This window comes from Piliocolobus tephrosceles, chromosome 5 (genome assembly GCF_002776525.5).
Source record: "Piliocolobus tephrosceles isolate RC106 chromosome 5, ASM277652v3, whole genome shotgun sequence".
Taxonomy (NCBI): Eukaryota; Metazoa; Chordata; class Mammalia; order Primates; family Cercopithecidae; genus Piliocolobus; species Piliocolobus tephrosceles.
In genome coordinates this window covers 84,127,062-84,199,150 of record NC_045438.1, presented here as the reverse complement: position 1 = coordinate 84,199,150, position 72,089 = coordinate 84,127,062, and the positions used below count along the sequence as shown (strand labels likewise).

Genomic DNA, 72,089 nt, shown 5'->3' with positions numbered 1-72,089 from the left:
CAACTTCTGTCTAACGGGGCTATGTGAGAACATCAGGAAGATTATGACAGCACGGTAGAATCCTCTAAGCCACCTCTGCTCCCTGAGCACTGTGCATTGTCGACAGTTGAATTGCCAATTGCTTAATCTAAGCTTTTTGAGTGCTTTTTACTGGTCAAAAATAATAATAACAGGTTAAAAGAATAGTTTCCAATCCCTACATTTACTCACATCACAGTTGGGTGACCCTTTTGTTCTTTTGGGTGCAGCAGCCCATGAGGATAAAGGGACAATAGAGATATAACAGGCTAGTAGTATATTTAACCCAACACACTGTGACACTAATGGAAGACATCACAGACATGGTAATATTAAGCTATTTGCATTAACTCTCCCTTGTTGCTGGCAATCATGCTGTGACAAGTGTCATATTCAATGAGAAGATAACCTTAAATATTCCATTTTGACACAAACATCTTTTACTACTAACAAAATTCCCATAAAAACAAGTGCTTCTACATAGATTGCTCTTGCATACACTGACTTAAGGTAAGGAGATGACAAAGGCTGCCTAATTAGCAAGATGTTTTGAAGCTAATACTCAGGAGAGCTTATGCTTCTGATTTCCATTTGTAAATATATTCATTTTTCCCCAATTGTATGAAATCTGAAACTAGTCAGACTTTTGATTGGCTTTAGTTTTTGTTTTGTTTTGTTTTGTTTTGCACAGCAGGGGCGGGGTGGGGCTGGGGGGGTGCCGAGTAGAATTTCCCTGTATCTAGTGTGAAGATAAAATCTTTGGTGTAGAAATTGTATATACCTTCACAATATCCATTCTGTCAGTATGTCATTGGCGTTAAAGGATGTAAAGGGTTTGATCTCCCTTCATATAAGGAAGACTAGGGATGGAGCTCATTGGGGTCCAGCTAACAGAATGCTTCTTATTCTCACTTGAGGGTTTTGAGGTGATGAAAAATTTCCAGAACCTGTGCCCAAATGGATTATAGTGCCTAAATTTTAAAAAAGCCAATACACAAAACCAAACATTTCAAGAACCAAAGGGATTCAATAACAGAAAAGATTTTAAGTAGTGGAAAGAAGGTGAGCTTCGTGAGTTCTCTTATTTGGGATTTGATTCTCACTCTTGCTTTTTTAGGATACCCATGGTCCCTGGACTAGATATGTTGAGGGGCTCATTCTATGTGGACAACATAACTTCTTTTCATAAATGGGCTTTGTTATTGTTACGTGGCACCCAGATATCTCAGAGTATGCTGCATTTGGACATGGTTTTACCCCATGGAAAGCTTAGAGTATAAAAATATGGATCAACAAAGAAAAGATGCTCAATTTCTATGATGGCATAGAATTCTTTAGTAGATATTTAATCTTTAGCCTGTTGCTATGGTCTGAATGTCTCCTCCGCTGGTTTTACACTGTTCAATGACTTGACATCCCCAGTGGAAATAAGTCTGAAAGGACTCAAAAGTGTTTCTTTCCTCTCCATTCCATCCAGAGCAATCAAGATCTCTAGGGGAACATAAACCCTGCAGAAGATGAGTTCACAAATTAAAAAATTACAAACTGCACAAGGAAATGAGTCACCATGAAGGAGAATCAAGACATACAAATAAGTGAAAATTAGCTACCCAAATCTGAATGTAATAAATTTGAGACTATGTAGATTTTGAAAAAACTAAATAGAACCTCTAGATACAAAAACAATAAAGATTAAAATTTAAAATGCTAAAAGGGGTAAGTTTTAGTGTGATAAGAGGTTATATATCAGAAAGAAGCATGTTTTTATTTTATATAAAAATTATAAAAGGAAATTGCATGCAATATTTATTAATGCCCGCTAGGAAGATCTATATTACGTTCTGAAGATACAAAAATCAATTAAGACCTACCCAGTCCCTGACTTTGTGGAGCAAGGTCTAGAGCACACCAACAATAGTGCAATAAAAAGTAATAAAATGTTATAGATAAATAGGGCACAGGGAGGGTATAGACAAGGAAGTGATCAAGCCTATCTAATGGGGTTGGGCAGAAGGCAGTCAGAAAAAGCTTTATAGAGTTTAAGGTTGAAACTGCCTTTGCAAAAAGTGTAACTGAGAAAATTACAACAGTGAAAGAGATCTGACATAACCAACTCCATCTTGCTTCTAACCTTCAACCTGTCTTTGTTTGTTCCTTGGCATAGGCCAAACTAACTTTGTTTATAGTTAAACTTAGTTTATAGTTAAACTTCGAAACAAAGATGCTAACAGCCCTTTTCCAAAACAAACCCCCTTCTTGGCTAGGGACTAGACTGCCTTACAGGACTAACAAATACAGGTCCTTACAGGACCACAAGATTAGCAATTACGGTTTAGGAGTTATGCAGCCTGAAACCACAAGGTTCTGAACCTCCACAATTCCTCCTATGGATAATGTCGTTATTATAAAACCTAAGATTGATGATCAAGATATTTTTCAGACTCTGCACTTGATGGATCAGCTGGCACCACCCAGATTGATAAACTGGCTCATCTAGTCCAGTGGCCCCCACCCAGGAACTGACTCAACACAAGAGGACAGCTTCAACTCCCTATGATTTCATCTCTGACCCAACCAATCAGCACTCCCCTCTTCCTGACCTGCTACCCACCCAATTATCCTTAAAAACCTCAATGCCTGAATTTTCAAGGAGACTGATTTGAGTCATGATAAAACTTTGGTCTCCCATACAGCTGGCTCTGTGTAAATTAAACTCTTTCTCTATTGCAATTGCCCTGTCTTGAGAACATCAGCTCTGTCTAGGCAGTGGGCAAGGAGAACCTGTTAGGCAGTTACAAGATGTTTGAGTCTCGAAAGATGAGTAGACGTTTTCTAGACCAAAAATGAGGGAAAAAACATTAAAAGTAAAAAACGCATGGTACAGCAGCATGGTATGGCTGGGCCACTGGGTGTAAGTGTGAAGGAAAGAGTTGAGAAGTAAACAGGGGCAGATCATGGACAACATATAGTAATTTTTACTAGGATGTATACAGGAAGCATAGTAATACAGTACTTAAGAACCTGGAGTCAGACTGCCTGGGTTAAATCTTGGATCTGTAACCTACCAGTAATGGGACCTGTCTCAAGTTACTTCATTTCCCTAGATCTCAGTTTCTTCAACTGTAAAATAGGGAACAATACTACAAAATCTTCAGAAGATTGTTGTGATACTGAATGAGACCATGGCTGTCAAAACTTGCATAATTTCTAGTATGTTTTAAGCACTTAATGATCATTAGTTCTTGTTATTATAAACTGCTATTCTTATTAAGAAAAATACGATTTTAAGAGAGATGTAAGCAGACAGCAAAGTAATAAACATTACGGCATTTATTCATTTAGCAAATAAATATTTGAGACACCGTAGAAGGAACGGGGGCTATTGTAGTGAACAAGATGGACTCAATTCCTGCCCTCAAGAAACTTACATTCTGAAGGAGAAGACAAATATTAAACGACCAATTATCATTATCTTGATGAGCAGCACCTAGGAACTTTGTTACAAATGCTAATTCTCAGTTCCTAACCCAGAGCTACTGAATTGAAAACTCTGGGTTTGGGGATTCACAATCTGTGTTTTAACAAATACTCAAGATGATTCTTTTTTTTTTTTTTTTTAAAAGACGGAGTCTCGCTCTGTCGCCCAGGCTGGAGTGCAGTGGCCGGATCTCAGGTCACTGCAAGCTCCACCTCCCGGGTTCACGCCATTCTCCTGCCTCAGCCTCCTGAGTAGCTGGGACTACAGGCGCCCACCACCTCGCCTGGCTAGTTTTTTATATTTTTTAGTAGAGACGGGGTTTCACCTTGTTAGCCAGGATGGTCTCGATCTCCTGACCTCGTGATCCGCCCATCTCGGCCTCCCAAAGTGCTGGGATTACAGGCCTGAGCCACCGCGCCCGGCCTCAAGATGATTCTACTGCAAGCGAATGCTTAAGAAGCACTGTGTGAAGCTTTTACTGTTCAATTTAATGGAAAGAGCTCTTCATTGTAGTTGAAAACACCCTAACAGAACCTGGAATGGAACCGCTGAGAATTACTAGGCTCCAGGTATTCTTACTGTGCCTTCAGATTTTCGTAGGTTTCTCTGAGGACTAATTTAGGTTTAAAAAGACTCTGTTTCTTAAACTGAATCTTGATAAAATCTTAAGAAAGAAAGCAATAGCTAATTATAGTCTGTTTGGTTTCCCCTCTTCATTACCCTCTGTGGAAATTGAATATAGGCCTGCTGTCTCTAGCACGGGGCTCCACAGTCACCCAACTGCTAGGTGAGGCTTCCTAATCAGGAGTGGAAGTGAGGGTCAGCCATACACCCAAGCTAACATTACCAAGAATACAGCCCATCGATTGTAGCTCAGTGGTATATCACTACTTTTAAAGAAAGTAGGTCCAGGCCGGGTGTGGTGGCTTACGCCTGTAATTCCAGTACTTTGGGAAGCCAAGGCGGGTGGATCACGAGGTCAAGAGATCAAGACCATCCTGGCCAACATGGTGAAACCTTGTCTCTATTCAAAATACAAAAATCAGCTGTGTGTGGTGGTGTGTGTCTGTAATCCCAGCTACTCAGGAGGCTGAGGCAGGAGAATGGCTTGAACCTGGGAGGTGGAGATTGCAGTGAGCCAAGATCGTGCCACTGCTCTCCAGCCTGGTGACAGAGCAAAACTCTGTCTCAAAAAAAAAAAAAAAAAAAAAAAAAAAAGAGAAAAGAAAAGAAAAAGAAAGTAGGTCCAGTTAACTGCAGGGCTTTTATTTTGTGATGGGGCATACAAATTGGGACAATACTGTTACTAGAAAGGGGTCCCGATCCGGATTCCAAGAGGAGGTTCTTGGATCTTGCACAAGAAAGAATTCAGAGCTGTTATAAATAAATTTTTGGTGCTGCAAAAGCAATAGCACCCGAACATAAATTTAATTTTCTCAGCAAGGCAATTTTTACTTCTATAGAAGGGTGTAACTCACAGGTGGAGTAACGGCAAGACCACCCCTGAACAAGGGAGGGGAAGGTGTTCTTATTCCTGACACAGGTAGCCCCTACTACTCTGTCATTCCCCTATTGGCTAGGGTTGGACCGCACAGTCTGAGCTAATTCTGATTGGCTATTTTAAAGAGAGCAGGGGTAGGAGCCAGAGTGGTGGGGTGAGTAGTTTGGCAGGAAGGACGGTTATGGAACAGGTGACTCAGGATGATTCCGGTCAGAGCAGGTGACCAGGGGCGACTCAGTACGGAGCAGGTGACCAGGGAACAGATGTGAACTACTGATTAGAACTGGTGGGAAAGTTGTTTACTGAAACTAGAAGCAATAGGGCAAAGAGAACCAGGAAGTTAAACTTTAAAATGGAGAACAAAGAATAAGAGAGCTGAACATACTAACAAACCGATTCTTTGAAGAGAAACATGGAGTTCACTATATTTAACAAGGCAAGTCCATACAATAAAATAAAAGCAAGTTTATTAGAGAAGTAAAGAAACAAGAGACTGGATAGTCCATAGTCAGAGCAGTGGCACTGGCTGCTCAATTGAGTATATTTATGGTTATTTCTTGATCATATGCTAAACAAGAGGTGGCATGTTTGTGAGTGTTCTAGGAAAGGAACAGGGATTTCCTGGAACTGAGGGTTCCTCCCCTTTTTAGATGATGTGGGATAACTTCAGGATGTTGCCATGGCATTTGCAAAGGGTCATGGTGCTGGTGGGAGTGTCTTTTAGTATGTAAATGCATTATAATTATAGTATAATGAACAATGAGAATGACCAGAAGTCACTTTCATTGCCATCTTGTATTTTTATGGGTTTTGGCAGGTTTTGTTTATCCTGTTTTATCTGCAGGGTCTTTGTGACCTGTAGCTTGTGCTGATTTCCTATCTCATCCTTTGACTAAGAATGCCTAATCTCCTGGAAATACAGCCCATCAGGTATCAGCCTAATTTTACTCAGCCCCAGTTCAAGATGGAGTCGTTCTAGTTTAAACACCTCTAACAATACTACTGGTGGTTTTTCTCTTTGAGTCTCCTTCAGAGTAATACTCACCTTTTATCTTAAATGGGTCTTGAAAAAATCATTCATGAAAATCCATTCCAAAGGATGCCAAATGATTAAACTGCCCAGGGCTGCCACAGGTCCAGTTCAGGCCAGTGCAAACGAGAGCACTATGTCACAGCATGTTATGAGATAGATAGCTTGTTGCTGTGTTCTTCACTCTCCGAGACCGCCCATCTCAAAAAAGAGGAAAGCAGCTGACCTCACTAACGTTTAACAACTATTACAGGTAAAGGCACCATCTCTGAGGCTGAAGCTAGTCTAGAGGTAACTTTCACTCCCAAAGTTTGTAAGGAGGAAGTTGTTGTTTGGAGGAAGTTTTCCTATAGACATCTTTTTATTCATGGTTCTTGGATAACCAGATCAACCCACACTCTGCCTGCAGAATAGTATTAATAGTGCTTTTAACTAGACATAATCATTATCTATAAGGGAAAAGGAGGAATGCATTTGGATGCAAAGAATACATCTCTTGACAGGTCACAGTGGCTCATGCCTGTAATCCCAGCACTTTGGGAGGCCGAGGCGGGCAGATCACTTGAGGTCGGGAGTTCAAAACCAGCCTGGCCAATATAGTGAAACCCCGTCTCTACTAAAAATACAAAAATTAGCTGGGTGTGGCGGCATGTGCCTGTAGTCCCAGCTACTCAGGAGCCTGAACCAGGAAGTGGAGGTTGCAGTGAGCCAAGATCATGCCATTGCACCCCAGCCTGGGTGTTGCAGAAGGATGCTGTCTCAAAAACAACAAACAAACATAAAAAATAATACATCTCTTTCCCTTAATGGCAGGGTTAACAGAAGCAGCATTTGATGACACAGCATTGTACTGGGAGAAGGGTGAAAGAAAAAGGAAGATGGATTCCTTTAGTAAGGGTGTAGTGCTCTTTTACACTTCTATATGTGTGTAGTGAAAGAAAATGCTTGATATCAAATATAAGAAGGCCCCCTCTTAGTGTTCTGTACTGGAGACTGCAGGCATTTTGATTTGTGGGTGGAATGGAGGGGTGGGTTGGATTCCAAGTTATTTTAAAGCCCAGGGGTGGGCTGTTTGGCAGCATTAGAATGTGGTCCTAAAGTAGATTCCCAATAGTTCTTTAAAGAACAAGGAAGTGATTGACAAATGAAAACCTTTTTTGTGTGTGGCCAAAATATTGGAACCAGTATGAGATGCCAAATATTATAATGTAAATTCAGAAGCATTCCTGGAGTTTTTTTAGAACCAAACCACAATGAAAGTGCTCCTGATGAAACTTTGCCACAATGAGGAAAAATTCAATAGGTCCAGTACCCCAGCCTTTGTATCTGCCCAAGGCAGACCACGTGTGCAGGCAACAAGGGTAGGGACGGGTTGCCACAGGGCTGAGGAATACCTGATGATACAGGTAGAAGTTATCAAAGTGGAAGGCACCTACCTCAACATACTTTTTACTCTAGAAAATGGATTATTTGGAGAACAGATGTTCATGATAAGAAAAGATGAGAATAATTGGTTTTTATTTTATTTTATTTTTTATTTTTTTTGAGATGGAGTCTCACTCTGTCACCAGGCTGGAGTGCAGTGGCATGATCTTGGCTCACTGCAACCTCCGCCTCCCGGGTTCAAGTGTTTCTCCTGCCTCAGTCTCCCAAATAGCTGGGACTACAGGTGCACGCCACCATGCCCAGCTAATTGTTGTATTTGTAGCAGAGATGAGGTTTCACCATGTTGGCCTGGATGGTCTCGATCTCTTGATCTCATGATCCGCCTGCCTCGGCCTCCCTAAGTGTTGGGATTATGGGTGTGAGCCACCATGCCTGGCCAGTTTTTATTCTTCAAGTGGTTGACTTACATTGCTATTTGTGTGTATTTCTTATGAACTCTCAAAACTATACTATGAGATAGGTACAAATAGAGAAAACTGTAGGTAGAGAGAAACTCAGTAACTTGCTCAAGGTCACAAAGTGGTGGAACTGGGTTTTGAACCCAGGCACTCAGGCTCCAGAGCTTGTGCTCTTAATCAGCTAAACCCCTGTAAACTTAACTGCCTCTTAGTCTCTCTGGATTTATGGACAAAGGAATGCAGCAGCTTTTTGTAGTCTAACCTCCCACAGATGGAAGAGCCTCTGTTTTCTAAACTTTGCACTTAACCTCACTTATTCTGCAAATTCAGATGTTATGCAGCGAGACTGAGGAAATTTTCAATGCATTGACTTAATAGTTTGGGTATTTCCGTTGTTATTTCCCTCCCCATTGGTCTCCAGTTGCTTTCCAAACCCATCATCACTGCATTGCTTTTGGAGGATATTACAGTGGCTAAAATGTTTTAATTCCCAGATCTGCTATGTGTTTGTACATGACCTTAAAACTAAGGAATTCTCAGGTGATTCTAGTATCTACATTTGTAAATAGCAGTATCTAGGCTGTAAATGGCAGGTAGTGGCTATTGCTTGATGGGTTTGTACAAAGCAATTTCTTTGTAAATGACTTTTGGCTTCTTGGGTCAAAGCATTACATCAATTAAATCAGAAATGAAAGGTTCTGATGTGACACCAGTTATTACTAGGAAACAGAAGAACATGCCTACAATAAGAACTATGGAGATCAGAGAACAAATACACTCAATTGAGTGAAAGTAACAAATTATTGGGAAAAAAGTAGAAAAAAATGACATGTATATGAACAATAATATTATTACTAATTCTGAAAGAATATAGAACCTCTTCCGTTGCAGCCCATCAAAATCACCTTTAACCATTTTTGTTTGGAAAAATGACTTACTATAATATTTTATTTAGAGACTGAAATTCCTAGCTGGGCTTGGTGGCTCATGCCTGTAATCCCAGCACTTTGAGAGGCCGAGGTAGAAGGACTACTTGAGCCCAGGAGTTCGAGACCAGCCTGGGCAACATTGCAAAACCCTGTCTCTACAAAAAAATACAAAAATTAGCTGTGTGGTAGCATATGCCTTAAGTCTCAGCTACATGGGAGCCTGAGGTGGGAGGATCACTTGAGTCTAGGGGATGGAGGTTGCAATAAACTGAGATCACTCCACTGCATGCCAGCTTGGGTGACAGAGCCAAATCCTGTCAAAAAAAAAAAAAAAAAAAAAAAAAAAAAGGAAGAAAGAGAGAGAAAGAAAGAAAGAAAAATGCTGGGCACAGTGGCTCACACCTGTAATCTCAGTAATCTCAGTACTTTGGAAGGCTGAGGCAGGCAGATCACCTGGAGTTGGGAGTTCAAGACCAGCCTGGCCAACATCATATAACCTCGTCTTTAACAAAAATACAAAAATTAGCCAGGTGTGGCGAAACACACCTGTAATCCCAGCTCCTCAGGAGGCTGAGGCACGAGAATCTCTTGATCCTGGGAGGCGGAGGTTGCAGTGAGCCGAGATGGTGCCACTGCACTCCAGCATGGGTGAGCGAGTGAGACTGTCTGAAAAAAAAAAAAAAAAAAAAAAAAAAAGCCGAATAAGCACTTATTTCATTGATTGACAGAACTGGAAACTTAAAGGACATTAGATTGAGGTGGTGAAAGCAGCCCATAGGCATTCTCAGAAATGAGATCAAGATGTGCACAGGAGAATTACTGTTGACAATACATCAGGATCTACAGGGCAGATATTATTTAAACACAGAAGATGTATATAGCAACATGGATTACAGTATCTCTTCCCTAAATACCAGAACCATATCAACTTTAAATCTGCCTAATGGTACCCTAAGAACTGATGAAGAAAAATCCCGTTGTTTCACGTGAGGTTAGAAGAGGTTTCAGACAGGTTAGAACAATCCATGGGCTTCTTGCTCCACATTGTTCAATGCCTTCCAACTCCCCTCAAGACATGCATCATGCTCCAGTATTCCCTATTCTATATAATTGCCAAATTAAAGCTCAGTTTCCTAAGACAGACATTTTAAACCAATGTGTGAAAAAACAGCTTTGGGAGGGTTGAGTTATTTTCCTCAGTCCTTAGAGTGGCTAGATAGGGCCTGAGGCCAGTAGTTTCCAGCCATATGCAGCTTCGGCGGTTTTTTCTCATATAATATGGAAATAATATTTTCTATGCATGCTGTGTCTTTTCTTTTCTTTTCTTTTTTTAAGTTAAGGAAGAACTTTAAACTGGAAAGAACTGTCCCGAGTACAGCAGGTAGACACTCTGATTAATATTACAAGATGAGCTCATGCTAATTGAGGAAGCATTTGGAGCAGCGTCCAGCACAAGGTGAGTGAAGTTTAAGTGCTTGTCAAAAAATACATATAATTGAAGCTATCATTTAAAAGAATTTACACTAAAGTATAAATGACTAATATGTTCAATGTACCATGAGGGTGTTAGCTGACTAACAAAAGATCTTGTTAATCTGAATTAATTTCTAATTGGATAAATCACAACTTGTGTGATGAGCCCTTGCAATCTGTGCATTTTGTGCCTTGCAAACTAGTCCTATAAGGCATAAAAGGCACAGATCAATGTTGTTTTACAGTAGAAAGCATCCTGTCACCTACACTTCTCTATTCTAACACCCTTACAAGTGATTTCATATCCCGTAGCATTTGGTAAAAATAATCATCATTGGAGCAAGAAGTGAAAGTTGGCAAGAAGCATAATGGATATTTAAAATCAGGGAATTATACACATAAATCAATAAATAAATTCTGGTTGAATTAATGCCAAATATCATCAAAGAGTAGAGTAAAGCAATCTGGTCTTTGCACAGTGCTTTACCCTGTCAAGGACAATGTAGCAATAAGCAATTTTACCAAAATATCATAACACAATATCTGAGAGTTGAGAATTATTGTACAATCCTATTAATTTGATTAGTCAAATATACAAGTTAGATTTTTCAATTTATGTTGCACTGATTCCCAAATCGGGACTGAAATAGATGTATCAGTAACATGGAGAAGTTTCAAGTATATTTCTAAATCCACTAGGAATCAACTATTGCTTTCTTTTTGTTTTTTTAAATTTTCAGCGCCTTCAATTCTTTGCATATATGTAACCTTTGGGAAAAAATATATATTGCAGGGTTTGACATTATGTATGAATTCTATGCACATAGATTGACTGCTACTGAGGCTCCAGGAGGCTTTGGAGAGAGCAAGGTGGCACTGAATTTGATCATAGAAGACAGAATCATATTTTTAAAAGAATTCTCCCAGCAATTCAGCTAGATAGCAAAGGTTTGTCACTTTTCCTCTCAAACCCTTCTGGCTGTCAGTGCTCTAAGAGGAAGGTAAGGAGGAATGCAAACAAACTGCTGAGGTGAAATCCAATAATAGAGTTGGGCCCTATTGGGGGTTCCTGTGAAGAATCAGCCCATCTAACATTACTTCCACTGCTATCTCATTGTCCAAATCCTGCCATTAAAACCTTTCATTAGGCTGGGCGCGGTGGCTCACGCTTGTAATCCCAGCACTTTCGGAGGCTGAGGTGGGTGGATCACCAGATCAGGAGTTCGAGACCAGCCTGACCAACATGGGGAAACGCTGTCTCTACTAAAAATATAAAAATTAGCTGCATGTGGTGGTGCACACCTGTGATCCCAGCTACTCAGGAGGCTGAGGCAGGAGAATCACTTGAACCTGGGAGGTGGAGGTTGCAGTGAGCTGAGATCGCACCACTGCACTCCAGCCTGGAAACAGAGCAAGACTCCATCTCAAAATGAACTTTCATTAATACTGTACCTTACAGACTTAAGGTGTGGCCAAAGAAGTGATCCTGTCTAGTCACAATGCCAGTCTATTTTCCCTTTGAAGCAACCAGAAGAACGATTTAATGGGGCCTCATACATGAGTTAGGGAAGAAGTACAGCCAACACCAAAATGAGCTACTAAATCAGGGTTTCAACTCAGGCTTAGCATCCTTTCTGCTTCGGCACAGTAGCTTCACTAAGTCTCTGCAGCTTTAGGGAACCATTGCCTGAGGAAGTAGCTGGTGATCATGGCCATTTTGGAGAGCCTTGGGACAGGATGCAACACACTATAGGAGGCTGAGGTGCTTAGTCTTCTGGGCATGCAACAGACATGGACAAAACCATTGCTGAATGGCAGTAAAATCTGCTCAGCGTTCTTTGCCTTGTTTATGATCTTCTCTTTGTTATTTAGGAACTAATTACGCAGTCTGCAGGATGTCTCTGCTCCCAGGCCTTGTGTTGCTCTCTGACCAATTGCCTGCCTGTTATTTCTGTCTGTAGACAGAGGTGAGCAAGAGAAGCCATCAGACTTTAATCAACCTTCTCTCCCACTTGTTAATATCAGTGACAAAATCTTTGATGAGGACAGAATGTTTCATACTTGACTATCAAGGATTCGGGGATCTAGGGATTATTTATGGATTTCATTACACACTTAATTCCCATCCACTGTTACTGTGAATAGCTGAGGTTTGCCTATATCCCTAACACAATTTCAAATCTGCAGAGGGGCTCCTATGCCCTGAAGTGCTGAGCATGTTCAGGTTGCCATGCCTATCCAAGAATTCTGGGTTGCAGAATACAAAAATATGCAAGAAGCACTTGTGTAGGATTACAGGGTAAGATAGGTGAAAATGTTTTAAAGTATAGGAACATCTCACTTTGAACAATAGAGCAGTTTCAGAAAAAGTTCTTGTAAAATGGATTTATGAACATTTAGTGACATTTTATTCAACCAGAGGAGTTGACAACTCAAGGCTCACTGTGCAATGAGCTGTTTTGCAGGTGCAAAGTATTTATGTGAAGAAATAATTCCCTCACCATTTATCTTTTTTACGAATTTGAATTTTAATATATCAAGTTGTCTTAAAACACCTGTATAGCTAAATCTGCCAAGATGCTTTTCATTGAATATCTGGTAGATGAAGGGACTCATTCTCCCAGGGAAATATTATAAACAGCCTGGCTGTTTCCACTTTCAAAGCTGAGAAATGCTTATTGTAAATTGAACATAAAATTTTCAATGGGCCACACCTAATTAGGTTTCTACAATTCTTGAACACTCAGTCTCCGCATATGGGAGAAAAGCAAGGAGACTAGTTCATATAGTCTGGTTTAGAAGCTTTTGCTTTTTTAATGTTAAATCTATTTGTTATTGTTTTTATGTATATTTGGGTAAGAAAGGCTTATGTATTTGTTTTTGTTTTAAGTTTCTAAATCTTGTATCTTTGCAAATACTTTAATCACTTGCCTACAGAATTTTCATTTAGACCCAAAGAATCAGAACAAGCTCATTTTCATTTATAAATTTCATCTTTTTCTGCTGTTTATACCTCATCTTTTATCTTCTACTCCTAGACAAAAGCTTGTGTTTTTAGCTCCCATTTTCCAGATGATTGCTCTGTCTTTGCTGTCATTTGTGCAGACGGCTTCAGAGTTCCAGCACAAACATATAGTGCCATAAAAAATAAGCCAGATTTTTTAAAAAAAATGTTTAAAACATAGTAAATCTGCTTTTGCCTACTGTTTGCCTTTCTCTTGGCTCACTGCCTGACATCCATTAGGTACACTTGGAGTATTCTAGCCCTGGACACGAAGGAAAGAACTTGCCTTTAAGATTGCTTTGTATTATCTAAAGTCAGAGATGATAGTAACCAGAACAATGGCCTTGTTGCCAAGTCTTTTGGTTTACAGCTCTTCCTTGGCTTTGGTATTCATTCTCGTCTTTGCATCTGAGATGAGAAGTCCTATTTTGGTTAATGACAACTTCCCTCACACATGCCTAATCATCCTTAGAGGCAGACCTGGAGGCTCTTTTGGTTGTTTAGGCGTATGTTCATTTATAAATAAAAATGAGTGTATTCTGATTCTTCTGGTCTAAATGAAAAATTCTATAGGCAAGTGATCAGTTAGTAACCTATCCCACAAGACAGGGGAGGAAAAATTAGAAATGGAGAGTCATGGAAGCTGACTCCGTTGGTGGACACCACATTTTAACCATAGTATTGTTTGTTTCTGGTTCCTAAGCACCAAGGGTAGTCTACTAGAATGCACACAAAGCCTCAAGAAGCTTCTTTACTTCAGGCATCTCCTTAGGCCACCTTGTTAAAGAATTTACTTCATAATCAGTTCCTAAGAATCAGTATTTCTTTTCCTATTTTCCTCCACTTGGACATAATGTGATTAGAACAAAGAGTTCTCAGGCTTTGGGACTGATCAGAATCATCACTAAAGAAAATGCTACCAACAGTCCTACCTTCATGTAGGAACCCTGTTGTTTTCCCTCCACTTGCACATCATAATGGCTGTGAGAAACGAGGCCAAGGAGGAAGTCAATTCACATGGGGCCCCATCTTCTTGGAGGGCTCTCTGGGAGGGGCAACTGCACCAAGATTTTTGTTGAAGCATATCTGCTACAACGATGACGTGTCCATCACACTCATCTCTCTCAAGAGCCCTCCTGGGAGATAATGGCATTTTGCAGTGAGTGTGGCCTATTCTGGGTCATTCCAAGAAATATTTGGATCTATCTAATTTAGGTAAATAATGATGAAATACATAGGGGTTTTACCTCTCCTAAGAACTGGAGGAGGTTTTCTCCAATCAGTAGGAGGGTACAAACACTTGAAAGTATTCACACTGGATTACTGGGTAAGACAAATTGCTCATAGCCAACCAGGTTGGAAAGATTGGGATTTAACGTGACAAGCCATCAGAGACTGAACTGAATGGTTAAAGGGTCTGTGTCCCTTTGTAGAATAATCAGAGATTGTTAATGAAGCACAAACCAGAAAAATTTTTATTAGGCTTGTAAGTGCTTGTAATATAATGTGTCCAAAAATATATGGCAAAGCTCTCTCTCCCTTAAAAAGACACAAAATTTACACCAAAAAATTGTGTGAAATGTGTATGGTAAAATCTTTATAAAAGCTGTGAAATGTGCCATTGATTTGGAAAAGGGTTAACGCCAGAATATTTTAAAGCTTTACTCCCCTCCTTGCAGTGCAACCCAAAGATATCTTCAGTTTTTTCCTTCCTTTATAAACTCAAACTCCTAATTGAAAAGCAGTCTGTGTTACTCAATATGAATGACTTGGGTCAGGTATAGGGTTGGGTTGCTTTGGACAGTTTAAAAAGATTCTCCTCTTAGCCCTTATCTGTTTGTTCCCTGAAGGATTTCTGTATCCCTTCAGGCAAACCAAGCAGTAGCAGCAGCAATCATCTTATTTACAAAGAGGGCAGGAGGGCAGAGGGTTGGAAATCCCAAGGGCTAGCGCTCAATATGGTCCCTGTCATCTTGAGATCAGAGGGTTTGCCCCAGCCCAGGTGAATAATGACCAAGAACACTTTGTGACTGATGACTCTGCTACGTGTGGGGAGTTAATTGATGTCCCTCTGTTCCAAGTGAATAATCCACTTTCTCACAATGATGGTGATGTCATCAAGTGGGAAAATATGCAGCCAGCTAATGTGGAAACAAGATACAGAGTCCCAATCCCCACCTGGATGCTCTTCTGGGCAGGCAGGAAGTGATACTTTTACAGATATATACAATGATTTGTAAAGAAATCTCATTGAACTAGCAGAACTAGGAGAAAAGCTATCTAAACTTTGACCCTTTTGACTAATATTATGAATCTGCTCAGACTCTGTAAACCACAACGCAGGGGCATCAAGAACAATTAATCACCTTAGCATCTATGACCCTTGGTTATCTGACCCCCCACCCTCATCCTTATTACTCTCCTTCAGGTACCATGTCCTAGACACATGAGACTATATGTCATGTGTCTCATGGACATATCACACTTCCTTACATCTCTCACCTCTTACCCGTTTATAAACTCACCATAATTTATCTCCTTGTAGCTTCCTTTATCCCCATTTTTCCCTTTCTTCTTTTCATAGCTAGCTCCCGCTTTGTCTTCAGTGCTCTATTCAAGCATCACCTCTTCTTCCTAAGTCAGGTATTTGTGCCCTTTCTAGTTTCCCCTAGCCTCCTCCATTTTAGCATTTATTGCATTGTGTTGTAATTATCTTTTTAAGTGCTCACCTACTTTCATTAGATCTTAAGTAATTTGATGATTCACCATGGTAGATAATAAATGTTGCTTGAGTTGAACAGGATATATGCACAGCACAGTTGACTTATATGGAAATTGGCTTATGGGTCTCAACTCAGTAATCTAATAGCTAAGAGTCAATCTGAGCTATACCACTTACTAGTTGTGTGATCTTCACCAGGCTACTGTCTGTCAAACTGGAATATTAATACCTCACAGAGTGGCTGAGAAGATTAAATGAGATGGTTCATCTCATACTGAGATAAATACCAACCATTGTTATCAATGCCAAGTATGAGGTAGGTTCTCAGCAAATACTTGCTAAATTGTGTTTTACAATTTTCACAACTTACATTTCACTGGCTATCAGAGTATTATTTCTTCAATGACGTATTCTATGTACAAGTCAAAAATAAAAGAGAAGTTTTTTTTTTTTTAATAAGTGAGCTAAAATCAAAACAAGAAAGTGGCCAATAGGCTAGAAAACTAGCTACTGTGGGTGGGACCAGGAATTATTTTAGTGCCCGGCTCTGGAGATAAAATAAATCTAACTTCCCCTCAGCCACTCTTTCAGCTATCCAAGGTGTGTGATGATTCATATGAGGCCAAGTAACAAAGAACACAAATTTAATTTATTTTGACATCCAGAATATATTTGACAAAGTTTTTGAATTGCTGTCTGGAAAGTGAAGGAAAGGAAATAGAAACATGTACCTCATCACACCCATGCTCCCTTGCAATGTGGTACGATGGAAAGATCCAGAGTTCAGAGACAAAAGACCTGGTTTGCATTCAAGAGCAACTTACTAACTACCCACGTAAACTTGGGCAAGATACTTGGCCTTTTTGAGCCTACATATGTAGAATAAGATGTTAGAACTTTAAACATTATTTTTACTAGGCATTCTGGTAGGTAGAGGTGGTGGTTTTCATCTTTAAATTTGTTAGCACATGGGAAATTTTCAATAAATACTTGTGGAATATAAGGCTTTAACTGAAAGAAAAGTGAATAAAAGGAGGCACTGCTTAATAAAAATAATTTGGGCCTTGGAATCAGGAAGTCCTGGGTTCCAACTGTAGTTATCTTGTCTTTACCTCACAGAGTTTTCTTTTTGCTTATAACATGAAGTTAATTAGAGAGACATCACAGGGATGCTGTGAGGGTTAAATAATATATGTTAGGTGCTGGCACAATGCCTGACATTCAGTAGGCACAATAAAATAGAGTGTCTTTGTCCTGATCACTAGCTAAACAACTGGTATAGACATTATTAACTGAATAACTAAGGCAAAATGAAGTATTCCAACACAGATTAATTCTAACACTTTACATTGTTGTAGCCTTTTGTAGGTTTCAAAGCTCTTCAGAACACTTTATACCATCTGATGTTACTGCTATTTTCAGAGCTGGCATTTTTACAGATGAGAAAATCGAATCGGGGTTGTGGCTTGTTTGAGTCTAAACCGCTAGAAAGTGAGCACGCACTTCTACATTTCCGCTACGAGTGGGTCTAAATCTACACAGCTGGTAATTCCTCCTCCAGTGTTCTTTCCAACACGGTGGCTGCCTGGGTAAAAACTGCGTATCTTTGACATTTGCCATGATTCTGCTATTAGCCAAAAAGATTGTATACTCAGTAAGGAACATATGAACATTTTCAAATAGATCAGGCTTACCCAAAGATGTATTCTATTATTATTAAAATAAACACATGAAGTGCTGCATTAGTCATCTATTTCTTAGTATTAAGAGAACAATTATTTGTTTGCTCCAGAAATATTTGAGCAAGTTCAAAGTAATGAAGGAGGTGCTGCAGTTAATACTGGGAAGTCCCAGTGTCTGATTTTTCTCTTAAGCTAAGATTGCAACTGTAATATTTTAATTATTCTTCCCATTTGTCAATTTCTTTTGGTCATTTCCCCCCCCCCCCTTTTTTTTGGATATGTCACAGGGAGGTATGTAGTCTATAAGCCCAGGTATTTGTTATTTACTGTTATCCAGAAACTTTTGAAGTGGTTAAGACAGTACAAATGACCAGCATTTCTCAGATGTTCAGAGACCCACCCATTATATGTTTCACCTCCTAAGCTAAACAGATATATAACCTCCAAATTTCTCCTATCAGCATTCCAGGGGTAGGGAGTAAAGGAACGATGATGACATGTACAGTTCATTTTCTAAAATCCAATATGGAGCCAAGAACTTTACATGTATCACCTTCAATCCAGGAAAAACTTACAGACTATTCTAGAGATGACTACAGAAATTTTCCAGCTGGAACCATCCATGAGGCAAACTGGAGTTTCTGCATGTCTTAATTGATTTTGTTTCTACATTATCCCAAATGTGTATTTCAATATAGACAGCATCACATATTGATTGTGGATTAGTTTTTAAGTCGTAAGATACTCTATGAAGATACTGAAATAAGTGTCTTTCTCTCATCAAGTCTCGGTATGAAATTTAAGAGTTAAGAATACCTATCATTTGCTTTTTGATAGGAAGCATTCAGCGTGCACCTAGCTAGTATTTACTAAAAGAGGCAGAACGATCGATTTTTGACTATAGTCATTAAGAAGCAAAGATAATCTACTCTCAATATTTCAATATAATCTATTTTCAAATATTTAATTACTTGAAAAATTTAAAATCTTTCAAAATTGACTGCAAACATACTTTATTTCAGACAGTAATATTTAAACTTCATTGTAATGCTTTCTTCATAATAAAATTTAAAGGTATTTTCTCTTATTGTTCAAATTGAAATTATGAGTTTTTATAAACTGTGTTGAAAAGCACTTATCTCTTTTGTGGGGTTCAAAATATACAATGCTCATAAATTTTTTCAGTTTATATTGTACTATGTCTGTTAAGTCTCAGTTTAATTTACACATTATGAATGGTATGTTTGCTTTAATTTACTGCAGAATCATTTAAATCTGTAACGAAATAATGCTTTTTAAAGGTGTAGTAGCCTTTTCTGCTTTATTGTGTAAAAAATAGCTTTTTGTGTGTTTTTCCTATGTTAAAAATAAATAGATTAATCCAATATGTACCCACTTGTCAAGTAAAGTTCTAAGTGCTTTTTGAGGAACAAATTAGTTCGGCAATCTTTTAGAAATTAAATCCTTAGCATTTTGCCATCAGACTACGAAATAAGGCAGAATTCAAAGGCATTTTATGTTCTTCATGGTAATCTAGAATTTTTATTTGATTCCAGGTAACTTTGGACAATAGACATGATGAGATGTTTTCTCTTTGAATAAGTAACAGTTTAATTACATCACTGAAATAAAATATACTGTGGGCTTAATACATTGTAAATATTACAGAAGAAGTACTACTTTGCTATAGTAATTTAACAACTGAAGCTACATTTAATAACAATCTTACCAATACTTGTATACAAAGTATTATACAGATTACTAACGAAGATTTTGTAGCAGTTGCAACAATGTTACCAGCTCAACAAACATCTAACAATACAATATTATTCTAAGAGGAAAAGTAATAATGTTAGATTTACAGACAATAAAGAGTCATGTTTTCCACTTGAAACATTGGAAATAAATTTGAATCCAGATACAAGAAAAGGTTTCCTTTCTTGGGAACTCTGATCCCCAGTAGGCCTAGTACAGTCAATTTACATGAAGACAGCTTTTAAGATGCCACGGCAATGTAAAGAAACTCTCCCATCTGAAAATTACTGATTTGTAGGCCACTGCTCAAACATCTGACTTTTTAGAAACCTATTTACATACATTCAGCCCAAATCAGTAGATAGAATGTTTTTTTTCTATATTACAATAGGCATTGTTAACATTTCATCAGAAGGCCAGTGCAAGACAATTAATTGTTAATAGCCATTGCCCAGCATTTAGGAGATTTCAAAATATCATACAAATATACAGTTAGAGTGTGAGAAATCTAATTGTGTGCATGATACGAGTGATCTCTTTTATGGACATGAAATGGCAGATATTAATCAACAGGACAGTAACTAGAGCGCTACTCATTCAGGGCCTAATTCTCATCTGGTGATTGGGCCTATTTCCTGCAGAGTGGGTTTAGGCAGCAAAAGGTCCTTGGCATTTAATACCAGATAGACTTAACTCGAAGTGCCAGAGAGGCTTGGAAATCATCTCAAGTGTAGGACAGATGTCTACAGCATCTCCCAGATCCATATTCTTTCACATATATTTCATACAAAATAAATCAGAGGTTCCTCTTGGAGGCAGCCCTACTTGTCCAAAATGAAACATTCTAGGACTGATTCATCATGACTCTGAGAAAAAAAAAAATGAGCAGGTTGGGAATTTGGCCCTTTCTGAAGACATGTGTGATGGTACAATGCATGGTCAGGGTAAGTACATCATCCTCAGAGGAAAGTAAGACACCTCTGATGTCAGACCTTATAAAACTTACTGAAATTTAAATCATGATTAAATTAATGGAGTTAATTATGGGGCTAATTAATGAGTGATATTAACAAATGGTCATTCTAATGAGTATATTCATTGGGGACAACATTTTCGTCACTTGGGTTAAGAAATGATATGAAAAGTGTCAAAGTGAATCTAACTAGTTTTAAACCTTTTAAATGAAGGTTGCGTAACATACGTGATGATACTTCACGGATATTTCTTAGAATATCAATAAGCACCAAGTTTAGTGCTGTCAGCCCCATTGTCCCTTAATTTATAATATATGATTTAGATCTTGAAAGCACAACACACTATAAAATCTACATTGCATAAGCACAAATGCAGTTTCAAAAATGAATCCTGAAATTTTTCTACCATAACAAGAATTTCATCTCTACTAGCTCTTCATAGCTGTGAAAAGAGCATTGGTACTGGCTGGTGAGCTCTGAAACATGTGGATTAATATTCAGGATGATGCTGGACAAAAGACTGGCAATTCTTAAATGGAAACTAGACCCTGGTGAGTCCTTCTTGTAAATAATCTCTCCTCTCTTTAGAAAGAGATCTTACTAATCCCTCTAGCACCCTGAGCCTTCATCTACATATGACAGAGAGGTAAAGTAAGGGAACCAGCAGGCAGATTCAAGGTGTGCAGATAGACAGTGCAAAGTATCTCACAAGCCACATCCTGCCTTAGAGCATGAACTGCAAGAAGGGGAATTGCCCCATCATGCTGCTTGGGTATCTCGAGAGCCAGAAATCACCAGATAGATGCCAGCTCTCTACTTCACTTCAGACTATGTAGACCTTGGGGCCTTGTAAGAGTCATGTTTTATCTGTATAAGAAGAGATTATAAATACAATTTGTCAGGGTTAAGTAGATTCTTCAGCAATATCATTCCTTACTGGAAAAAGGCCCAACAATGAGCACCCATGGCACCATTAAGGGGTATGAGACCAGGGTGTAAGAAAGCTGTGTTTATCTGCATGCTTCAGTGTATCATGCTGACCACGAGCAAAGGAGAGGTCTGTTCCTTAGCCCAAATCTACCAAGACAGAGCTGGGTGCTCGGCTGTCACCAAGGACATGTGGGCAAAGCACAGATGCAGCATATCTAGACCTCAATCCCAAGTGTGTTGGCTCTTCACTGCCGTTTTGTGTCTCATCCACTGTCGGATTCAGCCTTTCTAGCCACATGGGCTGGGTGTGATAGTCCTACTTTAACATGATGTATATAGTGCATACTACCTACACACACAATTGAAAAATGTTACCTTTTTTTGTTGTTGTTTTTTAGAATTGTCTTCCTTTTAGTGACTGACATCTTGCTCAATATTTGGTGCTCAGAAACCAAAGTACTCTCCTTTTCCGGCAATAACACTATAAATACAGCCCTTACTTGCATGTCTGTCATTATTTCTTGCTAAACACTGGTCTTATGTAATTCCTAAAGGTCAATTTAGTAATACTTGATCTAATCTCTTAAGGAGGGATGGGGTGAAATTTCTGAATGGTTAGAGTCAGTATTTTTATCAGTAAGATTACGGGAAGAACTCAATTTTAGAAACTGAATCCATGTGCAAGAGTGCAGCAAGTGGTAACAGTTTATACTTGGTCACAGTTTTCTCACTTTATGACATTACTGTAACAGTTACAGGAGAGAAACACACATACACACATTTATATTCACACTCACACACAGTATAATTTTACTGATCCAGACAATACTTCTTTTCAATTAAAAAAAAAAAAAAATGAAGACTGTTGTTTGGCCACCCAGGCATGAAATCTACTTAAACCTGGAATATAGGAACACAATACTATTCAAGTAAACAGCAACTGCACAGTGATAACAATATACATTAAGATTAACACATGCTGTCTTAAGAGATCCAGTAATAGCTAAAGACTAAAGAAAGTCAGAGATGTCACTCAAAAATGTCAATATGTTTTCTCTCTTCCGTTCTGATTATAATCCATTAGAACAGCTATAGTCCAGAAGATAATGTGTCTTCCTATGAAAATGCAGGGCTAATAAATTTTTAAGTATGAATGAATTCTGCTCAATATTTTGAAGTCTTCAAATTCTTCTTGTTGAGGTAACAGAAAAATAAACCTTTATGGTCATTTCAGTGTCAAAATTAAATAGAGATGTTTGAAGAAATATTAAGGTCTATTTCTAAAGTTATATCATGGGCAATAATATAGAAAAAAAGTGCTCTCATTGACATATATCCGCTGCTTGTCCATTGTTCTCATAGAAGTCTACCTTTCAGTTTTGCTGAACTAAACAAATATTAATAGCACATAATAAACACTGGTAACACATCTCACAGGACATAATACATTTTACAAAATATCTCTACTTTAGTACTATAACTGTTGTAAAAATGGACATCTCTGATACTACGGACAGTGACATTTCACATTATAATGAAAGTTGTGGTTACAAAGGCATTACTCATTTGACGGCATTTTTCAATGGGTACTTAGACTTCCAATTGTGTAGCCAAAGGCTTTCCTCCTATTTCATTGAGACTTCGAAGGATCGTTCAGTCACTTAAGCAACAGGCTTTCTTCACTGTAAACCCCTGGAGAATGGAGTTTGAGTACCTAAACTATGGAAACATTAGCAAACTGATAAGTGATCATGGTGACAATCACCTTTTCACTGAGCGTGGTAAACTTAAAAAAATATAACCGAGAAGACAACAGACTCTTCTAGATTTTGAGCTTAAAAAAAAAAAATTCTTTTCCTGTGCTGCCAGGGAGGCATCAGGCTCACAGAGCCTCGGCAGACGTGTCTGTGGACACAGACATGGTTACCTTGGCAATCTTGACCGTGCTCTTGATGCAGCTTTCTGCGGCCCTGTGAACACTGGCTGCGTTGTTTGCGTGTTTGTGCAGGCAGTCCGAGTCCCCCATGCTGTTATCCAGAGGCTGCGCAGTGCCTTCACAAGAGGGAAACATGCTCCGGAAAGCGTGTCGCAGGTCCTTACTCCTCAGAGCATAGATGATGGGGTTCACGGTGGAGTTCAGCAGGCAGAGCATACTGCAGAATGCAAACACTGTCTTAATGAGCTTGTTCATCTTCCCAAAGACATCATATACCATGATTGCAAGCAGAGGGCCCCAGCAGATGATCAACACCACCAGGATCAGGACCAGGGTCTTGGCTAACCTAATGTCCATGCGGGCTTGGTCCGGCCGGGTCACCTGTACCTTCCCATCCTCAGATGTGTGGATGATGATGCTCTTCTGGGTGCCACGCTGAATCATGCGGACGGCATGGCTGTGAGCCTTCCAGAGAATGTACATGTACGCATACACGATGAACAGAAGCAGCACGCTGGTGACCCCGATCCAGAACATCAGGTAGGTTTCATCAATGTGTGGGAAAATGTCTGAGCAGACAGATTGCAGTTTCTCACAGTTCCAGCCCAGGAGAGGCAGCACAGCAATCACAATGGCTATGGTCCACATCAGGCAAAACGCCACCACAGCCTTGGGCCTGGTGACGATCCTCTTATAGGCCAGGGGCCTGTGAATGGATATGTACCTGTCGATGGCCGTGAGGAACAGGCTGCCCACGGAGGCAGTGAAGGAGGCTGTGACCCCACCCAGTTTGAACAGAAACACATTGCGGCTATCTTTGCGGTGGAATACATGGAAGTCAATGAAGCTGTAGACAAAAATGACGCTCCCCAGGAGGTCTGCCACCGCCAGGCTGCCGATGAAGTGGTAGGAAGGCCTGCAGCGGAGGCTGCGGGAATGGAGGATGACACACAGCACCAGGAGGTTCTCCAGGACCGTGAAGGTGCCCAGCGTGAGGGACAGGACCGCAATGGCCAGCTGCTGGCTGGGGTTCAGGACCATGAAGCACTCTATGTCCATGAAGTTCTCCCCACACTGGATGTTCTCCTCATTCTCCTTGAAGGATGAGAGAGACTTGTTGTAAAATTCCGTAACGTTCACCTGGTCTGCTGGGACTAGCTGGGGGTTGTCTCCCGCAGTCATCTTCTCTTGGAAGGGACTTCCCCTAAAGGAAGTTAAAGGGAATTTCTGTGGGAAGTACCCTAATTTGGATGCCATGTCACCTTTGATGTCTTCGTACTGAATGTCATTTGAGCCCACGTACAGGAGGTCAGTGGTGATGGTGCGGAAGGTGGTATCTGCAAGGCCATCTAGGATCGACTTCATAACCTTAGTCTTTGATTAGGCTGAGCTCAAAATGACTGAGAAAGTGACCCCCAGGGGGCAATCCTAAGAGGAGGGAAAACAAATAAGCTGAATGGTGAGAAACAGGGAGAATAAAAATAAAGAGACACTATAAATGTGGCAAATGTACTGTCATGGCAACTCATTCCTGTCCTTGAACAGTAGGAGGTCAAGTCCTCATCAGATTCAGTCAGCAAAATGAGTCAGTCACTCAGAGAAAAGCTCCCCAAAGTTCGGGGATGGCATGACACACACCAGAAACATATGATCTTTTCATTATTTAAACCCTCTGTATTGAAGTCAGTGTGTGAATCCAGGAAGGACCTCCAGGGCCTAAATGAAATGTTTCTTGGGGGCAAGGTCCATTGCATAGTCACATTAGGAAGTGTTTAGCACCTGGCTTCTCCTATCACACACACATGGTATCCCCGTGCTGGTGGGGCTGGGGAGAGCACTGATGTGTCACATGACCACTACTCTTGGAGACCTCACCTTGTCAGACTAATGAGACTAAATTTAAAAGGCAACCAAAGAATAAGACAGTGTAGAATCAAGTGGTGAGTTGTGTGGTCTGTGTGTTACATGTAGGGTGGGCAGGAGGGAGCTAGTGAGAACTCAGGAAGCTTGAGGCCATGTGGGGAGAGCTACTCCTCAAGACAAGTTTCTTCACCCAGAGAAGGGGAGGTCTGGACTGAGCCATGGCTGACATGAACTTCTAGGATGTCTACATCAAACAAGAAAAATGTCACAAAGACTAAACTTGCAATGAGGCATATAGGAAGACTCAGTTTTTTTTTTTTTTTTTTTTTTTTTTTTTTTTAATACAGAGTCTTGCTCTGTCACCAGGCTGGAGTGCAGTGGCATGATTTGGGCTGACTGCAGCCTCTGCCTCCCCAGTTCAAGCGATTCTCCTGCCTCAGCCTCTCGAGTAGCTGGGACTACAGGTGCACAGCACCATGCCTGGTTAATTTTTGTATTTTTAGTAGAGACAGGGTTTCACCATATTGGTCAGGCTGGTCTCAAACTCTTGACCCCAGGTGATCCACCTGCCTCGGCCTCCCAAAGTGCTGGGATTACAGGCGTGAGCCATTGTGCCCGGCCAAGACTGAGATTTTTAACAGCGGGGAGGACGGACAATGGAGGAGGCCTCCTGACAGCCTCCCTCATGAGCAGGTTGGTGACACAAGTGTGCCTGGTGACAGGAGACAGGCCGGAGAGTGTCCAAGGATTTCCATGTGAACAGCTAAGAGGAAATGCCCAAACTTTAAGGCTCCTCAATTCTAAGCTAAGCAATTTGGTTTTATTTCAAAATAAACAGCCAGAGAACTGATCTTACTATTTATAAATCTTTGTTTAAAATGTGGGCTATTCATTTCTTTAGTTATTTTTAAAAAATTAGAAGTACAGAGTGATATCTATGACAATTAAAATAATCATTACAACAATATATTATTTGTTAATTGGCATTTGTTGTTCCTAAAACATATCACACTGTATGAGGTGGGGGGAGAGACAATCATTATTTTAGAACAAATTTTTAACATGTTGAACTAATAATAAATGAGTTATTAATTCAGAGACCCTACATATCTGAATTAATAATTCATTTATTCATGTATTAACAAATTATGGAACATCCACTATGCACTTGTATTATGTCTAGCTACTGTACTAGACACTAATGTTGACAGCATCAAGAGAGTCCCTGCCCTTGCCCAGGCGCAGTGGCTCACGCCTGTAATCCCAGCACTTTGGGAGGCTGAGGTGGGGAGATCACGAGGTCAAGAGATTGAGACCATCCTGGCCAACATGGTGAAACCCTGTCTCTACTAAAAATACAAAAAATAAAAGTAAAAAATTAGTTGGGCGTGGTGGCATGCCTGTAATGCCAGCTACTCAGGGGGCTGAGGCAGGAGAATCGCTTGAACCTGGAGGTGGAGGTTGCAGTGAGGCGAGATCATGCCACGACACTCCAGTCTGGCAACGGAGCAACACTCTGTAAAAGAAAGAGTCCTTGCCTGCATGAAGGATATGGTCTAGCAGAGGAGGCAGGCAGCTGACCCAGAAATTAAAAGAAAGCATGGGGAGAGCTACAACTGGGGAGAGCTGCAACTGGGAACATACAGGATGCTCTGAGGATGCCCAGTCTAGAGGGCTGAAGGGGCTTCCCCAAGGAAAAGATATTTATGCTAAGAACAGATAGCATCAGTGTAGGTAGGCACGGAACACAGAGTCAATGAAAATAATTTTATGTAATACCCTAGTGCCATGATTCTTAAGAACAGTAATTGGGAACAGGCATAAAGTGCTAAATGCGGCCCACCTTCCCACATTCTGCCACCTCCACTTCCAGGATATCATCACTGCTCACCAGAGTTAGGGCCCCTGCTTCCTGACCAGTTTTCCTGCCCTTCTCTGGTCCTGTTTCTTTTTGATCAATTGCCACACAGCTGTGGGGGTGATCTTCATAAATGTATGCTGATTATGTGACTCCCCTCTTTCAATCTCTTTGCCCTACAAACTAAATATAAACTTTCACGCAGTTTCCCTTTCAGGCCCAGGCCCTCCAGACAGGCAGGCAAGCTCGTCTGCCTTCTATGTTTCCGTCCAGCTGAGCTCCTTTCCAATTCTGACCCTCAGGCTCTTGTCCTTAATCCTCTCCACATCCTGTCTCCCTAAACAGGATGGCTTTCTATCTCCCACCTACAGGATGAAGTCTAGTAAAAAGTTTCCTGTGATCTAGCCCCTGCCCACCTCTCCAATCTTCTTCTTGCCAGCCCTAGCCTTGCCACTTGGGCTACACCAGATGAATTTTAGTTCCATGAACACAACAAATTGACTGCTCTTCACCTCGGTGCTGTTGCTCCCATTGCCCCTTCCACTCCTGCCTGGTCAACTCCTTCCCATCAGTTTGATGTCACTTCTTGCCATTGCTCCCTGCTTCCCACGGCGATGAACACCCTCTCGGGGCTCCCAGAATACCCAAACAGAGTTCTATCATGGTACTGAGGAGATTTTCTAATACTTCTTTATGTTTGCATCTGTTCCACTACTTCCTCCCATCCACTAGACCGTAAGTTCATGGAAGATCTTACTGGGGACTTGATCTTAGTATCTACTCAGCATTTAGTAGAATGTCTTGACACACAGAAGAAGGTTCCAAATAAGCTGGTTGATTGGATATATGTATTTCAAAACAGAACAAAAACAAGAAGCTCTTTTCTACCCAAGGAAGGGGAAGGATTCTGCCAATGCTGATAAAAACAAAAAATGATCATGTAACTTGAATCAAGGTATCTAGCCTGGAGAGCTGCCCAATCCAATTGTGGTAGAAATACGCTCCACTTAGGGAAGGTTATTAGCATTTTAAATGAAGCTGCCTATATAATTATCTAAACTCTCATGGAATGAGCAGTATGCAATAAGCAACTTTGGCTACAGAGAGGCAAACAAGAATATTGGCAATGCCATACCAAATGATGAACAGAGAAAGAGCCCTCAGCACTAATATGACAGGTAAGCCAAAAGGCTCCCTTAGCTCCTCCATGGTTGTGTAACTCTTTTACAAGACCACTGTAGCCTGTGACAGCAGTAGGAGGCACTGCCAAACTGAGGGCCCCAAATCTCCCATGGGTAACTTCTATCATCACTAAGAAAATTGAGGGTTGTTTTAGTCTGGGCTTCTGAACCAGTTCTGCACACCTCTCCTGCAGATGGGATTCTTTGTCATAGAACAAAGCAGATGGGAGCCATCACCTACTGGACCAGAGGCAGGAGCTCCAGGGTATAAGTCACACAGAGGCACCCAGTGTGCTGGTACAGTCTGCTAACGTCAATCAAGTCAGGGCAGTGTCTCAGGGGCAAAGGCTAGCAGCTACAGAAATAAAGGATGCAGAAATAAAAGACCAAAGGCCAACAGCCAAGCCAGTTGCCCAGTGCTTCCTGGCTCCTTTATCTAAAATATCTCCTGAGTTCCTAACCTCAGCCAAGCTCCAATGTTAACTCTTGAGTATCCTTAGGTTCCCCATTCATCTGTCTGTCCGTCATATCCTTTCTCATATCCTCACTTCTTTTAGAACATGCTCTATATGTCCCACCGTTCAGCTATTTCTCAGGAGTCAACTCTTGCTCTTTGCAAACTTATGTTTGCTAAACAATGCCATTTACATATGGAAGTTTTCATCCATAATCAAAGGGACACAGAAGACAGTCACAATATATGAGAGAGCTGCTCCTTACACAGTCCTGACACACCCACAAACCTAGCTTTTGCCTTTCAACTCCCACCCATACTTAAACACCCAGCTTACTGGCCCTGACTTGCTGCTCTTTGAATATACCATCATACCTGCACTTCTTCCTCCTTCACCTTGCCCCTTATTCCATCTGGATACTCACTTCCAAGCTCTCTGCCTACTAAACTTATCTTTCCAGGTCTGTGCCAATGCTACTTCCATGTCTGAGACCTTCCTGACCAGCCCCTCCCACTGGGCATAACTAGTTCCCCAGCTCATCCCTCTATTACAGGCCTTATCATGTCATGTAATCAAGAGTTCATATATTTATTTCCAAAACTAGAATGAGATTTCCAAACACAGAATGGCATCTTTTTTTCTTAAGTGGTTTACCAGCCTCATAGCATGATAGCAGAGAGCTGAGTTCCCACAGAAATGTTCACCTGAACCTAATAAAATGGCAGTTGAATTTTTATTAGGTGGTACCTTAACAGTGATTTGCATTAGCCTTTTTCTCAAAATTAGAGGACAGAAAAAGTAATTAATGCAATAGACATTTAGCCTGAAAACCAGAGTTTGAGCCTCCGTCTCCAAGTAGCTCCTGGGAGCCATTCCAGTTATCTTCCCATTCCTTGCGCCATCTTCCCTCAATTAACTAACTCCCCCTTTACACTTTCCAACTGGAAACTAGTTTATCAGAAATTTTGATTGTCTTTATGTATTAGATATACAAGATTCAAGATTCAAAAGGTAAAGAAAGACATACAGAGAAAAGTCAATCTTTCTCATCCCTATATGCCAGCCACCTAGTTTTTTTCCTCAGAGGCAAGGAATAAGTTTCTTGTTGCCTCTTCCGGAGATACTCCATGCATATTCAAACAAATCTATGTATTTACTCTCTCTCTGTTTTCTTTTTAGCAAATAGTAACTAACATTATTATACATACCTTTCTTTTCCACTTAGAAGTACACATTGTGAACAGTTCCATATTAGTATATAAAACCTCTCTCTTCATTCGGCTGCCTTAAGGATCTGTTAGATGAATGTGACCAGCCTCCTACTAATGGAGGTTTAGGTTGTTTATCATCTTTTGCTATTAGAAATGATGCTGCAATAAACTGACTCCAACCACATCGTTTTTCACGTTTCTTATGGTATTGTGAGTAGTCTTTCTAGTCACCTAAGTTCCTAACTTGGACTTACTATGACAGCTCCTCTCTCTTGACCTCTACAATCAGGTAGACCGCTGAGTCTTGCTGATTTTCCTCTTTTAAGCATATAGAGAGAGCTTCTTATGGACTGATGACACTGAGCCTATTACATATATCAATTCCCTTATTTCACAGTGGCCCTATGAAGTAGGTGCTATTATCCGCATTTTCAGATAAAAGGCACAGAGGGTAAGTAACTTGCTATCGGCAAAGCTAGTAAGTAGTAGAGCAAGGACTGCAACCAGATGAGGGCCACATTTCAAGCCCTTAATAGCACCATGTGGTTAGTAGCTACCATACTGGACAGTGCAGGTCTAGGGCCCTTGCTTGTAACTTTTTTTGATACACCGTCTCTCTAAGCTAAGGCAGGGATATTACCATCTTCCTTGTTTTCTTCACTGATTCCAACCAGTCAAAGCACCTGGTCAATGGAATTAGGAGTTAGCAGACCAAGATTGGTGTTAGATGGTACTTGGGCAATCAGTCTTTCTAAGCCTCAGTATTTCATCTGTAAAATGGAGATGAGGATGATGACAATAATGCCTAAATCACAGAACTGATCTGAAATTAAATGAAAATAAATGCATGTAAAACAGTGCCTGACACAAAAGTAAGTCTTCAATGGGTATTATTATTATCATTACTTAGTATTATGGTTCTTTGCTATATACTATATACTAATTATATTGTAAGAATATATTATAATAATATAATATGTACTAATTAGATCTCTAGAATGTTCATTGCCTTAATTATTCAATCTTATTTTTGCCTCAGCACTTAAAATATGAAGCAAATAGTAGATACACAGACATGGGTGAGGGATGAGGAACCTTTATTGAATGTCTATTATATACAGCCATTTGAGAAACTTTACATATATTCTATCATTAAATTGTCAAAGCAACCCTATTACGTGCTTATTTATAATCTCCATTTCACCGATGAGGAAATGGAGGCCATCAGATGTTAAGTAAATTGCCTAGAATATGATGGATTTGCAGATGAATCAAAGTTCCTCAGACTCCACAGTCTGTTTTTAGATTTTATGTGATGATTTCAGAATTAACAATAACTAGATTAAAGCCATTTTGCATCTTTTATTTGTTTTCTGGACTCTTAGAAACGTAAATTAAGGCATTTTGCCAATAGTGATTAAGACTACCTGCTACTAAATCCCTATTTCCTATCAAAGCTCATCTAGGTAAGTTTGTCTACTTGCATGGCCCTAACGAGTTAGAATTTAGTCACTATTTGGAAGAGCTATAAAGCTTCTTGAGTGAAGACAAAGGATCGCATACCTTATTCCAGTAATGCAAAAAACATGTTTCTGTGACTTACTTTAGATTAAGATCACCGCAAGTGTGATCACAATTTCCCATTTTAATGCAACCAAGCACTCTCATTAAAACAAACTAGCTTGTTAAAATCTAAGCTAGGGCATGGTGTGGTTATATGATTATAGAGTAATTTCTGTCTGATATAAGCCAATTTAATTAAAGAATACAGTTAAAAATACACAGAATTCATGTAGTTCAAAGATCTCAGTAATGTCAAAATACTACTGTGCACAGGCTATTTTAACAGTTAATGGGATCATGGCAGGAACACTGCTCTCTGCATTTTGATAATTCTTTCCTTTATTTCTACATTTGGATTATTATAGTAATTTCCACCTTATTATTTTTTGCATCAACAGCTTTCTTTGAGAGTTCATTACTAATATGGCTTAGGCTTTGGGGGATGTAGCTGCCATTAATTTTGTTTTTGTTTGCTACTGGGAAAATCATAATTGGAAATTTCTAGCAAGATGTGTAGATGCACCTATTAAAGAAGCAGTTGGTTTTTATTACAGTTATGGTAAAAGAATGATTGAATGACATATAAGGGAATTTTCCTAGAATTCTGCCTTAAAAAAATATAGCCAACATATTCTAACAGTGTAAGCTATATAAATCATGACTTCATAGTAAAGATAAAAATATTTTAATGTGTTAAATCTATTATTTTAAAAATATCACTTCCATTTTTAGACTAATAATATCATCTATTCTTTTTGTCTATTTCTCTATATGCAAACCTGCCTCTCCACTACCCCCTTCCAAGAAAACCATATCTATCAGCTAGCAAGCTATGGTATCATCAAAGGAATTTTGTGGGTACGGCTGCTGCACAAAGTTTTTTTTTTTTTTTTTTTTTTTTTTTAATGTTTATCCAGAATCTTTATTTTTATTTGTATGACCACAAAGGGTTTAAAATGCTCCATGTGTTCTAGGCTGAAAACACTGCAGAAGTATTGGAAGGACTGGTGCTCCCTGATATATCATAGAGTGCTTTAACCTACCATACTTCTCTGATATTCTAAGTTTCTAAGTGCTTTAAAGAGACAATGCCTGGCACAGTGTCTACACTGACAGGAGTCCAGGATGTCAAATGCAGAAGTTCCAGGCCCTTGCTTAACCTGTTGTTTTTCTACTTTGTTGGTTCTGTTGTTCGCTTGGCTGGCCTCATAAAAGAGCCTTGTGAAGAGTTCAAGAGAATGCAGGTTCCAGTGGATATGTTTGTTGGTTATTTTCCATTCATTTCTGGGAACAAGTCTATTTTCTACTAATTTGATCAGGAAAATACTGTGCTAATGTATTTCTCTGAAGTTAGTAGGGGAAATTTTAGTTGACTCTTATAACTGCATTATGTCTAAGTCATGTTGTCAATATACACGGCAGATGCCATAGGCCAACATCATAACTTGATGAATGATGTTTCCACTCCAGTTGAATGTGCAATGAGTCTTTTCTAACTCTTACCTAATCATTAGAGTTTTGGAATTATTAAAGAAGCTTGGTCACTTTTCCCTCATCTTCTTCAGCAAAGTGAAATGATTGATTGACTTAATTATCCTGATAATTCAGGCAAAAATACATAATCTTTCTTTCTTATATTAATGTCAGCTCCTTTTCCTACATATGCAAGAAAATTCCATTATATTGGTAATGCTCAATTGGCTCTCATACCTTCAGTTCTTCATATACTTTGTAACATAAAATAGAAGTTATTTAATGCACCATTTTCTCTAGTCTATTCTTTACTAACACTATATGAGTGTTACTTTTTCATAAAAATGTATCAATTGATATGAACTTGAGACATTAAGAGACTTATAAGACTGTATTAGACTGTACTTCTGTTCAAATTTGATGTGAAATATGCCAAAGATTTCACATTTAGAGGCTAGTTAAAACAAATTCAGGGCTCAAGAAAATGATGTCTTGCAATTTCCTTGGGTTAGACACTATGTGGTGACGCTAAAAAAACAAAGCCTCTTGAATTAATGATACAAATAAAATCATTTGTTGTTTTGTATAACAAATTCCATTTACTATTTAATTTTGCTCTTCTGTTTAGCTGTTTCCTCTGATTAAGAGTGCTTTGGCATTTTTCTTGAGAGAGAGATCTTTTCTACATACTGGGTAAAGAAAGTAATGATTTTTTTTTTATTTTTTGAGATGGAGTCTCGCTGTGTCACCCAGGCTGGAGTGCAGTGGAGTGATCTTGGCTCACTGCAACCTCCACTTCCTGAATTCAAGTGATTCTCCTGCCTCAGCCTCCCAAGAAGCTGGGATTACAGATGCACGCCACCACACCTAGTTAATTTTTAAATTTTTAGTAGAGACAGTGTTTCACAATGTTGGCCAGGCTGGCCTTGAACTCCTGACCTCAAGTGATCTGCCCACCTCGGCCTCCCACAAGTGCTGGGATTACAGACATGAGCCACTGTGCCCGCCCGGAAAGCAATGATTAAAGCAGCCTTCCTCTAACAGAGAACATGCAAAGTTTTCAATTAAGTAAAAGCCATGGCCATATTCAAAATACTCTATAAAACTGTCTTTATCTTGCATATGAGATTTGGTCATTAAAAGAAGGAGATATATTATTCTGGTCCACAAAATATGTAGAAGCTAGTAAATAGGCTCTTACTTTTGCAGTTCATTATCAAGGAGTACATAGCAAGAGTGAAAAGTATGCTACATGATATCCTATTGTGCAGCACACCTTTCACAGTTTCTTCTCTCTTCATCTATCAATGAAGGCATATTTTCTCTTTGAGTCCAAAAGCATACAACTGGCAAATAAAACCTAAGTCATTTTTGCCACTGTTTTGTAAGTAAGGGAAGGTATTTTTTGGCTTCATTAGTCAATTGTCAGGAATATAGATAGTAATGACACTTTCCACAACACCAGTGGGACATGAAGAGGGCACCTTCTTTACGTCTGAATGAGACATGCTTATTATTAGTAAATGAAAGCTTCACACATCCATTCCCTATATGGAGAAATTCAAACACTGAAAATCACTCAACTTCCCACCATGAGCCACGTGGTTTTCTTAGACCAGGGAGAAGACGACTTTCTGTGGCCCATTCCTAAGTTTCTGGCTGGAATCAGGTAGACAAATTACATAAACCCTGCATCATTTGTTGTTCCGACAAATGAGTGACCGTTACCATCTCCTGGTGCCCAGTGGATGTAAAACTGCGTTACTACAGCAATGTGGCTGATAGATATAAAGTTATAGGCCTTCAAATGTTTGATTTAACACATTTTTATTGGGCATACAGTCTGTGCCTGGGATTGTGGACATTATATTCTAAGACATAACATTTTTCTGTGACAGATGACCCCCAAAATATGTCCATGCTTCACACCCATGTAAGCAACATAGGTCAGGACGAGAAAGCGAGGGAAATGGGTCTCCCCTCCACCCTCCACCTCAAATACAGCCCACCCTTCTGTCTTCCTTTCCCTAGTTGAAAGAGTAGAATAGGTTATAAAAACATATAAAGGGAATATATTTAATCATCAGATAGTATTGGGCTGTGTAAATTCTCTTTCTCTACATGCTTTGAGGTTTTCTCCCAGGAGAGGTGATGGGCATTGCTGAGCCATCCTGTAGTTGTCTTCATTGCGTCTAAACCCTTCAGACCATGAACACCTTGAGAGCTGGGAACTATCTTATAGGTCCTTTGCCTGGCACAGTGCCTGGCACAGAGTAGGTATTCAATACCTGTTTACTACGTAAATGTTGGTATGCATCAGCAACATGGAAGATCCAATGTAACAGAACAGCTTTTAACCATGGACAGTTTTTTCTGGCATAAAGCCACCTGATCATGAGGGCATTAAACCTGAATCTTGGTCTCATACAAACATCCATCTGAAAAGTGTCCAAATGGGAAAATTACATTAAATCCATCAATTATTTACCCTAGGATCTCTTATTTCAGTATCACATAGAAATAATATTGATGGCAAGTGGAAGTTATGGGCTAAGATCAGGTATTTACTTTTTATTCCAATTCTTGTTCGGCCTGAGTATATATTATGAACTGCAAAGTTCAGCCGCATAACAATGACATATCAAGAGGTCTTTTGTGACATGCACAACCTTGAATGAATCTTAATTATGTGCTGTTGATAGACCTTTAAAGACAGTATATGACATTACTATTATAATGGACTTTTTTCTTCCTTCAAATGTACGTTATTATGCATTTATGTTCCCAAATGGGTTTCTCCACTTGCAAGTGTGTTTCTAAAACAACTTCTCAAGAGAAGTCATAAGAAAATTCAACCACTAGATGGAGTGGCTTTTATAAGCCCTCAGGAATCAATTTGTTATTCTATTCGGTGGACATAGTTCTTGCTTTGGTTGAGCAACTTCTCCTCCTGCTACAACATTTTATGTATTTTACAACTGAATTAATTAAAATACAAATAGGAAAATATGTTATGGAGAGTTAAAATGGGTTATTACTACTGCCTACGAAAACTAAATTTCTAATTACTTTTCTGAGGCAAAAAGGCATTGAGAAAATTTAATATATTGACAAAAATTAATTTTGAACATTTGGAATTCTGCCTCAAGAAAGTAATTAAGAATGAGAAAATGAAAGCAGTTCTACCTAAAACAAATACATTTATACCAAGAGATGTTAAAAGTAAGAGGGGTGGTCTCAGGAACCCACAATCAATATTAATAACCAACTCGTTCTATTTTATAAAATATTCAGCTTTCCAATTTCCAAATATGAAATCATCACCACCGGTCCTAACTCTGTGACGAAAAGAATGGAAAATTAATCTCCTATTATTGTAGGGACTAAACTGGAATACTTAACAAGAGAAATGAATCTTGGTTCAAATATTCATACAAATTGAGGACATCGTGACTTTCTAAATAATTCCATTTCCTTCCTATCATTCTCTCACTAAAACAATTTTAATTAAGTTTTTATTATTGTGTAAATCCAGGGTTTCCTTCAGACATTATTTTAAAAACTAGGTACTTATGTATCACCTACTTTAGTTGAAATGTTTAGGAAATTTTCTGTGTGTGCTAACAATGCAAGACATAAACAGAAAAATATGCTTTCAAGATGTAAATAATTACATACAAACAGAACTGGAAGAACGAGGTTTCAGTAGCAATGCAAAATGTGCTTTGGAAATGTAGTTGTGATTAAGAAGTATGTATGCAAATTGGATGCAAGTGCAGAATTTTTATGCCATTGAAACCATGAGGCTGTTCTATTGTGTTCATTCAGGATGGAGCCCTTCTTAGGGTTTGTGTGATACAATTAAGAATTAAGAGATTTCAGGAACTGAAAAGTGTTCAGAAACAGGGATGTGAACATAGTGAATTAGTAAATAAGACAGGTACTAATGGGCTGGAAAGTATAATGTACATCTGAAAGACCAGTCTGAGAAGTTACACAACGGTTTATAAGTGCATGCGGGGTTAGTCTACAGGTCAGTGGCTCTCAAAGGGTGGTCTCCCAACCAGAAGCACCAGCAGCATCTGGGAACTTATAAGAAACACAGATTCTCAGGATCCAGATCAGATCTACGGAAACACAAACTCTGGGGCTGGGGTACATCTCCATTCTTAGCAAGGCTTTTAGGAGATTCTAGCACATTCTGATGTTTAAGATCCACTGTGAAAGATTATGGAAACATATGAAAAGGACTAAATGAGAAGGGGAAGTAGATTTAACCTTTAAGAAGAACTAAGGTTAAATAAGAAGAAGGAATATTCTATAAGTATAGGTTTTTAGATCATTGAAACAGATTGCTATGGAAGCCAGCTCAAGATAAAATAACCTCCCACAGAAGATCTGTATAACCAAGGTATTCCTATTTGGAATAGAATAATGTCATTTAGCCAGAAAACAAGAATTAAGAGTGGAGAATCTCTCCAGTTTTTTTTTAGTCTACAATTCAGGGCTTCTCTGGACTTTTTCAGGAAACTTTTTTATGTATTTTGTCCAGCAAAGGAAAGTGGCTTCAAAATGTAATGTGCACTGATATAATATACAGATATATATTAAGAACTCCACACCATTTTCTCCTAATTCTACTTACAAAGGCTATGCAAAGCTTTATGGGATTGCTAAGCCATTTCCTTCACCACCACTGTGAAGGAACCCATGATTACTGAGCGTAACAAGAAAAACCTAAAAGTAATTAACATGTCAGCTTATTTCTTTTAAGCTGGAAATACTTGTTTCTGCTCTTCTTTTTCCCCAAACCATAAAATACTACACCTTAAGAGATGAACCCAGGAAAGAACAAACTAAAATGAAAATTTTGCTGTAGGCCCAAGTAATACAGATCTACTGCAAATTATTTTACAGAATTACTCTGGTAATTATGCAATTTACACTTCTTATAGTGGACATATTTCAAAAATACCTAAAAGTCACAAATATTTAGAAATATATCCCAAGGCACTTAAATATATGACTCTGGGCAAACTGTTCTCTCTCTCATTATTTTGTCAATAAAAATGGATCAGATGACTCACAATTAGTTACTTTAGCTGAGGACTATAAGAATTCAAAGATTTCTCCCTTTTTGTTTATAAGACATTAGATGTCATTTCCAAAAGTAGCTGTGTATCTTCCAAAGTCAAATTCCCACATATGCAGAGACACAAAATTCTTTGGCTAATCTTGCATTTATTTTAGTTATATGTTAAATTGTCTGGCTTTCGTTTTTCACATGCATACTGCCTGCTCACCACAACTTGTACAAAAGCTAAAGAAAACATTTAGCAAATTCTGGTAGCAGTGCATTTCAGTGAGCTGAAAATTGGATCCATTTAGCTAAACACCATGGAATAAACCAAAATACTCAGTCATAGTGGCATTAAGTCCCTCGTATAAAGAATAAACAAATTTGATTTATTTTTAAATATAGGTGAGTTAAAAGCAAACACAAGTGACAACGGTCTAGTACCTAAATGATGTTTTTTTTTTTTTTTTTTTTTAAAGATCAACAATTATATTGGTTAACTTGCTATATTAAAAACATCATTTTTAGGCCGGCCATGGTAGCTCATGCCTGTAATCTCAGCACTTTGGGAGGCTGAGGCAGGCGGATCACTTGAGGTCACGAGTTCAAGACCAGCCTGGCCAACATGGTGAAACCCTGTCTCTACGAAAAATACAAAAATTAGCCAGGCATGGTGGCATGAGAATCGCTGGAACCCAGGAAGTGGAGGCTGCAGTGAGCCGAGATTATGCCACTGCATTCCAGCCTGGGTCGACAGAGTGAGACTTTATTTCAAAATAAATAAATTAAAAATAAATAAATAAAAACATCACTTTTAGCTTCTTGACCCAAAGAAATCAATGTTATGAATTATTAGTACAAGTGTCCGTATAAGTAGAAATTTATTTAAAACAAACTTTAAAAATGGGAGGCGGAGCTTGCAGTGAGCTGAGATCCGGCCACTGCACTCCAGCTTGGGTGATAGAGCGAGACTCCGTCTCAACAAAAAAAAAATAAAAAAAAATAAAAATAAAAATAAAAAATGTTTTTTTTTCTTTTTTGAGGCAAAGTCTCACTCTGTCACCCAGGCTGGAGTGCTGTGATGTGATCTTGGCTCACTGCAACCTCTGTCCCCTGGGTTCAAGCAATTCTCCCACTTCAACTTCCCAAGTAGCTGGGATTACAGGGACATGCCACCATGCCCGGCTAATTTTTGTGTTTTTAGTAGAGACAGGGTTTCACCACGTTGGCCAGGCTGGTCTCGAACTCCTGACCTTAAGTGATCCATGCGCCTCGGCCTCCCAAAGGGCTGGGATTACAGGTGTGAGCTACCTTGCCTGGACTAGAATTTGTTTTTTCAAAAGCATGTTAGAATGTATCACCAACTTGAATGTAACACTCCTTAAAACTTCACTCAATTTTCGGGACTCATATTGATTCCAATTTTCTTCTCTAAAATTATGATTTAAAAGAATGAATAAAGAAATGGTGGAGGAAAGCGGGGGACCTTCTCAGTTAAACATAAATTTTGAAAAACATAATTTCATAAATAATTAATTCAAATAAGAGTGGAAAAATAAGACATTAAGTAGCAAAATATTGTATTTTAGGGAAAAATTATTTGCCATTTGTGTTGAGAGAAAAGGCAAATTAAATTCTTGCATTCAAAAAAATGCAAAATGTACTTTTGGAAACATTCAAAAATATAGAATATTATGCAATAGCACAATGGGTTAAAAAAGAGTTTGCTCAAAAACAATGGTCTCCATCCAACCAGTCTCTACATATTCAAAAACAAAAGAAAACAAAGCAAAGAAAGCAAAACTCTGAAAGCTTTCCTAAAGTGCAGGTGTGAACATTTCTCCAGCTGGGGCTAAAATAGAATTCATAGTATTCCCAGAACAACTGCGATGACTCTGCCATGCCCATTTGCTCAGGTTTTGGGAGTAAACAATTCTTCCCTCAAAAACCCATGCAAACTACGAACCTCAAGAATTCTATGATGATTAAGTTATTAGCTTAACCTGTCCAAGTGAAACTTTTAAATTAGAGGTTATCCATTATTAATTAGTCTATATGGAAAATACTTCAAATATATGGAAAATATCAATGGAAACCAGATCAAGAATATATTTATACATGCAACTAACTGTCCTCTAAACTATTATGAAAAAATGTACTTTTTTTCATTATAAGGCACCTTGTTTAATCAAGAAATATAACCCAGGAAAGCTTTTAAAAAATATTTTGATAATTACTAAAAGTAATTACACTACTTTATGTCATGACTTTGACCTCTTATTACCAATATGTATTAAACATACCTCTTATCCATGTGAGGAAGTTTGAGATGGAAGTTGCTCTAACACCAAACAATTTCAAAAGTAGCAAGAGAGGTGACAGGGTCCACTAAAAATCACTCACCTTACAAACCTGCCTCCCTAACAAATTTCCTATAGTTTTAACTCACTTGTGGTAACATTGTAATGTTATATAAAAAATATAACTATCTTAATATGCATTCTGAGATGTAGTAATAACCTTCTGTATTTTCCTCCAACTTGTATAGCCCTAATTTCCAAAAAAATAATAACTAAAAAGATTGGCTAAAAAAAAAACTGTCTTAAACCCATCAGTGGTCATGATAAAATTATAGTCAAATGTGGTGATGGTCATCCTGGTATATTTGCAAGATTCTTAGAACACATGGCACTGGCACGGATTTCCACCTATCCTGGAAAACAAGAACGGCCTTGTTTCCATTCAAGGTGGATATCTGTCTGCTTTAACTCTTCAGTGTCCCTCTGCACAGCTGCGTGAATGCGGACATTTCCCCAAATTTGTAGTATTTATTTAAAATCAGAATCATATGTTCAAATGTGTAAAGGCAACATATTTAAATTTTTATTTCAGTCATGATTTACATCTATAAAAATGTTTATACATGTAAATAAAAGTGTGTTTATATGTCCCGTTGTCCAAAATTATGCAATATATACTTTGATACTATACATATATTCTGGGTGAAGTTATTGCTTCTTTTAATCCAGGAAACATTTTGGAAAAATCTGAATTTATAGAGTCAATCCAATCTAATCTAAGAAAATACAGTGAATTAAATGCTTATCAAAGCATTAAAGAGCAATTCGATGGCAAAGAGCTGAATCCCCCAAGTCCCCAAAAATAGCATTCAGGCAGCTACAGTATCAAGTTACCATTTCTCTGAGAATAGGATTAGGAAAGAACTGGAGAGTCAGGGAAGAAAACATGAAGTTAAAATATTGGCAACACAAAGTATATAAACTGATTTTGATTTCTTCTTATTCTTTGAGTTCTCTACCAGTCTTCAGTATATAAGAGAAAAATCAGCAAAGAAGGCTGCCTCTCAAAATACAGATATGCAGTATGTAAACCTGGCCCTAGCACAGTCTTTCAAACAACGTTGGGTCCAGGTTGTTTTAGAGCCAATAGCAGAATTATAACTCATTTAAACCCAAAGCCTGGTTTCGCTCAAACTATTTGTCAGTTCAATTAGAAAATGATAAATACAAAAATAGAAGAAACAGACTTACACTGGTGGAGGCATGACACCCTTTGCAGCAGGGAATGAAAGGTCTTATCTATGTTCTTTATGAACTGAGCTAATATGGAATTTGGTAAGTAAGATGGAGCCTGTCCCTTAGGTTACTGCCTGTTATCATGCTTTAATTGCTTTAATTAGCATTTAATTCACTGTATATTCTTAGATTAGACTGGATTAACTTTATAATATAGATCAATTCAGATTTCTCCAAAATATTTCCTGGAATAAAACAAACAATAACTGTCACTCACAATTCTTATAAATTCAAGAAGCTATAACCAAATCTTTCATTTTGCGAATTATGTGTCATTAGGTATTTTCAAATTCAATTTGTTACTCTTGTTTTTGCAGCATTCCTGGATAGCTAGTTATGGGAAATAATCCCTTATTAGGCCAACTGTTTTCCGGTAAGAAACATCTGGTAAGCGTGGTGAACTATAAACTGCTATTATAAATTCCATCTCATAATAGTTTATTCTTACACAGCAAAGTATTTGAATTCTAATTCCAAACACTAATATGCAAGACAACCAAGGAGCCTGTCTAAATTTCCCGGTGGTTAATGTTAATTTTGAGTCAAAGCAAAGAACAGTGTTATACGACTGTTTTGAAACAGTTTCTCAGGCTTTACCTTAGTCATTAATAAGCTGACACTGCATACTAAACACTTATCAACACAATCAATGGGGCTGCTTCCTTCTTTGGAAAACAGGTAAACCGAATCAAAGAGTTTTCTTTGGGAAGAGGCTGAAATATGCCACAAATATAGTGGTTCTTTTGAAGAATTTCATTCCCAGCAGTCTCATCTTGGTAACATTTAACAATTTCACTATTTTACCATTTTGAAATGCCAAAAAGAACACACTGATCCTGCAGCTAGGCTTATTAGAGAAGAGCAATCTCACAGGCAAGACAGAGAGGAACATGGTCCACTGGGAAATGGGTAACAGAAAAAGACAGAAAACAGTGGATAACAAACAAAGCCAAGCACTACTTCAATGTGAGATCTGCTTTTCATCAGAATTTAAAACTTTACACACTAAATAATAATAATCACTTATGGCTTATTTAAGGTTCTAGTCATAACATTCTTTTTACATATACATATATTAATGCTATTAAAATTCAGGGGCATGAATATCTAATTTGCTTTCCTAACAATGAGTATGCAAGCACAGTCACTTTATTCTTGAAAGGCCAGAATTGAGCATTTCCACCTTGTGGCATCATTTTATCCCCATGGACACTTAGAAACACAATGAGACCTCTCCCCATCAGACACTTGATACATACCTCAGCCAAGAGCGCTCCTCGCCTGGAGTGGGAGACATCTTTGAAACAAAAAGAGTCGGTTTACAGTAAGTTCTCCTGATAAGCTAAAATGGATTAGTTTTATAAAACCATGTCCAGCATCAAGCCTATTGCCCCACTATGGTAACTGTCACTGAGCCTACAAATAAGTGCCTGTAGTATGCAATGTTTAAAATTCTGGAGGTGCATGTCTTCTGCTCATGTATGGATGTAATCAGAGAATAATTTATCTCACTTAAGAAACTCTACATGGCCTTTTATTTTTATAAAATTGCTCTTAACTGAGTTAGAGAGCGGGGGAGGGGGAGGAGTACCAGGGAAAAAAGGGACAGAGAAAAATCAATCAGTGTATCTTCCCTTGCAAACTGTCAGTAGGGTAGGATTAGAAAAGCAACACTTTAAATCAGATAAAGTCCTACGGGAACCTTAAAGGTTGGTTGCTCTGAGCTTCTCAATATTCTGCAAAATAGATTGATGTCAATGGTGACCCCACTAATACTCAGTGTCCACTGAGTTTCCTCTAAGAAATTGCATTTTCCCCTTTGTTTGAAAGATATTAACTTAGCAATAAAAATGAGGAGAAGTTATGGGCCCCATAGAGATACATTTCAACACCTTTAAAACCAGTAAATCTGTTCTAATCTCTTATTGGATTACATGCCCGAGGAGGCTTAATATATCAAGAAATCAACAACAAAGGCAAGAACAGCACTTATTTGGAGGAAAATAAAAAAAGATGGGAGGCAAAATGATTAACACGTTACTAAACATTTTTTTTTCTCATCTGTTCAATTTTAAATCTCTGAGAGACAATCTATTAAAATTAGAAACGTGCATGTTGCTTTTAAACTTTCAAATGACCAAATGACAGTTTCTCACATCTATTACAGCAAACATATTTGTATTTGAGAGGTGATCCGTTTATGATTTGTAAGCCTTAACAAGGAATGTCTTTTAAAAATGTAACATTAACTTTAGTCATCTAACGGCTAGTTCTGAGTTAAATGGCTCCATCAACACTCAATTTTAGGTATTAGTTACATGGACATTTGTTTTTCCTCAGAGCAGTGGTTCCTGTAGCTTTTTCTTTATCAAAAGTTTATTATTTGACATACATCTCTTTATATGACATTTACTATTTTACATTAGTCAGTTTCTAGGTTTGCAGCAGAGATCGATGTATTTCCCTGGGAAGACTTAGTAGATAATATGGTTTATAGGCATTCAGCACAACTCAAGCGCCCGTTTTTCAAACATGCACAATTACACATTTTCTACAAACAGACATCAGTGCATACAGAGCCAGGTGCACACACATTCAATAAATAGTAAATGGTAGAAATCTCCAGAAGTAGCACAGATCACAGTTAACAGGCTGGGGCCATACAGCTAAGTAAACACCGACGCACGATTCGCTCACACGGAATAAGAACTCCACGAAGGACACTTGGGGACCACACTGGTCATACCCGAGGGGGCGGGAGGCGGAAAAAGTATTTCCAAATGTAACTCTGCCAGGTCTTACCCTTCGCATCCCCTGGTCCTTGGGACAGAAGCTCCCTTGGCACCTCTCGCCCAGCTCAGGGACTGGTTGTCCGCTAGAACGAAACGTCCCCCACTGACTACGGAGAGCTCTGCAGGGAGCCGAGGCCCCCGCCCGGGCCAAGGGAAGGCGCTGGCGCCGCGGGAGACAAGAAGAGGCGGAGGCGGAAAAGAAGTGGAGAAGCAAGGGATGGCAGAGGGAGTAGCGCGCGGGAGGCGGCGCCGGCGCCGGGCTGCTGGCGAGGCGGGGTGGGGTGGAGCGGGGTGTGCCTCTGGCGGGCGGTCAGCAAGTCAGTCCGTCCGCGCGCCGGCGTCCCGGTCTCCAGCGCCCGCCCGCGACAGCGACCGGGACTGGCGCCCCGCTGCTCCGACCGCCGGCGAGCCTCGCCCCTTCCCCGGCTCTTCACTGGGTCCTCCCGCGAGCCCCGCCTGGCCCAGCGTGGGGCCGCCCGTCTCCGCCAGCCCGGGCGCCCGTCGCCTCGTCCCGCTTGCGCGGTCCCTGCCTCTCCCTCTGCTCGCGCTGTCTCTGGCTCCCTCTCGCTCCAGTCCCATTTATGAAGCGCGGTCCCATCACGTGTTAATGAGCCTTTGTCCTGCCCTGGCAGCGGCGGCGGCGGCACAGACCCCGCCGAGGGAACTGCGCAGGGAGGGACCTGCGCGCGGCGCCCGCGGCTCCAAACTTTGCTTTGCACTGGGGACCCGCCGCGTCGCCAGCCCTGGGGCCAGAGGGGACAAGCCTCTCCGGTCCCCGTCACCTACTTCTCTCCTCCTCCTCCGCCGCCGCCGCGTTCCCGGAGGCCCCCGCTGCCATGACCCCGCTGTGCTCCGGGATACCCTCACACCCTGGCCAGGCCATGTAGGGGCTCGTGCCTCCGCCGCCCACGACCTCCGGGCCATTAATCACGCGCGCCCGGACAACGCGCAGCGCCAACATCTTGCGCGGGGGTCACGTCTGGGGCAACGGGCTGAGCCGGAAGGGGAAAGGGAGCGGGAGCCCAGAGGCCGAGGCGTGCCGGGCCTGGGGGTGCGGTCTCGCGCCCCCTCCCTCCGCCCAAGGCCGCGGCAGCGAGCCGGGGCCAGGCTGAGCTTTGGGACCGCGCTGCGCAGCCCCCGAGCCGTTCGCTACCTGGCTGCGGCCGCGCGGCCACCTGTCCCCCGCCCTCGGGGCGCCGCCCAGCTTCGCGCTGGGCGCCTTCTCCAGCGCCCACCGCCCCCTGCCCGGCTCGACCACTCGGGCGCGCCCCGCCCGCCGGTCCCCAATGCAAACAGTTGGGCTCCGTAGGCGGCTGGCTCCGCGCCTCCCGGCCCGGCGCGCCCCCTCCCCGGCCACCCGGAGCTCCGCTCCTCGCACCTTTTCGCTGGAGGAGGACACCCCACTTCAGGGCCGGGCTGGGGGCTCTGGGACTCGGGGGCGGCCGCGGCGGGCGTCTGGGGAGCCGCGGTGTGCTCGGCGACCGCGGCAGGAATTAGGGGACATGCTCGTTAATTGGTTCCACTATCAGCCGCCGTCTGCCTCCCGTGTGCACGGATCAAACCTTAATTGGTCTTTACATTTATCATGGTGAATTGCGAACCTCCAAACAAGCCCGGGCCGCCGCTTCTGCCGAGGAGGCGCTCCCCTCCCCCCTGTCCCTGGGGCCAGGCAGGGTGTGCGGCGGCGGTCGTGGTTATTTAGACATCTTTATCTCTCGTGAGTTGGGTCGGGAGAGGATCGCACGGTTTCCACTTGACGGAGCCGCGTCACGTCGGCCAGAAGGGCCCCGCGCTGGGCACTGGGTTCGGTTCCCTACCCTCCTCTTGTGGCCGCCTTGGCGTTCATTTTATGACACCTTGCGGGTGTTCCCAGACATCATCCCGCACCGCTCTGTTTTACCGACGTCCACGGTCTTCCCGCCCCTGATCAGACCCCAACAGCAACCTTAATATATATAGACCCCATATTTGAACTACGTGGTGAGAATCCGGAAGAGCGAGTCTCTCATCCCAGGGAAAGAAGGAAGATTGTTGAGTTCAGGGTCCTGGAGGAGGGAAGGCTGTAAATCCGTTTTGGAAACGGCAGAGCACTAGTGCAATTTTTGAAAATCCCCCTAGACTGCTTTAGACTAGAAGTATTTCCGTCAAGCAAATGACCATTTGACTCAATTGAGAGAGTCCACCGCTGAAATGATTAAGTCCTACTAGGTAGGTGGTTAGCAAAGGTTATCAATAAAGGTCTGATGGACCCATCGATAGATGGAAGAATGACTGGGAGATAGATAGTAGATGTGGGATTCGTGCTGAGCCTTAACCCTGCTGCTTGGGACAGGCTCTACTCACAGGTACTTTTAGCCCACCTTCATGGCAGAGACAGCTCCAGAGCAAGGTTCAAAGGGAGGTGGAGGAGGCTTCACCATCTGTTGCTTTTTTCTTTTAGGGGTCGTGGTTGTTAGATTTTCCCTTCACCTCACACCCCTGGCAGTAGGAAATATTTGCAAAAATGTTCTCGCCTTATGACCGCCCAGACTCTGATTTCCCAAGAGGCCAGATGAAAACTTCAAAGTCTGTCCTCCACCTGGCAGCTCAGGTTCCAAGTATTGCTAGTAATTAAAAGAAAGAATCAAGGCAGCGCTTCCTCTGACTGCGATAAGGACGTCTTTAGTCACAAGAAACCTGGGGGAGCTGGACTCCTAGAATGCTTTCAGGCCACAGGATTTCACCTGGATGCTGCCACCTTCCCCTGTAGCTGGAGAGCCTGTGCTGTTGGAGTGGCAGAGCTGTTCAACATCACTCAGCTAAACAACACTGACACACCCTGGTGATGCCCCTTCTCTGTAAGGAGCACTCTCCCACATGTTGATCTATACCTTCGTGGTGGTCAGTATCAACCTGTAAAAGGTACTCCATGGACATCTTGTATCTCAATTCAGCCACACCAGCTTTTGCTTTTTCATAAAGAGGAACAATCTGATTATTGTGTGTCTACGTCATCCCAAATATTTTTTGATTGATGGTGGGTTTCTTCACTGAATTCTATGAAATTCCAAACAGAAATCTAAGATTGGTGTTGGGCCAGTGTGACCTGTGGCCAGAGCCAATCACTCAGAATCTCATCTAGTAGTAACTCCAGCAGAGATAACTGTTTAGTTTGTTTTTCTATTGTTGTTCAGAGTTGGGGGAAAACTGGAGACTGACAGCTGAATTGTACTGACTTTCCATTTAGAGCTCAAGGATAATAACTCAGTAATGGAGTCAAAATTTGACTTATGACCTGGCATTTTATCACCACAAGTGAATGCTGTGTCCAAACCAAGAGAGTTATGTTGCTTGGCAAATACCATTCTTGTGGGCATTCATGTGCATCTTTAAATTTTCGTCAAGGTATCAGACTGACAGTCAAGAGAGCTGCTGTACTTTTCCCTTGGAGTGGGGCAACGGGAAGAGGGGCAGAGATCAGACAGCAGACGGCGTGAAGGAAAGTTGCTCTTCAGTACCTTGGAGTTCACATTTTGCAAGGATCACCTTTATGTGGGAGGAAATGATTTAGTTTCCACATGTGGTTGGCCATCCACTGTACTCCTGAGACAGTCAGCAAGAATGACAAATGCAAGCTGTCAGCCTCCCTATTAGGAACATTATGTTGAGAGTACACATAAATTTAACATGAAGTGCTGAATGGCTCTTGGTCATCACAAACCCAGGTTGAATTTGAATCCATTACCTTCTGAGGAAAGGCCCTGGCAGCCCCTTAACAGGCTTCACTAGTCCCTTTAGTACTAGGCTGCCTGGCTTTTCAGATCCTTATCCTTTTAAAATTAGAACAGGGCTATGATGAGCCAATTTACTGCCGTTCTGTGTAATTTAGGTTATTCACTCAGTGAAATGTAGAGGATGAGAGCACAGTTAAGGCTGCATATTTCAACTTCAAAGAAAGATCTCAGTTTATGCCTGCCATAGTGTTAAGAGTTCTACTGGCCATAGAGCATCAAGGAAGCATGTCTGCTTTGGTGAGATAGCTGTGGATCCAAAAGGAGCTCTACTTCAAGATGTTTTTGGTTTTATTTTATTTTATTTTTTGTCATGATTTGTCGTGCTTCTCTCCCACTCCCCAAATGGGTGGTCTGTTGGGGATGATGAGTCATTATTTCCTGGTTTGGAAAGCAACATCACTCTCTTTTAGAGTTTTGGGGGTTCGGTCCAAGTTTGGTCCTCACGTTTTCTTTGGTATTTTCAGTGTGATGCTCACACTACAGGGCTGGAACGCTCGCTGATTAAGGACATTTTAGGCATGGTATTATGACTACATGATTTCATTCTAATTTGGAGCATTGCTTTAGAGTTTCGACAGCTGTTATTGGCTCTCCTTTGAAGCGTTTTGTTTTTCAGTGGCTCTGCATTGCTAGATGGGAATCTGCTTCTTCACTCCCAGACTAATGGGTAAGTGTCAGTAAGCCTCAGACTGGGCTGGGGCTCTGCCATCCACAGCGTAAGGTCTGAAATGCCTGCTCCTGAGATGCTCCACCTGCGATGCAAGAAACTGAAAGAAACTCCTGCACCACTTCTGCATGCTTCTCAAGAACTACAAGTTGGTGTTGGAAAAGAGATTCTTTTTCACTTCACCATCAGAAATTAAACTTTGTGAGACCTGCTGTAGGTGGAGAAGTGGGTTGCCAGGGTAGGCAATGAATGGGTAAGGAAGGAAGGGCCATGGGCCTCTTTGACCTTGGGAGATACTGCGTTGTATTAGGTACAAAGAAAATTACTGCCACTTCTCAGTGATCTTCCCATATAACTAAATACACGCTCATTAGGGCTTTTGTTGTTGTTGTTCACCTTCTCACCTTCTTTCATTAAATCCAGGTCTTTAACATTCCGGCTGAGCAGTGTGGGGAAGGCTGAGAAATGACAGGAAGGCATTTTCCTTTGTTCATATGTTTTGTTTTGTTTTTCATCACCAAGCAGAGGATCAGTAATGAGGAGATGGATCATCCTTTCATTTCAAACCATATGAGGAGTATGTTCCAACAGATAATAAACAAGAACATCGTGCAAATAAGGGGGGTGAGGAGGCAGGTTAATAAAGCTTTTGTTCCCCTTTGATTAAACTCTTACAAACGAGTCATCACAACTTTCCAATTAAAAGGCTATAAATATTATATGTCTAAATATTTCACTTTTAAAAAATAGAGCAAGCAGCAGTATTATAATGCTAAAATACGGCAAAGAATAGAACATACTACTAAAAGATAGGTACTTCTTAATCACTTGGCCTTCGGAGTAAACTCTCTTCTTGATGTTTTATTTCAACTTCAGGTAGAAACTTGAAAAAGAAATGACCATCTGTCTTGGTCTATGAGGATTAAATGAAACAATATACATAAAACAACCAGCCTGGTACCTGGAAGTTAGACTCTTAATCAACAATTGCTGTTTTTATTTCTCCCACAACTTCTGCTACACTGTAGCTGCATCTGTGTTAAGCGTATGGAGAGGACCACAGCATGGCTGAGACTCTTTAATTCTCAAGCCATAGAGCGGGCAGCTGATTCATAAACAAAGTGCTCACATTTTGAGGGTTTCTTGGGGCTCAGCTGTGACTTCTTTGCTGTCTCTCCCATTCTAAACAGATGCCGTAGATTATCTGCTTTGCACAGTGGTCTGGATGTACTGATACCTTGAGAAGCCCCATTATCTACTCCCTGCAGTTCACCAGCTTTTCCTTGAAATGCAGCTGCCAGTAAAAATGAGAAATGGCAAAAGCCAATGGAGTGTGTGGTTGGTCTCTGGATTCCTTGTCTGGCTTGTTGTAACAATGTTTCTAAAACATTGTTAAAGAAACAGGTATAGCTTAGGCCTTATTGAAGAATTGAAAGGATCAGATTGTTTTTGAATTTTTTGTTTTGTTTTGTTTAAAGAACCATTAATTTAGACAGGCTTTAGTGGAGATTTGAGAACATTTGGGGATATAGATTTTACCCCCAGCTCTGGTGCTGATGGCCCAGGCTATCATGCACCATTTCTAGGTCTCATTTTTCTATTCTGTGTGATGGGAATAACACTAACCTCTCTAACTTCCTTTATACAGTCTTTGTGAATATCTAATAAGATAATTAAAGGTAGAAATACATTGGTAGAGCTTCAAGAAAAATTCAAAGAATTATTATCAATAATTTATTTGATTTAATGGTCCACTAATTTCTTAGTTGTATCAAATTACATAGAATATTTTAATTGTTATTCTCATTTCAAGAAAGAACAATAAATACATTGTGAATCTTAGTGCTTCGATAGCAATGATTTTTGTATTGAAGGCCCATAAAAGAGGATGTAATGTGTTAATAACTAAGTTAAGGGCTCTTAAGCCAGAATACTAGATGAATGTAAAGGATGATTATATATATTGAAAGCAATTTTAGTTCATGGCACGATGATCTTTAAGCTGCAAATTGACTGATTGCCGTGGTCTAAATGTTGGCATCCTTCCAAAATTCATGTTGAAACTTAACCCCCAACGTGATAGTACTAAGAGGTGGGAAGTTTTGGGAAGGGATTAGGTCATGAGGGCTCCACTCTCATGAATGGGATTAGTGCCCTTATAAAACGGGTTGAAGGGAGCTACCTTGCCTCTTTCACTGTGAGAGGATACAGCATTCATCTCTTCCATCACAGCTTGGTCTTGAACTTCCCAGCCTCCAGAACTGTGAGAAATAGATTTCTGTTATTTTAAAATTACCAAGTAATTCTACAGGTTTTTGCTATAGTAGCCCAAGTGGATGAAGACATTGATCTGACATCATTAGGTGACATGGCCATAATATGTTGGGACTAATGTACTCAATTGATTGGGTCACTGAGTCAAGTCATGGGTTCAGTACTCAAGTTCATCATCTAATTTTTAGCCCTTTATTATTTTTGAGTAAAAATAGCATTTAAAAATACTGTTTTAATGAATACTGAAACTTACTCATTATAAATAAAGACAGTGTAATAGAAAGTTTAAGTGAAAGTCTCCACCCCATACTCCCATCTCTCAATTCCTTACCCAGAGAAATTTGCTGTTAAGTGTGATATATAGTCTTTAAGCCATTGTTTGTATATATAATTGGTTGGATGAGTTAAAGGACAAATCCCTAGAAGTAGAATTTTCCAATCAAAGTTTTGTGCATTTCAAATGTTGAAAGAAAATACCAATTGCATACCAAGACCTTTAAATGGGTTTGATCAACTCATTTAAGGACACGGCTGGATACAAGTGAAAACCCCATCTAACCCCATCTCTAGGACAGCATTAGGCTAGCTCAAGTATGGTAGACCAGGGGACAGTAGCACTCCACATCCCAAGGGCTTTGCAAATTTGTAGGAGGAGAGGTATTCTGTTGTCACCATGACTGGGAGGTTAAAATAAGGGATTGGGATATTAGGCTTGATGCAGTGCACAGGGCAGTTTCACACAATCATATGTTGTCCTGTGTCCCACACAATTTACAAATATTTTGGTGGGCATTCATATTGGTGAAGAACCTCCTTATTATTCTGGGCCCAGAGCCTAACTACATTTTACATATAAATTCAAAGTTGGTTTTTGCTGTTGTTGTTGTTCATGGTTTGAATATACATTGAATTTTTTAGGAATATAATGTAACCACCATGTAAATTGAGAGTTAAAACATTATGGAAAATTGCCTCACTGTGGCATTTAAGCCATAGACCAACATATCTTTATTAGTCTACATTCACTACTAGGGCATTCACAGGGATTCTATGTATAATCTGACTAAGCCACCACTATGCCTAAGCTTATAGATTTAGAGCATTATACTGACTTTTAAAAAAATGTGTGGAGTAAATTATATTATTTATTTCACTTAAGGTACACTATGAAAATATTTGTTATAAAAGGAGCTGTGTCAGGCTGGGCACAGTGGCTCACACCTATAATCCTAGCACTTTGGGAGGCCGAGGTGGGTGGATCACCTGAGGTCAGGAGTTTGAGACCAGTCTGGCCAAAGTGGCGAAACCCCTTCTCTTCTAATAATACAAAAATTAGCCAGATGTGCTGGCATGCACCTGTAATCCCAGCTATTCTGGAGGCTGAGGCAGGAGAATCCCTTGAACCTGGCAGTGTGGAGGTTGCAGTGAGCTGAGATCATTCCATTGCACTCTAGCCTGGCAACAAGAGCAAAACTTCATCTCAAAAAAAAAAAAAAAAAAAAAAAAAAGAAAAATGCTGTGTCTGACAAGGTTGAAACCCACTGCTCCAGAGAGCAGTCACATTTCCTGGTTCAGATATGCTCTGCTGGCTCATGTGGTCTCTGGTTCTCTGATTCCACTTGGCTGTCTCCTGAGGTGCTCACCTCCTTCTCCATGCCCCAGAGCCCACAGGTTAAGAGCTACTCCAAGCTTACACCACAGTCTCAGAGAACATGACCCAGACCCAGACAGGTCCATTCTGCCTTGTGCAGTCCAAAGAAACAGGCAACTTGTTGGCAGAAGAGTTCCTCTCAGCTCCTAGGAGAAAGCAAGTTGACCAACCTAGTGACCATGAAGCACACCTGAAAGGAGTGAAAACGAGAAGATACTCACTCCCTGCCTATGCTAACTAGTGCTTTTTGCAGTTGTAGGTGTGGAAGGAGAGAGTGCAAGTGTAAGAGATTATTTAGTTGCATTTCAGGATATTTCTCAGTCTCCCTCTTAGTCTTCTAAAATGATTTATTACTGTTTTTTGAGCTTCGTTTTACATAATGTAAAATTCCTTTCTCCAAAATATTGACTTCCTATGGAATTACAAGACTCTGAAATTTTAAAAAGAAGAAATCTGGATCCATCACTAAAATGTCAGCCTCATCCACCAGAATGCAAGTTCTATTAGTGTAGGGTTCTTCACCTTTTGTTCATCATTCTAGTCCCAGCATGTAGAACAGTACCTAATATGTTCTCAATGATATTGATTGAATTAATAAATTCAGATGTTGTGTAAAGAATCCTTTCCATTTTTTTTAAGTTACAGAGATGTGACAAATATTCCTCTTATTTCCCCATGCAACTGTACTTCCAAACGTCAAAGGTCAAACCTTTTTGTACAACCTTGTTTAACCCTAATCTCCTAATTTATTCCAATGTCGTGAAGAACCAGTATTGTGCTGGATCGCTGTAACATAGGAATATCGCACAGACTTACAGATAATGAGTATCATCTAGAAATCACGAAATCCCTCTTAGGGCATTTCATTCTTGAAACTGTGTGTTGTTTGTGTTTTTGTTTTCCTTTTCGGTATTTCTTTTGCAAATCAAATCTATCACTCTTGTTTCTTTTTTAAAGCAATGTGAAAAATCAAGTGTCCTGCTTATTGACATTGTTAAGACAGAATCGCAGTGTTCTGGGAGTTATAGGTCATCAAGCTTTGAGCACATATGTGCTGAAAGTTGGTGTGCCCTGGAGTGTGCCAGGCAATTTTCCTTCAGTCTGTGCTGTAACCGGTAGTTTTTGCAGTTTTAGGTGTGGAAGAAGATTGCAAGTAGCAATCTGAAAAATCTGCCTTGTCTACCTCAAAAGAAGGGGACAATGACTTAGCATTGTTCCCAGACTGCTCTGTGTCATCAAGGGTACATGTTTGAAAGACTGGTTGTCTGGCCAGGCATGGTGGCTCACGCCTGTAATCCTAGCACTTTGGAAGGCCAGGGAGGGTGGATTACCTGAGATCGGGAATTTAAGACCAGCCTGGCCAACATGGTAAAACTCTGTCTCTACTAAAAATATGAAAAATTAGCCAAGTGCAATGGCACGTGCCTGTAATCCCAGCTACTGTGGAGGCTGAGGCAGGAGAATCTCTTGAACCCGGGAGGTGGACATTGCGGTGAGCCAAGATCATGCCACTGCACTCCAGACTGGGCTACAGAGTGAGACTTCATCTCAAAAAAAAAAAAAAAAAAAAAAAAAAAAACGGTTCTCTATTCCTGTGGTAGGCAGTGTACCCCACAAAATATCACTTCCCAATCAAAGGTCTATATAAAAGTATTAACTGATCATAAAAGAAACAGAAAATAATAGGCACTCTTCCTATGTTTCTTCATTTATCTACCTTTTGGACATCTGCTGAAATTTGTGTATCCACCATAACTCTTACTCAGTTACAATCATAGTATAACCATTGTATTAGGACTTGAGATAGATGCAAAAATAAGTATGATGCAGTCCTTGGCCTTGAAGATTTTACAATGTGGTAGGGAAATATCGATATAGAGATTTACATGGAAAGAAGTCCTTGAATTGGATAGATTAACGTGGAAACACAGAAAAAAGAGTAACTAATTCTTCCTAAAGTGAGTGAGTGGGTAGTGGAAGAAAATTAGGAAAGGCCTCATAGGAATGAGATCTGACCTTGGCTCTGAATAATAAAAAGCATTCAAGTCATAGAAGGCACCAAATGTAAGGCTGAGAGTAGAAATAAGGATGGTGTCTCTAGCAAATGGAACGTTTGGAGGACTTAAAGGGAAAAGTGTGGAAATAAGTCAGGAGATGAGACTGAAAGTGGAAGTTTGAAAACTTTTCTTAAAGGATATTATATATTGGGCTGAGAAGTTTAGACTCAAGGACTTATCATGTGCTAGATGGAGTGGAGAGAAGACAGGCTGCAGGCCTAGTGATCATTAGAACACATTTAGGAAAACTTAGGAGGAGAGATAGCAGGGCATTGACCTTCAGTAGAAGTGATAACCTCAAAGGCCTTTAGGGCTCTGCAGGTATCTTGAATAATTAAAGGGCTGAGTATAGGGCTGAGTATAAGGCAACAGAAAGTCGTGGGACCTACAGTGGCAGAAAGACTAGGTGCCGCAAAGCACTCAAATTCAATAAAAAAAGTAACAGCAATGACATCTTTGTTGAAAAAATAGAGCTCATCTGGGAATCAGATTTGTTCTGCGGATGTCAGTTCGCTACTCCTTGATCAATATAGAATGATCTGTTTACTCTCTTTTTGGTACCCTTTAGGAAGAGACGGCATCCCTGATCTTCTCTGGTGAACTCTGCTGGTGTTCGGTCACTCTGAAAGTCAAAGACTTTGGTACTTTCTCAACTTCTGCTTCTTTAGTTCAAATTCATTTCCTTTTTTTCTACCTTCAGTGCGGCCACAGATCATTTGGTTCCCTCCAACCCCCATTCTTAGAGTCTTTCATATTTTTTACCTTCCAACTCAAAGTACATTTTGTTTAAAATCAATACATGAGATTATAGTAATAACCACAACTAAGATTTGCATAGCACTTCATGGTTAAGATGCACTTTCATCCCCTTCTTTTGAGGTAGATAAGGCAAATTTTTCAGTTTAAAAAAAACCCAGACTTCATTTAAATGGCATATGCAAGTCATACAGCTGGAATATGGCAGTGGAACTTTGGTCTCTCTCTCTCACTAAGCCAGTTTGTTCTTTTCTTGACCTCATCGTGACTCCCATGGCCTCTTTGCAAGTTGGATGACTCATCTGCATATTTGTTCTGTCTAAGTACAGAGAAGAAGAATACTGGTTCAGAACTTAGAAAACAATGGCATTTTAATAAAAATGACACTTTGGACCTTAAAAACATTAAATAAATCTTTTCTTTAAACCCACAATTTTATTGAGTTGACAGTATGCTAGAATGATGAATATTTAAAGGTTTAATTTTTTTTAACATGGAAAATTTATTCCAGGCACTACTTTTAAAACTCTTAAACTTTGAACTCATTCATTCATTTATCCATCAAACCTTTGTTATCAGATATTGTGCTAGAAATATAAAAAGGAATAAAACGTGGTTTCTGGCAGGAACTCAAGCTCCAGGTCATTTCTGATGGCCTCCATGCTGGATCCAAGAACTAACTATCTTCTGAAGGATTTTCCTCTAATGCCCTTCTGAAAGAATTTGTACAAATATATCAATCATTTTGATAGAACCAACTCAAGTTTTACCTAACTATAAGCAAAACTGGCAAGCATATAGCATTCTTTGAACAATAGGTAAACAGAAAAATCATATTGCCTATAGATGTGTTTTTAAACCAAAAAAATGTGGGGGATGAGAGTGATGATCCAACTCAGAGAACAGCCATTTTCAGAAGACTGTTTTGAAAAAATAACTGATTTGTCTTCTTATTAAGATTCAAGAGAGAATTGCATTTATATAACTTGAATAAACATCTAAAATAATTAAGGATTGCCTGAATTTGAAAATCATGACTGCCAAATTTAAAACAGAGATGGAAGCAGCCAATAGAAGAAAATCAGTTAGTGAAGTACAAAAGAATTTGCAAAACTCTCCCAGAACACAGAAGAAATGGGTAAAAGGTTGAGGTGATTGAGTGAGATTTAAAAATATGGAGAAAAGGCCATGGAGATTCAATCAAGCAATATAGAATTCCCAAAAGAGACAACTGAATTGATGGGCCAGAAACAGAGATCAAAGTGTTAAGGTAAGAAATGATCCAGAGAAACTCAGTCTAAACATCTAGACATTGAAAGTATGAATAACATTCCCATTCACATTGTTTTGTCATAACAAAACAATGACAATGCTCAACTATTAAGAGAATGCAAAAATCCTAGACATTTTCACCACCCTGCCCCCCTACTCCTGCCCTCACCACCTGCAACACACATAAAATAACACCAACAACAACCCAACAAGTTATCTACTCTGTCTGTTAGGATTCCTGTAGGAAACAGCAACCATCTCTAATGGCTTCATGAAGAGACTTTAATAAAGGCACTACTTACAGAAAGGATTAAAAGAGCAAACAGGAAGGTGAGGCACCCAGAGACTAGCAACAACCTGTTGATGTCTCTTGGACTAAAGAAACAAGAATGGGAAGTAAAGTTAGCAGAGCAGAGTCCCTGTACGTGTTCTAAAATCACAAAGGAACACAGCTGCTGTAAGAGATTCTGCACTGAGCAAGGGGAAATGGGGAAAAGGTAAGTTCTGACCTCTCTCTCCCCTCCTGCCTCTTGATCACCTGCTGGTACTTTCCATTGCCTGAACCCAGCCCAGAGCCAGCAGGCGAGGGGGCCAACAGAGGCAGAAAACAGCTGTGAGCCTTCTAGTGGTCACAGCAGGGTAGAGAAACATTGAATGAATTTGGAGGGCGGGGTGAGGACTTGAATAAGGAGAATAAGTAGTATATTTATCAAGGATCAAATAACTAGTTCAATTGAGAAATAGTTAGCTTTGGAAAAAAAAATACTATAGTACATGGATTCCATATTCAAAAATACTGTAGTACATTAATTTGTTGTTCACGTGTGAATGAAGTAAAATAATCATCAAGGATAAGCAAGGGCTTAGGGAACCTTCTAGAGGATTCAATGAATATAAGACAAACTCAGTCTCTGCTCTCTGAGCTTGTACTCATGTTAAAATTAATTTGTAATGAGCAGTGTCATATGCTGGGAGGAAAAACTTCTCCTCTCCCAACTCAGGTCCTGCTGGTTGGGGGCCTGTGAATTAACTGATAATAAACAGATTAGTAGGAGAAAAAGGTATTAGGCATGCAGGAGTACCTTATATAGAGAGTAGCTCCCAGAACAGTTAGAGTCTCTTAGACTATTAGTCTATCAGTCTAATAAGACAGTCTATTAGTCCCTGATAAGAAGGGCAGAAGTTAGAGTTTCAAAGGTTGGAAGGCTCTGATGGGGCTCATTCACACCATTTTTTTGGATTGTCCTGGTGTGCAAGGTCACTACCTTCCTGAAGGGACACCTCCCCAAAGGGGCTTTAGGGGCAGCTGACTCTCATAAAGCACTGTCAGATGAAGGAAATTCAAAGATTTCTTTCTGAATCTTCTGCAGCTCAGATGTCTTTACTTTGAAGTATCTCCATAGCAGTTTGATGGGCTGTTGGTCTCTTCACATGGTGATGAAAGTGGAAGCACAGGGTGCTACAGGTATACCTTGGAAGGGAAGAACCTGGTTCAGCATGATTAGGGAGACCTTGGAAGGAAGTGGGGTCTTAGTTGATACTGAAGGATGAGTAGATGTTAATCAGTCACAGCACCTCAGGAGAAATCCAGGAAGACGGATCAGTGATGTGCACCATCAGGTTGGCACCCAGTAGGTATTGAGCAACCATGATACAAAAGTTAATTAAAATAACCTAACAACTAAAAGTCTTAAGAAAATGTTCACAAGGAACTGATGTCATATATACTTTTAGGAAGTATCTACTGATCATCCGTTACGGAGCTGGCACGGGGACACAAAAACAAATAAAATGTATTCAGACCCATGCTTTTGAATGGGCAGTCCCAGAGGGAAGCAGGTAGAGACTTAGAGAATTAAAGAAGCCCTTGATGAGAACTGTGTTCAAAGCACCATAGAGAAGTGTGGTTGCTGTGATGCATCCTATCTTCCCACTTGCCTGCTGGAAAGAACTTTGATTTGGTGTGCTGCACTTGACCCGTGGATCATCTCTTTTCCTCCTCAGAACTTTGCTGTTATGTTTGGGGATATTCAAAGTGTCACTAATAAACTTAATATTAATGCCTGTATCATCCTTGTCAATGAGAACTGTAGAGGAGATAAGATTTCTTATCCATTGCTAGGTTCATAGCTGAGGCTTCTATAATAAAAGACAGATACAGATTAACAAGAGAAAAGCGGACAAACTTATTTAATAGAAGTCTTGCATGACACAGTAGCCTTCAGAAATGAAGATTCAAAAAGGCAGAGAAACCTGTGTATTTTAATTCCTGAGTTTGATGAAGAAATAGATTGTTGTGGAAAAGTATGACTGGGTAAAGAAGTGTGGTCTAATGATAGTAAGCCAGGAGGAACTTAGCAAAGCCTGTTTGTTCTCTGGGTCTTCAGAGCTCACGTGAAGGTCTTATGGCCTATTCAGGCGAAGGTCAGAAACTCCTTTTCTAGAACTAATAGCCTGCTTCAGGGGAGAAGGGTGGGAAAAGGTCAGAGAGAGCCCTTCCTGCTTCTGCAGTTTTCTCAAACACCAAGGTGTCATATTTGGTGATAGCATATCCTCATCCTCATCAGAATCATATTCTCAAAGATTTGTCAGCCAGTTGGCCATACTAACTCTGTCTCCACTTTTTCATCTCCCTTCATTTCTATACTTTATCATGGTGAGAGAAATAGTGCAGCTAACTAACTCTTTAGTTTCCCAGAAATTTGGGTGAAGTTACTGAGGAAATACCTTGTCAAAAACCTCTTTTTAAATTTGTTTATTCAAATGAAGAAAGCATAGGGAGTTCTTCAATAGTTCTACATTAAAAGGCATATCTTGTATTGACTAACAAAGATTTTCTCCTTGATGAAACTTTAGTAAGGCTCCTCTGAGCCCTCTGCTTGACTAGACCCACCTTGGGCTTGTCTCCATCCTTGCAGCAGAGTGCAGTTTGGGCAATAATCCATTCAAGTCGATTTAGCCAGAATCTTCCATCCTCCATATCTGATCAAATTACCTGTACCCATCCCCCACCATGTCACAGGTGACATCTAATCACCCTGGCCTGCCTTCAGAAGAATCTTGTTAGGTCAGTTTAGTGAAGAATTACCCTACTGATATGGTTTGGCCCTGTGACCCCACCCAAATCTCATCTCAGATTGTAATCCCCATAATTCCCACGTGTTGAGGGAGGGGCTTGGTGGGAGGTGATTGGATCATGGGGATCGTTCCCCCATGCTGTTCTTCTGATAGTGAGTTCTCACAAGATCTAATGGTTTTATAAGTGTTTGACAGTTTCTCTTTCGCATGCTGCCTCTCTTGCCACCATATAAGACATGCCTGCCTTCCCTTCCACCATGATTGTAAGTTTTCCGAGGCTTCCGTGTGGAACTGTGAGTCAATTAAACCTCTTTGCTTTATAAATTACCCAGTCCCAGGCAGTTCTTCATAGCAGTGTGAAAACAGATTAATATATCTACCCTTTTAGTGAGGTTCCATCCATGGAACTCCCAACTCTGTTCATTGGCTGTAAATTCCCACTTCTCCTGGCTGTATTTGGAACAAGCCCAATTTTTCTCCTCTACTGCAAAACCCCATTGAAGGAATCCTGAGTAAAGTCTACCTTATTGTTCTTAACAAAAGTGTGAGAATAATTTTTTTAAACATGACACACATTTCAGTAATCATTATCCTTAATAATTCTTTAAGGGACATACAAAGAAAAAAATAGCACACACACACACACAAAAGGAAAAAACCACATAATGTACTTGGTAATAAGGTACATATAGCCTAAAATGAGATCATTAATTAATTAGAATTGTTCAAAGTTACTTCTCCTCTGGAAAAATAAGACTTTTATATTTATAGTTAAATGTGTAATTAAGTATTCTATGCATGTCATATATAAAGATATATTTATGCAATGTAATTTTAATCTGCTTTCTATATTATTTATCAATAAAAATAAGAAAAATGCAAGAGTGCTTTGGACTTTAATATGCAGAGTCTTAACTCTCACATACTGTCACTTTTGTGGGAAAATGTAAATGGTTGGATAAGAAATATGCTGATTTAACTTATTTTCAGTTTTGAAAATAATGTGATTCTTGGTAGCTACAAAAACAGAGTAGTCTTTAATGAAATATATGCATGAAGGGAGCTATTAAGTCACACTTTATCTTCTTTATCTGGGTTTGTGATAAAATGTTCCCTACTGTTTAAAAAAAGGTGCAGTGAATTGAAGAGCTAAACTCTCTCCATCGAGGGACTAATGATTCTCCTGTTAAAATGTAAATGGAGCGGCCTTGAGTGCTTTAAAGCTTGCTAGGAAAGACTGTGGAATTGTCATTATCCTGTCATTACTGTGGCTCCCCACAGGAGCAATTGTAAAGGGGAAGGAGGGTTGAACTGAACTTCTAAGTGCCAGGGACACTTCCTGTAGCATTGAGACAGTGAAGAGAAGAGCCTGGTATTCCAGAGATGGCAAGTGAGGAGGCAAGCATAGGAAACCATTTTAGAAGGTGATGTACTAATAGTTCAGATATTTGTCCCCACTCAGATCTCATGCTGAAATGCAATTCCCAGTGTTGCAGGTGGGGCCTGGTGGGAAGTGTTTGGATCAAGGGGGTGGATTTTTTATAAATGGTTTAGCACCATTTCCTTGGTGCTGGCCTCTAGATAGTGAATTCTTGCAAGACTTGGCCATTTAAAAGTGTGTGGCTCTCCCTTGCCCCACTCTCTCTCTTGTTCCTGCTTTTGCCATGTGATGTGCGTGCTCCCACTTCACCTTCTGCCATGATTTTAAGCTTCCTAAGCCCCCAGAAGCAGATGCCAGTGCTGTGTTTCCTGTTCAGACTGCAGAGCTGTGAGTCAAGGAAACCTCGTTTCTTATAAATTATCCAGCCTCAGGTATTTTTTTTTAGCAGTGTGAGGAGAGCCTAATACACAAGGTCAGCTTAGACAGACAGTCCTGAGTAGACGCAGAGGCCACAGCCATTGTTGGGGTGGGTGAGGACAGGTCTGAAAAGATTACGATTTTTTTTGGAAGCCATAATAAATCAGTCTGGTGCTGGGCTCAATCTGGACTTTATTCTTCCAGAGCAGAAAGGGGCTCAAAGGCAAGAAATTGTCCTTGGACTGGAGAGCAGAAATGAAGTAAAATGGCAGAGGTCCATGCGCCTCTGAAATTGTGTGTAAAAATGCATGTGTCTCTGATTTTTCCTGGGGAGAAGATCATATCTTTAGCAAGCATCAGATTCTCAAAGGGGTCAATAACTCTATCCTCCTTTCCCCTTCTCCCTTCGCCAAAGAAACTGAACTAGAAATGAAACTTCCCATTTATGAAGTTCTTATCATCTGAAAGTGAAGTGTCAACAGGGGCCACTTGAAAGAATTTATTGTATTAGACTTATGCCAAGAGAATTGATTAACCTAAGCTTATATTTGTAATGTTTTCTGCCTCAACTGTATGTCATTTATCTCTAAACTCCTTCACACTATAGTGAAATTTAATTGTGCATTGAAGTGAATCTGTGTTAAACTAATGGCATAAGTGGAATGAAGGAAAGTCTTCTGAGAAGAAATAAAAGTCCAGAACTCAAAGGACTAGACTTTCAATCTATTTTCCATAGGATATCTTGCCTCCTGTTCCTCTCACCTTGAGGCCCTAGCCCCATATGTGGCATCAACAAAAACCTGCATTTTCCTACCAGACTGTATTACCCACATGACTTTCACCTTTACTCACAAGATTCATTTTCCATATGATATATGTGTTTGGGCCCTTTCTCTGTCTGTCCCCATGCTACTTAATGTGGAGTGGCAAAAGCTGGGTACCACACAGGAGCAACGTGTCATTATCAGTGTGGCATTCACTGTCCATGTCAGGTTGGGTTTGCAGGAAGCTTGCAGTCCAGGCATCTGGCAGCTTCTCTTTATGTAAGGTTAGTTCCATTGCAGTTCTGAGCAGCGTTCTCAGGAGGCAGGTAGCATCAGAGGCACATAGAAATGGAAATGGTTGGCCCTGAACTTGGTGACTGGGCTCCTTTTCTGTCATTTAAGGATTTATTCCTCATCTAGCTGGAGGGGAAATATGGGCATGTTCTCAGTAGTTATAAGTTTAATGCCAGAATATAGGCACACATTGCTGGCATCTTTTTAATGATAGGATAAAAAGCTTTCAGAGGCGAGAAGGTAATGGTGGGGAGCAAGAGACTGTGACAAAAATAGGGACGTCATAATTTGCCTCTCCTCCACATTCCTGAATTAGAATGTATGGGAAATTGACTCTGGGGTAAAGCTATTTCTGCTCTTCTCTGCTCTCATCCATTTAGTGCAAATGAAAATGCTGAAAAATTATGGACCCAGAAATCCTAATGTACATGATGTAACGGAATCTTAAAGACATGAACAAGAACATCTAAAAATATTTTTCTTGATAGAAATCTGATATAACCAGGACATTTGATAAGATTATAAATTAATTCACCTATTATTCTAGCAGCAAAACTAGTTAGGCTAAGGATGTGGTGTATAATATAGAAAAGAAGGCTTTTTCCTTTCTGGAAATACTGTTTTTCAAAATGCGTATTCAAATTTTGTAAGATGAAAATTCATACTAGAATTTTATATACATATATTTTTCATGTGTTAAGAATTTTAGAACAAAAACCTTAATATATTCCCTGAATTTTACATTTCATACAAAGGATATTGAATTAAGTATTCAAGAGTGTTTTAAGTATATTTATTTTCTGTGGCATTATACTTAGCCAAAATCATTTTATGTGATATGCATTTTCTATATTTTACTTTTTTTTTTTTTACAAAATATAATTATGTACTTGTTTTTATCTTAAAGATGATTTTGAAATAATTTGATATTATGGACAGTTCTACACTTCACAGATACATTTGTAAAATTTTAATGGAGCATTTTGTTTAAGGAGGGACTTTATATCAAAAGAACAATTTCCCAGGGGAACTCTTTTCTCAGGTATGATCTCCTACTATTATAGTTTGAAGTTCAGAAGTCTTTAATAATGTCGCTCCAACAGTATTTGTGTTCTATAAATTAAATAGCTTAAGTAACAATAGGTGAAGGTTACCAGGCACGGTGGCTCACGCCTGTAATCCCAGCACTTTGGGAGGCCGAGGCAAGTGGATCATGAGGTCAGGAGTTCAAGACCAGCCTGGCCAAGATAGGGAAATCCCCTCTCTACTAAAAAAAAAAAAATACAAAAAATTAGCCGGGTGTGGTGGCACGTGCCTGTGATCCCAGACACTCTGGAGGCTGAGGTAGAGAATTGCTTAAACCTGGGAGGCAGAGGCAGAGGTTGCAGTGAGCCAAGATTGCACCACTGCACTCCAGCCTGGGAGACAGAGCAAGACTCTGTCTCAAAAAAAAAAAAAAAAAAGGTGAAGGGCATTTATCATCATATTTATTTATATTTTTTTAAACAAATATATTTTATGTATTTTATGTACTAGCTCTATCTACTGAAAAAGCCTAGAAAGTGACCAATCCAATACCAATAAACTCCTCTACCAGCCAGATGGTGGTCTCTAAGCAATCATTTCCCACTAGAACAAATTAGGGCTTGTTGGAGAAATGGCCGATTTCAGGTCAAGGGCAAGATAAGCCTTGCATATCATATGTGAAAGGTGGGAAGCTATTAAAGCCAATTGAAGTTATGTCAGAAAAACTCAGGAGCCAACTTGGGGAGGCATCCACCTACCCAAAGATGAAATCAGTGTATTATCAAATATATGTGATACTCAAATTGAAGCATATCAAATACACTTAAGTTCTTAAGTTCATAATGACATTGGCGGACAAAAGCTCATTGGAAAAAAAAATTGGTCATTAGTCAACTTTGAAGGATGCCAGGGAATCAATTCATTATTCTGATACTGTTCATAAAGGGAAAGAATTTAGCATTCTGGTTTTCCAAAATGAACTGTACCACAAGATAACCAAATGTTTGAAGAGGGGAACTTTCTTTTTACAGAATTTTAACAAATGGTTATAGAAGGAATAATATACTTAGAATGTTACCAGTTTGGAAGCTTGAATGAAATAATGGATCTAGGGAATGATTATCATGAGCTACTAGCATCACAAAAAGAGAGACAATCATATATTATGTGCCTCCTGACGGAAGTACACATCACTATCCATGAAATATTCCTGCCAAATATTGAACCTGATCCAATCAACCTCTGCATCCAGCTATCAAATTATAGGAGATACATAGGATAGAGGAACATGTTAAACTATTCCACTGGCATGGAACCAGCACAGTCTAGAAACTTAACAGTACAAACAAAGCACAAACCAAGGTATTTTCAGCAAATGAATTTTCAAGGGGAACAGACAAAGGGAGATGCACCTATGAAATAAATGAGATTTGAGACACATCAATCAATTGCAATGCATGAACTTGATGTGATACTGATCCAAACATTTCAGTCATTTAGAAATGATGGGTAAAAGGAGAAATTTGAACACCAACAGGATATTTGATGATAGCAAGCAATTATCATTAATTTGGGTATGTGTAATAATAATGTTGTAGTTACATTTTCTAAAAAAGTTATTTTATTTATTTATTTATTTATTTTTTCCCTGAAACAGAGTCTTGCTCTGTTGCCCAGGCTGGAATGCAGTGGTGCAATCTCGACTCACTGCAACCTCCACCTCCTGGGTTGAAGCAATTCTCCTGCCTCAGCCTCCTGAGTAGCTGAGATTACAGGTAACCCCCACCATGCCTGGAAAATTTTTGTATTTTTAGTAGAGATGGGGTTTTACCGTGTTGGCCAGGCTGCTCTTGAACTCCTGACCTCATGGTCCGCCCACCTCGGCCTCCCAAAGTGCTAGGATTACAGGCATGAGCCACCTCACCCGGCCAAAAAAGAGTTATTTTAAAGTTTTGTACTGAAATATTTACAGATAGAGTTTGCTTCAAAATAATCTAGGTGGTTAACAGAAAGAGGAGATGTGGGTAAGACTACAGATGAAACAAATTTGGCTATGAGTTGATGATCATTAAAGCTGGTGCTTGTCCAGGAAGATTCACTATTTTACTTTCTCAACTCTAGTAAGGGTTTGAAATTTTTATAATTAAATGTTTAACAAATATTTTGAAGATTTTTCTTAACGATTATTCCAATATCTTTTCTTACCTATCCTTATTAAAGTTTTTTTAAAAGGCCAATTATGATCTCAAATAGAAACGACTCAGATATCTTAGTTCTCTTAATTGGTAAACAGTCAAAACTAAGCTTGTTTCTGAAGCTCTATTTCCTCTTCCAAGACTTCTGGCAGTTTTCTTCCAAGACTTCTCTGTTAACTCTAGCAGTTAGAGAAAATATGCACTTTATTGCTATTCCAAAGGGAGACAAGCTGGGCTGCAACAGCCAGCTCTGCTGTGACACAGAGCATGTTCTTTCCTCCTGTCTTGTAACTCACATCTACTGAACAGTAAGGATAAGAATTTAGTGGTGCATGTACACTTCAATAAACGCCCACTTGAGGAACATTTTCAAAGAGAAACATAAATATGCAAACTGAACTCAAAATTTCAAAATGTCATAAAGAAAAATTTTATTTACATATGTGTATATTTATATATTGAACCACAAGCTTTGTCTGAGTACTTACCTTTTTGGTAAGCAAGATAAAATTTCTATCCTCAAATAATTCAAAATCTTAAAATAAAAAAAATCAATGTTTACAACTTATTTTTATAAATATTATAATAGTGTCTGTCTATTCACTGTTTTGCCTTAGCATCTTGCAGTATCTGGCACACAAAGAATCTAAATAAATATTTCATAGCTAGATGGATGGACAAATGATGTTATTGAGGGATGTAGTGGGAGGTAAAATAAGAGATACCTGCAGGTCAGGTCAAGAAGGGCCAGGCATACCATGCTAGGAAAATAATCTTTATCTGGAAGGCTAGGAGGATTTTGTTGTTATTGTCTTTTTAAAAATATATATATATTTTTAAAGAACAGTTTCTGGTTCACAACAAAATCGAAGGTACAGACATTTTTCTTCTATTCTCTACCCCTACATATGTATAACCTCCCCAACTATCAACATCCTGCACCAGAGTAGTACGTTGGTGACAATCAATGAACCCACATTGACATATTATAATCACCCAAAGTTCACAGTTTACATTAAGGTTCACTCTTGATGTTGTACATAGTGTGGGTCTGGACAAATCTGTAATGACATGGACCCACCGTTATGATTATCACATAGAATGGTTTCACTGCCCTGAAAAGTCCTCTGTGCTCTGCCTAGTCATATCTCCCTCCTCACTAACCCCTGGCAGCCACTGATTCTTTTACCGACTCCAAAGTTTCTCCCTTTTCCGGAATGTTAGATAGTTGGAATCACAGAGTATGTAGGCTTTACAGATTGGCTTCTTTTACTTAGTAACATGCATTTAAGTTTCCTTCATGTCTTTTGCATGTCTGGACAGCTCATTTCTCTTCAGTGCAGAATAATATTCCATTGACTGGATGTACCATAGTTTATCTACTCACTTGCTCAAGAGAGCATATTGGTTGCTTTCACATATTGGCAATTATAAATATAACTGCTATAAAAATTTATGTGCAGATTTTTTGTGGACATGTTTTAGACTCATTTGGGTGATACCAAAAACACAATTGCTAGATTCCGTGATAAGAGTATGCTTAGTTTTGTAAGAAACTGCCAAACTCTCTTTCAAAGAGACTACCATTTCTTATTCTTGCCAGCAATGAATGGGAGTTCCTGTTGCTCCACATTCTCACTGGCAATTGGTGTTGTCAGTGTTCTGGATTTTGGCCACTTTAATAGGTATATAGTGGCATCTCATTGTTGTTTCAATTATCAATTCCCTGATGATATATGATGCTGAGTATCTTTCCATATGCTTATTTGTCATCTGTGTGTCTTCTTCAGTGAGGTGTCTATTCAGTCTTTTGCTCATATTTTAATCTGATTGTTAATTTTCTTATTGTTGAGTTGTAAGAGTTCTTTGAATATTTTGGATTACAGTCTTTTATTAGCTTTATCTTTTGCGTTTTCTTTTTCTCTCAGTCTGTAGCTTGTCTTCTCATTCTCTTGACAGTGTTTTTCATAGAGCAGAAGTTTTTAATTTTAACGAAGTCCAGCTTCTCAATGATTTCTTTCACACATCATGCCTTCGGTGTTGTATCTAAAATGTCATCTTCAGACTCAGGTTATTATCTAGGTTTTCTCCTATGTTATATTCTAGGAGGTTTATATTATAGTTTTACCTTTTACATTAGGGTCTATGATTCATTTTGAGTTAATTTTTGTAAAGGGTATAAAGTCTTTGTCTAGATTTATTTATTTATTGCATGTGGATGTTCAGTTATTTTAGCATCATTTGTTGATAAGACAAGAGGAGTTTTAAAACTTTTAGAAATGAGAATATATATCTTAAGAAACCAAAGCAGACATTTTAAAATTGTCTTTCATTTACTCTTCCAGGATAAAAATACACCCTACCATAATCAAATAAGGTTTTAATTTGCCAATATTAGACATAAAGCAATTTATAACCTCTATCTCAGGAATCCAAAAATACTTATTTATATATTCCATGGTCTTCAAAAGAGTGAGGAATCTCATTTTTTCAATTGCTATAAGGGGACATATGCATATTATTATTAATATAAAATATATAGCTGAATTCACTGAAGAAATAATCACACATGAGGTCTCTAAATTCACAGAACAAAAATATTTTATGAACTAAAGACAAACTGTCAATTCACAATTGATTGTTGTATATATTCATCATTTTAAATAACAAAATAGGATTTTTGTTGTTTAATAAAAATACAAGCTATAAAAGATAATTATATCAAATATAGTTATCATTAATACCTGAAATTCTTGCTGTTACTCAAAAACTGCAAAAGGAGGGAAGAGTCTGTTGTAGTAAAGAAAGAAAAAGACAGACATTACTATTGAATACAATTCATATTGTACCTTGTACCCAGATTGCAAAACTGTAAATTCCATTTGCATTGATTCTAAGTGTAATACAGATAAAGCTAGTTCAAAAACATAATTAATTCTACTAAGTTTTGGGAGCAAAAAGAAATAGTAATATTAATTAATTCACTCAATATTCATTATGCCTCTACTATGACTAAATAAATGAAGAGACAGTATTATAGTAGAACAAAAGATGCATCAGACAGAGACCCACTTCCAAAGACCACACATTCTGCTAGAGTAGATAAGAACCAACTGAAATGACATAGTTAAAATAGAAAAAGATCTGGAGATAAAAGAGGCATAAATTAGTTGCTAGAGATTTCAGGGAAGAAAAAAATTATTTCCAGCTGGGAAAATCAGGAAATATTTCACGGAGGAGAAAACATTTGAGCTAAATCTTAGGAAATTGAGGGACCCTACCATCTGCCACAGCCCTTCTGTGCAGAGCCTGCTTGTTTCACAAATCTCAAATACCTGAGTTTGAGGAAATGAGGGTGTTGTCCTCTCCTTGCACCCTCTTCTTGTTTCTATACCGCTACTCCTCCTCTATCTTGTAAAAGCTCTGTTCCCTTGAGGTTCATGCTATCAAACTTTCTACCCTCTCCCACTTCTTGTTGCTGACGGCCAACAGCCCCTGATGATTCCCCTTCTGTCACTGCCAAACTGGGTTCCTGGGACATCTTCTTTTTCACTACGAACTCCTATGATTCTTGCTGGATTCAAGACACACATAAACAGGGCTGCTGCTTACAGCTATGTAAGTCCAGGAGGCCGCTCCATCTGTGTCACCATCAATGATTTACATAGAGATTTTGACAGATTCTGGCAGATGATGATAAAACATTTTGAGGAAGGGGGTGCCATTTTCTAATTTGCATAAAGTCACCATATTGGCTGGTAGCAGGACTGCATATGGATAATGCATATGGATTATGGATAATTCAATGTCATATGGGTCATTCAATGTTCTGACCCCTTTGTTCTTTGACCTCCTCCACACCTATTTCCTTGATCACTACCTCACTTCAGGCATATGATCCCAGAGTCACTTCTTGGATTTTGTCACCCCCGGATATTAGATTATATCCTAAACAATGAATCTAGAGACCCTACTTTCCTACCTTAACTTCCCTTGTTTCTAGCTCGCTTTACTCAAGTGTGTCTTTGAAACAGTTTTCCTTTCTAGTTGATACCGTCAAGTCATTCTCTCTTCTATTTTATCTGTTAATTAGGTACCGTTATCTTTTATTCTCTCCTGTCTAGCTCTGATTTTATGGTCTTTCATCAGAACCATTCTGTTACAAACATTTTCAACATCCTTTTGTCTCTTCCTCTTTCACATTCTCTAGAGGAAAATCTGATTCTGTATGTACCCAACATGTGCCTTCTCTAGGCTGGCAGTAATGCAGCTAAGCATTGTTGGAGAAATTACACAGCCACCCCATCCCTTAGCAGACTTTCCCTAACTCATGCAATTCCAGTAACACTGGTCTTTGGATAAATAATACAACAAACTGGGCTACATTGCCTTTGAACATACTGTTCCCTCTTCTTGGAATGCTTTTCCCCAAACTCTTAGCGTGGTTGCCCTCTATGTGGTCTCCAACTCTCAGCTTAATACTAGTGATAATTAGTAGCTAATATTTACTGAATACATTCTTTGTACCAGGTGTTTTATAAAAATTAGTCTGATCTTCCCAATACCTTTAGATGCAGATGGTATTATCTTCATTTTACAGATGAGAAAATTAAGTATTAGAGAGGTCAAGCAACTTACTCAAGATGACCCACACATAGAGTGGTAACTGCAGAATTTGGTCCCATGCTAGCTGTGGTCTTTCATGCTTAGGTAACCTGCTACTCTGTTCTGGGCTATATCCCCACACTCCCCTGTTACTCCTTCACAGATATACCTTCTCAATGACACCATTAAACTACTTTATAAGAATCTTCTCATTTTGTAATTATACATTTATTTACTTGTGTATACCTTACACTTTCATTGTTTCCCTCCTCTCGCTAGACTTAAGCTCTGTAGAGGTCACATGTCCATTTCACATACCACTATGTCTTTAGGGCCTAGCAACATGCTTACCCTATAACAAATATCAGTTAACCCTTGTTAAATGAATAAAGAAAATTTAATATTGGGTAAAGCAAGCAGAGTAGGGCATTCCAGTCAGAACCAGTCATGAACAAAGGCCCAGCAGGAAGATTGGGGATACACTCATGTGATGGCCTCATGTGTTTGTGACATGGAAGAGTTCCCACTCTGTACATTGGCATCAGTGAGATAAGTAGGGCTAATGAATTAACAAAGACTATATAAAACTAAAAAGTGGAAGGCACCTTGCCTACCTGGGTTGGGGACCAGCTGCGAGGTCACTGTCATTGTCAGGGAAGGTGGGGCCAGCTCCCTCCACCCTGAGGTGTGGGCTCAGAAGTGTTGGAGTGCTGCCCTTCCACTCCCATGTAGGCTCCTGCTGAGGTTCAAGGGCACTTCCCAAATAAGTAAGTATCAAGCTGTCGGACATGGATTGCCACTATGGCATCTTCTGTAGAGTGGGATGGGAAATTTGAGATGGATAAGAGAGGTAAGACAAGTAAGCTGCAGCTGAGTGGAATTTTGTTACCTTTGACCAAAATCATTCTAAAGACACTTAATACAGCAAAGGACAGGTACATGTAATCTTTAAAATAACTTACAAGATCAAAATGGAACAAAGCAAACGTGAAATTCCGAGTGTGCAGAGAGGAAAGACTGCAACATTAATTTTACGAGGGGACTCTTCAAGGCAATAATATATCACTGGGTCATTTTAACAGCCATGACTAACATAGCTTTAACTTTAGATTTTAAAGAAGCAAGTGCAAAAAGAGAGTCTTTGAAAGTTAGGTACATGTTTATGTGCTGTAGTAAGTCACTTGCCTTTTCTGATTTTTTTTTTCTTTTTTCTTTTTTGTTATTATTATACTTTAAGTTCTAGGGTACATGTGCATAACGTGCAGGTTTGTTACATATGTATACTTGTGCCATGTTGGTGTGCTGCACCCATCAACTCGTCAGCACCCATCAACTCGTCATTTACATCAGGTATAACTCCCAATGCAATCCCTGCCCCCTCCCCCATCCCCATGATAGGCCCCGGTGTGTGATGTTCCCCTTCCCGAGTCCAAGTGATCTCATTGTTCAGTTCCCACCTATGAGTGAGAATATGCGGTGTTTGGTTTTCTGTTCTTGCGATAGTTGGCTGAGAATGATGGTTTCCAGCTGCATC

At 39.6% G+C, this 72,089-nt stretch overlaps 1 protein-coding gene across 13 annotated transcripts; it reads right to left on the bottom strand.

The window, feature by feature from the left end:
• Positions 1–19,193: 19,193 nt before the first annotated feature.
• On the bottom strand, positions 19,194–45,883 carry CNR1 (cannabinoid receptor 1). 13 transcript variants are annotated; one of them, XM_026454529.2, is made up of 5 exons: positions 44,356–44,900; positions 42,813–42,850; positions 29,842–30,003; positions 26,983–27,173; positions 19,194–24,704 (listed from the first exon to the last, which is right to left on the bottom strand). In XM_026454529.2, exon 5 carries the CDS (start codon positions 24,639–24,641, stop codon positions 23,223–23,225), a length of 1,419 nt encoding a protein of 472 aa, XP_026310314.1. In that variant the 5' UTR covers positions 24,642–24,704; positions 26,983–27,173; positions 29,842–30,003; positions 42,813–42,850; positions 44,356–44,900; the 3' UTR covers positions 19,194–23,222. The 13 variants fall into 13 exon arrangements, with proteins under 13 accessions (XP_026310314.1, XP_031791381.1, XP_023060940.1 ...); XM_031935521.1 differs by lacking the exons at positions 29,842–30,003; positions 44,356–44,900 and adding an exon at positions 45,724–45,883; XM_023205172.2 differs by lacking the exon at positions 29,842–30,003 and having other exon boundaries at positions 27,031–27,173.
• Positions 45,884–72,089: the final 26,206 nt, after the last annotated feature.

What these genes read in the sequence shown, in the direction of transcription:
- CNR1 (XM_031935521.1), bottom strand. Translation starts at nt 24,641, where the DNA reads ATGAAGTCGATCCTAGATGGCCTTGCAGATACCACCTTCCGCACCATC.